Genomic DNA, 72,089 nt, shown 5'->3' on the forward strand with positions numbered 1-72,089 from the left:
ACAAATACAAAGCATACCTGAGAGGAGTTTTAATTGTGTCAAAAGCACAAAAAAATTAGAAATGCAGTAATTTGTCAAGATCTACCATCTCTGAGGGAAATAAAAAAATCTAACATAAACAGAATGAGCTGAAGGTGTTTTCTTAAAGTAGATATACCTTAACTTGACTTAACAGTCTTAAATTGAAATTTAAAATTTTTTTTAAGGTGAAATAGCATTTGACTTGTAGCCCCAGAAGCCCTAAAGACACCCTGGGAACAATTTTCATTAACCTGTATTTTTAATGCATCTTTAGGTCTTCCTGGGTTCGTTGTCTACTAAGCATATTTCCAATGAGCATCTTTTGGTACTTAGACCTCCTCAGACTGATTAAACATTAATTATACCCAACTAGAAACATAACTAGAGAAGCAGCATGCATAGAGCAGCGACCTTAGAACCAGGATGATCTGGGTTCAAGTCGCCCCCCACATACACACACACACACACATACACACACACATATACTTATGCACATGCATATGCACATGCATGCACACACACATTCACATAACTGGCTCTGTTATCCTAGGTAGATAATTTCACCTTTTACTTGCCCAGAGAGGCAACTCTGAGTAGAAATTGCAGAGAAAGTGCCTAGCTGCATTGACAGTTTCCTCACCTAATGAAATCACTGAATCAATCCCTGTACCTCTGGATACCTCTGGAATCATTACTTGATAACAATGTCAACTGAGATTTCTATGATGCTTGAAAGTTTACAAAGTGCTTTACATACATTCTGTCATTTAAACCTCATAGCCTCCCTGAGAAATAGATATTGTTATCCCCAGTCTACAAAAAAGAAAACTGAGGCACTGTGGAATTAAGCCACTTGAACAGGGTGACAGAACTAAGAAGGAACAGATGTGGGATTTAAACCTAAGACTTCCTGACTCCAGATGGGTCCGTCTGTCTGCTGTGACACAGTGGCTCTCCCTAGGTAGGACTTTTAAAAAGAGCATTTTAAGTCTTTCTCCTCCACTGCCAGGATTGCAAGCTCAGAAACTTTGGGGAGCTGGGAGGAGCCAAGGATGTCTTCAGGTCAAGTTGTTTCAGTCCTTCATCATTTATTAAATACTTGCAGTGTGCAAGGTTTATTACTTGGTGTCTGGGTTATAGAAAGAAGTACAAAACAAGCCCTGCTCCCAAGGAGTTTACCATGTAAACATGCAGAGACAAGTTTAACTGTGTGACCTTTGAGCCTCCTTCTGCCTCAGAGAATCTGTGATTGTGGGAAACTGTTATTCAATCCAGAAACCTATTATATGCAAAGTACCTGGATGGGGTTTTCAGGAATATTTCTTCTAAAGATGGGACCCTGGCTCACAGCATGGTGCTGGGATGAAACAAACATGCATGAAAAACATTCCACTCTCTATAAGTGGGTTGACATACACACAGAACAGGTTTAATTATGTGCTTAGTAATCTGCCTTTAAATATACCACAGAGATTTCTAAACCAAATTCCAAATATAATTAAATTGTTTCCAAGGGATGGCAAATGCCCCAGGGTACAATTCAGCACCTTAAATACATGCAAATTAAAAATGGGATTCAGACCACCCAATTTAAACATATATCCTCTATTGATGATGTGTTTGCACATCTGATTAACCTTTTGGGACACCTGGGTCAGCTGCCTGTGCGGGTTAGCACTGGTTACATGGAAGAGAATCAGATGTCTCTAGCCTAGAAGCAATCTTTTGAGGTCATTAAATTCATCCTTCTGCTTTCAGTAGTTTGTGTGTGTATGTGTGTGTGTGTGTGTGTGTGTGTGTGTGTGTATACACACATATGTATATATGTGTATTTATTTATATTTCCTTTGTAATGAATTCTATTTCAAAAGATTTTTGCCCCAGGGAAGATATGACACAGACTTTAAAAAACAATCGTGATGTGTCTTTTCACTGAAGACTTCCTCCTTAATTTTCTCAGGTCTTGGCCACTACGCGCACTTGAATTGCATGAGTTGGTATGGCCAGAAAGATTCGTGATCTGGTCACAAGCTTTCCAAACTCAGCTGGGCTGGGATACTGAGATGCCTGGCCTGTCTTTGAAGCTTTGCGAGCTCGTTGTGACATAGTTGGGAGCCTTGTTGAATCTTGAGTCCCTTCAGCATGACATAGGGCTGGGAACACAAGTTGAGGATACGCAAAGGAGTCTTGTTTCCCAAAACAATATTCTATTTTCTACTTGGGGGATAGACCCTTCAGGTGAGGTCTTCAAGAAGAGCCTAGATGGCCACTTGTTGATGTTCTAGTTCTTCTCAGGTAGTGGTTAGACCAGATGGTCTCTGAGGTCCTTTCCAACTTGGACATGTTTGTCGACGTTGTCAGCAGACGAGAAGAGTAGCCAGACAATAGTTAATTAGGGTTATATTTTCATTTCTACTCACCAAGTTACTCATTTGTTCTAAAATGGATGTTGTGCTTTAATTAATTATGAATGCCTAGGAGTAGATAAAAATATGTTTGTATATCTGAACATCTATAATTTCAGAACAGGGATACAGCCTGACTGTGCAATTTCCATTAATGACACTACTAAATAGGGGTAAAATTTTCCCTAAGGTGAAAAAAAAGGATGCTCCACACCCAAAATTCTATAAAAATAGAATTCTGTTTCATAAACTTTATTTATTCTTTCCTTCTTTTGACATTTTAAAATATTTTGCTGTAAGCTGTAGCAGACATATTTCTTTGTCAATGATTGTCTACATTTTGCTTTTCCTACGGTTGCCTCTTTTGTCTAAAGAAAGCCGTTCATTACTCTGTCACATACATATACTTCTGCCTTTTGTATGCTGGAAAACTTAGTACATCCTTACATACAAATACAAAAATGTGTGTGTGGGGGGGGGCGGAGTGTGTACTCCTTTCTTTCTTTGACCTGGGTTTCCAAAATACTTTAGTGATGGCCTTTTTAGCAAGTAACACCCCTTATTAAAACGTAAGCCCCTTGAAGCCAAGAAGTGTCTCACTTTTGTATGTACATCCTTAGAAGTTAACACAGTGCTTGGCACATGTAAATGCTTAATAAGTACTTTTTCATTCATTCATTCATTCATTTGTTCATTCATTTGTTTGTGTATTCATTCATTTATTCATTCAAGTGGCCTAGTATCTGGAGGTGATTCCTTGGGTTTAGGGTGACAAAATATATTTACATTTTTAAAGAATAATTTGTAAAACAGCAATTTTACACTATATATTTAAATGCTTTCCTTTTTAATCATAGATTTCTTTACTTAGCAAAAAATAAAATTTCTTTCACATACACAAAAGTTCTTTTTTTTTTTTTTTGGTGTTTAACATTTTTCTTTATAAGCTGAAATTGTCTTTCTTTTTCTCCTTTTTTCTCCTACTCTATGTATTGTCCTCAGAACTGATTTGCTGACTTTTTCATTTTCCTAAGCACTAAATAATTTGCTGATTTGCTTGGTTTGGGGCGGGGGGGGCGGGGATGAGGAGTTGAGGGAGGGCGCTCCCATATGCCCTTTCCTTATATATGTGGTTTCCTAATCTCTTTCTCCCATGGCCAGATCCATTCTTGGCCAACATTCTTTTACAATTGCACAGTGTGCGAGCAGATGTTTTCACATTTCTAGCGCTCCCCACCCTCCTCTAAAGCACATTCACTCCCTTGACCTTTCTTTGCTTCATATATGATGTGATCGTAGGCTCATTGCAAAACTCAGGTCACGTTGCTTTCCTTCTCCTCTAACTCTTCTCTTTCTATGTTGCATTAATTATTCTCTCCACTAGACTTTATGCTGTACCTTTCCTTTTTTTTCTTTTTTTTTTTAATCCTCCAGTCTTGGTCTCTATAGAGTCATCTTTCAGGGAACTCCTTTTGATCCTTTCTTAAGGGCTTGCCCTCCTTCAAGGACCCTCCCTCTCTAGCTGCCCCCCCAGCTGTCATGTTCCCCCTCAGTCTTCTTCCCTATTGGGTCTGTACACCCTGATGACAGACAAGACATCTGCCCAGTGTACCAAAAAGTGGGGCTCCTTGCCAGAGATCCTTGACAAATTCTCCCATGCTGTAGAATGTTCTCCCCTCCTTTCTTTTTTATGTTTCTTTGCCTGTTGTTATCATCTTCCCCCATATACACACTTTGTAGCAGTGCCATCAATTTTATCTGCTTTGTAACTTTCATATTTTGTACATTTTTTAAACATTATCAGAGGCAATAACAGAAAGCTGAGGCAGAATAATGTAAGTCAAAAACCACCAGGTTTGGAGTCAGAAGAGACCAAATGATCATGAGCTCTGCAAAACTTCATGAAACTCTTAGAGTATTATATGAGTACAGTGCCTGTTATTATCAAGTAAACCTCTCTCAGGACTACACCTCACCAAATGTAGATGTTAAGCTTTTTAGGTCTGCCTGGGCAGGCCTGATTTTGGAGAATCTCGATTTTTGAAAAATCACTGGGGCCGATTCAGTTAGAGTTTATTTCTAAGTCAAGACTTACCAAAATGACTTTTCCATCTTCGCCCTTTGACATGCTGGAGGAGCACTCTTAACATCACCAGACAGTCTGCTGTTTGCCTCCTGTTATGGCTAGCTCGTGTGCCTCATGTCTCCTTCTACACGCTCCTTTTGCTAACCCCTGTACCAGAATGCTCCCCAAAGCCTCAGCTGGCTCCGGTTCCTTATATCATCTTTTGTCTACTTGGTGGTCTCTTTGTAGTCATTACAGTTTTCCCTTTCCATCCCTATATTTTATGAAAGCCCTTTGCCAGAGTTTCAGGGCGGCAGTCTTTGCATTTCCTCGGAGGTTTGGGTTGGAAGCCCATCAGCCACCTCAGCACCAGCCCTTTCTAGAAGCTCGGTCAGGTTTCCTACCAGGTTCCGGTGTTCAGATCATTAATTTCCTTCTTTTTCCAAAAACTTGTCATGAACTCACTGCTCTCCTAATCCCTCTGCTGCTTTCTTGGCTTTTGCAGCAATTCTGAGCAGAAACTTCCATAATTTTTCATTTCCATGTTGACTTCCAATCCTATGTTGACTCTTAAAAAAATAACCCACTAGTGTTGGATGAAGAGTTTTTTTTTCAAACTCTCTCTGAAAATCCCAGAAAATGTCACTCACTGGTTCCCTTCTTGTCCACAAGTACATTTGTTCCCCCTAAAGTACTGCATTTCATTCAGTTCTACAAGCATTCTCTGTGATAGGCCCTGTGTGAACCATTGGCAAGTAGCTAGGCATCAAATCATTTCCTAACAGAAACTAAGTTAAGTTTAAGTGATCCCATTCGGTCATTGATTCTACCACTTTGCCCAGTCTGGAAGGTGAGATTCAGTTGAGCACTGTGTGTGTATGTGTTTGAGGAGGTTGGCCATGGGGAGAATGGCATACCTTTCGTTCAGCCACCTTACTCACTTTTACCCTTGAGTCCTTCAAAGTCATTGACTAGTTACCTTCTGATTACAGTGCTGTATCTCGCTTTAGTTATGGTTATATGTCTTAGCACACCACGATAGCCAAAGATTCAAAGCTACTTGTGACCAAGAGGGACAGCGGCTAGATAGATGCCTTGGTATATTTCCTGTGCATCATCTTGCACAGAGTAGAGGGAGGGAAAGGAAAGGAAATAAGCATTTTATGTAGTGCTTGTTACATGCCAGGTACTGTGCTACACACTTTACAAGTATTATCTCATTTGGTCTTCACAACAACCCTGGAAAGTAGATGCTGCTGTTATCCCCATTTTACTGTTGAGGAAACTGAGGCAAATAGAGGCTGAGTGACTTACCCAGGGTCACACAGTTAATAAGTGCCTAACGTTGCATTTGATCTCGAGTCCTCTTGACTTCAGGCCCAGTGCCCTATCCACTGCACCATCTAGGGACACCTAGCTGCTTCATCCCAGCCCTAGCACCTGGCCATAAGTAGGCGCTTAATAAACGTTCATCGAGTCTAATTGATTTGTCCATAACAGTGTAAGTAATAGCTGCAAGTCGCTCCCCAGCCTCTCTTCCCTTCCTCTAATCTGAATCCTAGCCTGGAGACTTCAGCAGGCCTGATGATGCTTTTCCCTCCCTTGCCTTCAAGTACTTCCTCAGGTCAAAGGTTGCTGCCATCCCCCACCTCATTGTCAGCTGGTAAAGGTACTTTGGCCAAAGCTCTCTGTCTATAACCTGTCACTCACAGACCTGGCCTTCTGCTCAAGCTTGTATTGGCCCACAGGCAACCTTTCTAGTGCTTCCTTGCCTTTGTTGTTCGGAAGTCCCTTCTGATGGATGCCTACAATCTGTGAAGTTGCTGCACAAAGTCCAGTTCTCTTCATTGTATTTTGGCCCATATGGATCCCAGCCATCATTTTCGATATAATAAGGAACTTTTCATAAAATTGGTGATAATGTTCCCCCATAGCTTTTGTTCTGATCGTTCTAAATAAACTAAATGATAAAATGAAAGTCTTTTTTTAAAAAAAAAGGCTGAAAAAAAAACCAAAAAGCTTCAGTTAGAGCAGAGCAGAAATTTTGGAAAATAAGCACTCTGAAACTTTTAATCTCCCATGTAAGAAGTAGGAGACTGTGACCTTGTAGTATAGGTGAGGGTGCATGAGGGAATGGAAAAACTCTCTTTTTTCTCTGCCTAGAATGTAGCTTCAAGTTGGAGGCGACTACTGATTTTCCTTCACTGTGATTTGGAAAAACATATTTCTGAGGGGGAAAATATCAGAGTAATTAGACCAAGGAGGAGCAGTCTTTTAGACTCGGTTCAGAAATCTTGGACATTTCCCTTTTCTGGCCCAGTGTAACTTTTTTCTTCCACAAAGTCTTTTGGTTGTCATGGGAGCCCTGAGATGGATAGCTGCTGAGATCAACTTTATTTTGGTTTAAGGAAAGTGAGTCACTGATAAGAGAAGTGAAGAGAATAGAGATTATACCTGGGACTTGGTACATCAGAACCCTGCAAATGCCTAGGTTTAGATTCACTCTTTAAATAATAGCACAGAATGGGGACTCCAAAATTGTCCGTTGTCCCCTTGTCTCTTTCTCTGGATCATCTGTAAATCTCCTGAATTTCTTTCAGTTTACATAACATCCTAAGAAGCAATGTATTGAAGTGGTCCAGTAATCCAAAGCCCTGGACACGAGACTCAGCTCTGATGCTAGGGAAGCCTGAACCTCTATTTCCTCATAAGTAAAATGGGGAAAATAACCTGTGACCTACCTACCTCAAAGGGTCACTTGGAGGAAGGTAGATTGGGAACCTTCAAGCATTAGAGAAATGTGACATTGTTGTCATTATACTTGATGAAGTCCTCATAAGCCAGCTTCAGGGATGCTTATCACCTGATTGATGACACGGTGATGAATTTTCCTCAAAGTTTCCCACTTTATCATGTTGCCGACCCATTCCTGCTTTGGTTTTACTCTTTCTAATCGGTGAATCACAGAATCTTTAAGTTGGGAGGGACTTCAGAGGCCATCTAGTGGTCCTTGAACTGGATAAGAATAGCCCTCTATCCCAACCAATCTGTGCTGGCAGACCGTTACAGACCTTTAGCTGAGGTTGCTGATCATCTGTGTCCTCCCCCGGTAGCCCACTCTGGATCAGCCATATTTGTTAGGAAGCGGTAGTGAACCTAAAGCTCTCATTCTCGAACTTCTCCAAATGGCTCCTGGTTCTTCCTTCTGAGACTGCACAGAATAAGTCCAGTTGCTCTGCTGAGTGCCAGCTTTTTAAATACTTGAAGACAACTCTCATGTGCTTCTAAATCTTTGCTTTTCAGGCTGTAGATCCCAGTTCCTTTGATTTATAGCTATTGAGAGAGTGTGTATAGTCAATGAATAGCCAACGAGGGTATATGCAATCTGGATATGGAATGTGCATGTGTATTTAATGCATGAGACATTAGGATATAGAAGTTATAGACTAGAGAAAATACAGTTTCTGTTCTTAAGGAATATACAGTCTCATTCTAATGTGGCTAACAACATAGCATGATACTAATTACTGGTTGCTAGTTATATTATTCCAATTACTTGTTTTTGGTCAAACTTAGCACTCCTCTCCCACTTCAGTACCTTTGCCACAGACTGTCTCTCAGGCCTGAAAAGTGCTTCCTCCTCACTTCTTCTTATTAGAATCCCTAGCTTTCTTCATGACTTAGCTCAATCGACACCTCCTATGGAAAGCCTTTCCCAGCCCCTCCAATTGTTATTGATTTCTCTGTCATCAAATTATCTTATAGTTACTTATATGTGTACATGGTGTATCCCTAACTAGAATATTCTTGAACTAGATCTTGAGAGTCAGACCTCTTTAATTTATGTCTTTGGATCCTCAGTGCCTAGTAATATACCCTTGCACGTTTTTTTTTCCTTAAGGATCTGTGATTTCTTTAGTTTAGAAAGCTTTCAGTGTGGGACTTCCCTCCCCACAACACAAACCACATATCCTACTCAGCTCTGACTCAGTAGACGTGTCTTATTTGAGTTGCTTGGGGCATGTAGAAATTAAATGACTCACCTAAGGTCACATAGCTAATCAGTGTCAAAGGTGGGGTATGAACCAGATCTTCCTAACTATCCTCTCTACCCCACTACTTGTATATCTTGTACTCACTAGCGACTTAAAACATACTTGGTAGCTTAGATCGAATTGTTTACTATTAAATCTAGAAAAGGTAATTTTCATATGTACACTCATGGAATCATAGGTTTTCATAGATTGAAAAGGCCTCAAAGGTCCTCAAATTTAGCCCCAGTATATATAGGAGAAAACCGAAAGCTAGGAAGTTTAAGTGACTTGGCTGCATTCATGTATGGATGTATTCCATGACATTGAAGCATTGAGGTTGATTGTTAAATGGGGTCTAGAAGCCCAAACTTCCTTCTCCCTGGCGAATTTTCAGTGCCCAAATCCAGGATGTCATCAGACTATTAAATAATAGTAATAGTTACAATAATAGTAACAGCGATAACTGTAGTAATAGCCAGATCCTGATGCGATACTACTCAGTATATCCTTCTGGGTCAACAGTGAATCAGTGATAACGTCTTTTATCCATCCCTATCTCATTTTTCATCCTGTTCTTCACCACTTTGACTGCAACCTAAGGATGAAGCTTCAGTTGACTTGGAGACATTTGCCTTGTTCAATCAAATATGTGACTAGAGTATAAATGTGAATATCCATGAATATTAAGTTACTACCAATATAGCCTGGAAGAGTAACTGTGAAAGTACATTGCCCTTATTTTATTCATTCTGTGCCAACCGAATTTTGATCCACATTAAATAAAAAATACATCGTATATTTAATTGAGGGGCATTGTAAATGTGGATTTATTGACCCAAAGCATATAAATATTGTTAACATTCTCTTAATACATATTTGGAGACTTTATGAAATGTCTTTTTGAGCTGATATACTTTTTGTAATTATTATAGTTTACCGTGAAATACGTTGGGTTTTTAAATACCTTTTGTAAAGCTCTGAGGAGCTATACCCTAGGACCAGGGATCATTAGATATGCCATAATACATTGGTTCTTTATTTCTGTGGAGCTCAACACTTCCACTCAAGGTGATTTGGGCCTACTTCCTCATCATTTATCAGCAAGCTAGTGCTTGTGGGGGCAATGACTTCATTATTCATTGTGTGCTCTCGTAGGTAGAAATAAATTCCCAGTTTGTCTAAAGTTAATAGTAAAAATACAAAGCCCTAGTATATAAAAAGCATTGAAATGCATTTGGGGATTAATAAATCTTTGTGCAGGAATAATTGAAGAAATGTGTATGAGAGTGATTAAAAAATTATAGACCTAGGCCTTGAAGGGACTAACACATCATTTCTTTGTTTCCTGCTGACACTCCTGTTCACTCTTTCGCTGATAATTAACTTGGATGTTGAATATACAACCTAAATTTTGAAGGATAATTGGCTAATTGGGTTGCCCCTTGGAAACAGGTTTGTAAAAAATATATCATTAGCATAATAGTGACTATAAATTGACTCTTATATAAGCCTAATAAATGTCATAGTAGAGTTGAGTTTATTGTTTTCAAAGAGATATTTGTATTTTTTTTCCTTTTTGGTACATAGATATTGATAAATGATAATATATAAATAAATTAATATTCTATGGACTATTTTTTCAGCCTTAAAATAGGCAAGCAGAAATGTACGTAAAAATTGACATGTATTTAGTTACAAATTTTCCTATTAGGTTTAGACATCCTAGTTCAACAGATTTATAAGCAAATGAATTCCTATAACTGACTTTCTCCACTTCAAAGCCAGGATCATACTGGTGATGGCTTGAAAGACAGAATGGAAAATTCTGTTGGCTTCTTATTTGGATAGGTACCATAGTGGAGATTATCCATTGATATGTTTCCATTATCCATTGATATGGTATATCCAATATCCATTATCCATCGATACGTTTCAAAAGACCAAAATAGGTGTATTTTGCAAAAGCATGAAATTTAAGAATGAAGAGTGCTACAACTAATTAGTATTTTTACTGAATATGTTACCAAGTAGGAGTGGTATTATGTTTAACACCTCGCCTCCAAAGATTGAAAGTTTGAAATTTGGGACACGAAATGAACATTCAATTTGTTTTCCAAAATGATGTTATTCATCTGTTGAGCACTTTTTCTAGAAATAAAAAGGCAACTAGCAACTTTAGAAATTTACAATCTTAGCACAAAGCTAGAGATAAGATTTCTGCTAAGCACTTTTCCCAGTAATATACTAGGAAATGTCCTGGATTTAAAATAATGAAAGTTGGTGGTAGAAAGGAGCTATTATCTTGTCTTTACAGCTCAGATTTTGTTTTCATTGATCAGTACCTTAAGGAGATGGATACAGATGTATGAGTTTATCTTTCCAAAATGGAATGAATAATGCTTTTACCTTTGAGATCTTTTCTCCATCAGTTTGGATACTTAGATGGGTCTTTATTAATGATGTGGCTATTCCCTTCACTGGTACAGATTACATCCCCTCCACAAGTCATCATCCTGTATGACTTTTGGCTATATCACTCTGTAAATGTCACACAGAGTATCTGCCAAATGGGAGGGAAGCCTTCGGTTTTTTTTTTCTCCTAATGTTATCTAGCTGAGACTGCAACATTTAGCCTTCTCATATGTTATACATTATTCCGGCTACATGATGATACCACCTTCTCTGCCTGTCCGAAGTATACGTGATGATGACTTTTACACCCCAAAAGGGTGAACTTTTGGATGATATAAATATCATCTGATTCTTGGTAACAACTTTTTACCCATTTTACCCCTAGAGAAGTAGAAGAGAAGCAACCGCATGAGCAATACTGAAAGCCATGTTGTGTTTGTGTCTGTTTCATGCGTTTTAGTGTATAAACAGTTTTTCAGGAAGTGGCCAGCCTTCTGATGATTGTGTTTCTCCTTCTCCAGAGTAGTAGGCTATAGTTAACCAGGTTGGCTCATGGTTCATGAGTGTCTTTCACCAAGCCTGGCCTAAGAGTCTTTCCATCCTGGTAGAACATACCAGGCCTTGGACTGTATTGGCCTCACATTCATGGTCCCATTGAGGTGGAGCATAGGAATCACACTTTAAAATGCACATTTAATTCAAAAGGGATCTTAAGAGAGATTACAGGCCTGAAAACTTGGAGGGAAATTATTTGGTTTTTACATATTCTCCCAGCAGCAGAATTGTGCACAATTTTGCTTTTTGATGCCTATGAAACTGGGGAGCAAGCATCTGAAAAGTTTCTATTGAATATGTGGGAAACATTATAGACTAAACCTGCTTCTGATCATTTTCACTGGTTATCCTTTGCCTTTTTCACTGTCCACCCCCAATACCTATAACCCTCTCCCTACTGATCTTCTCTGTCTTAGGTGGTTTCCTTCAAGTCTCCCCTAAAGACCTGCTTTCATAAGAAAGTTTTTCCCCTCCTCCTTGACCTTTATGCCTTCCCTCGGAGCTCTGCCCACTTCTGCTGTATGTGTCCCATTTGTACATGGTTGTTTACCTGGTACCTTCCCCATTAGACTATGAGTTCCTCGAGAGCAAGGATTGTTTGTGCCGTTCTTTGTATCCTCAGCAGTTAGCGCAATGCCTAGCACATAATAGGTACTTAATAAATCCTTGTTGACTTGACTTAACTCTGGAAATGTGGCTGTACTCAAAGACCTTAGTGAATGCTAAAAGAAAGAGGAAATCCACTGAATATTGACATGGTTCTTCTAATTCTCAAATTTAGGGCCTTTCTCCTCCCCCAGTCAACATTTTTTCCTCTAGAAACTACATCTGGAGAAAAATAAGAGTACAATAATTCACATCTTTTATTGACTAATGTAATTTATTTGAGACAATGTGAGATGTACTGGACAGAATGTAAGACTTGGAGTCAGGAAGACTTGGGCTGAAACCTTGTCTATAATACTTCCCAATTGCGTGACTTTGGGTAGGTTACTTTATATCCCTAAGCCTTAGTTTTCCTCTCTATAAAATGGGGATAAATGATACATGGAGCACCCACTTCTCTGGGTTGTGAGCTTTCAAAGAGATAATGGGTGTCTAAAATAATCTATGAGAATTAGCAAGAAATAATAAAATGGCATTGTAATTAAACTAAAGATAGCAACTGGAAGGGCTGTCAACTAAACATCCTTCATCAGGTGTGTAGTGGACAAGGTACTTAGGAAAAGAGTATTTCTAAGTTGGGAATTGGGTTGGGGGTGGTGGTGGAGACGAACCTAATCTAAGAAGAGAACTGGTAGCACTGGATGAAAACTGTAAAAGAGGATAGTTTAGGCTTTGATATCAGAAAAACAAACAAACAATTAGAGCTGTACCAAAATGGAATGCCCCACATAGAGAGGTGGTTGGTTCTCTCTCCTTAAAGTCATCAGGTAGAGACTGGCCATGATTCCTGGGGATTCTTTTCATGTGTGGGTTGAACCAGGTGGCAAATAAGGTTCTTTCTAGTTCTCAAATTCAGTTATTATGTGATTCTAAGGAGAAAGATATTATAGAGCACTGGCCCTGAAGTTGGGAGGACCTGAGTTCAAATCCAGCCTCAGACCAAACACTTAACACTTACTAGCTGTGTGACCCTGGGCAAGTCACTTAACCCCAATTGCCTAAAAAAGAAGAAGAAGAAGAAGAAGAAGAAGAAGAAGAAGAAGAAGAAGAAGAAGAAGAAGAGGAAGAAGAAGAAGAAGAAAGATATTCCTAGCATAACTCCTGTGGGGATGAAGGTAATGGTAAAGCTGACATGGAGGTGAATCAGTCATTCAAGAGGCCAGAAAAGGGTTTTAAGTGGGCCCCAGTATAAGAGATCAACTGGAATGCTCAAGTGAAAAAAATATTTGGTTTCTTTTAGAAGAAGATACTTCATAATGATCTGTACCCATTATGGAATAGCTATCTGTTACACAGTTGGCATTTTGCTGATGCCAAAATATTGGTCTTCATGTCCAGTTAGCCTTCACATCCCAACTTTTCACATTTAAACTACATAATATTGTTGCTATCATTACCCTTATTCAAAACCATATTTCATTTTGTGCTGATATGACATGCTAGTTTTTAAATTTTTAAAAATTGAAAATCACCTCAGAAATCACTGAATTGTTTTTAATATACTGAACTATCTTACCAAGAGTGAAAACACGGAAAAAATGAAGACACAGTTAAATAAGTCGATGGATTAATGGGAAGTTATAAAATCTTTCATTGCTGAGCACATTGTTTTTTCTTGATTCTGATTCTGAGCTGAGTGACAATATTGACTGTCTATTTTTAACATCTATGTTGCCTACCAAGAAATTTCATTTTTAAAATGACAGGAGAGGTGTGGCCATTTCACCACAGAAATCTAGATTAATATTGAGTAAGATTTCATTACTGTTCTCCTTCTCAATGGTTCTGTACTTTGGTAAATATAACGTTTGTTCCTCCTAGAATTAATTTATTTAGAAAGGAAATATCATTCCAATAAATACATACAGCTATATATTGAACTGAGATACATAATAATCAGAAATGAGGTCAGAGAAAACTTCGAAACAATTAGAACTATCCCAAAACTGCCTTGAGATGCGGTGGGTTCAAGGTCTTAAAGTAAAGCCTGGATGAGCCCTCATTGGGGTTTCTACAGAAGAGACTCTTGTTCAGGTGTGAGTTGAGCTAGATGGCCATTGGGGTCCTTACCAGGTGTCCAGTTATATAAGGAATCTTCCTTAAGGAGCTGATTTGTGTACATATTTATCAGTCAGGATCAGAAAGACCTTTGAGAAATTTCTTTTTAACTCCATCAAGGAATAAACTGGGGCAGCTAATAAATCTTAAGGACAACAGAAACAAATTTTTCTCTTAATGTTGGGGGCAAAAAATAGTATCAAAAAAGGGTTGAAGCCCACTCACTGGGGCAGACGTTAACAAATGATGGAGAGAAAGAATAGTTACTCCTCCTTCATGTCACTTCTCTTTTCTCTGGCCAAGAAAATGATCTTGTGACTGAAAAGGATAAAGCAAGAATATTTAGCACAAATTTGAAAGCCAAGAGAAGTAAAAGGGTAAAAAGAAAACCGTGGCTGCCCTCAGTGAGTTCAAATCAGAAAGGGCAGGATACTGAAAGAAATGACAGATGTGATTCCAAAGTTACTGTCTATGTATTTTGCAAGCTCTTGGAGAATGGAAAAGGTGCCACCCAACTGAAGAACAAATGTCCTCGTTTTTAAACTAAAGGAAAGGAGTGGGATCTGAAAACTTTAGCTCAGTGATCTTGGCTTCTACAACATGGTACAAAGGGAAAGCTTGTGCACATTCAGAAAAGCAGCAGCAAGGTGGCTCAGTGGATAAAGAGCTGGGTCTGGGGTCAGGAAGATCTCAGTTCAAATACTGCCTAGATATTTACTAGCTGTGTGAGCCCCAGCAAGTCACTTAACGTATGTTTGCCTTAATCCAGTAGAGGAGGAAATGACAAACCACTCTAGTATCTTTGCCAAGAAAAACCCCTGAACAGTGTGCCATGGTCCACAGGGTCACAAGGAGTTGGACATGTCTGAACATATTTGTTAGGGGCAGCTAGGTGGCACAGTGGATAAAGGGTAGGACTTGGAGTCAGGAAGACTCATCTTCCTGAGTTCAAATGTAGCCTTTGACACTAACTGTGTAACTCTGGGCTAGTCACTTCACCCTGTTTGCCTCAGTTTCCTCATCTGTAAAATGAGCTGGAGAAGGAAATGGCAAAGCACTCCAGTATTTTTGCTAAGAAAACCTCAAATGAGGTCACAAAGAGGCACAAATTAAATGTCTGAACGACAGAAAAATCATGAAACTGATTTAAAGTCAGGTGTAGCCCACCTTATGCTTGTGAAATTAATTTCTTGAACCCATGTGTGTGACTTTACATTTATCCCTATTCAAATTCATGCTAATTGTTTTAGTGTACTCTTTTGACTGGCCAGCATCTTTTGAATATTGACTCTTGCATCCAACATGTTAATTATCCTTTCCCGCTTGCTATCTGCAAATTTTAGAGGCATCCAATCTATACTTTATTAAAATATTCAATAAAAAATATTTGACAAGATAAGGCCCAGCACAGATCCTGGGGGACGTGACTACAGAACTCCTTCCAAACTCACATTGGACCATTAATGACTAGTCGTTGATTAGAGTCATTCAACTGGTTCTGAATCTACCTAATTATCTACCTAATTATCCTCTATCTCTCCATCTTTTCTGGAAAAATATCATAGGAAATTTTGTCAAATGCTTTCTAAAAATTGAGGTGAACTATACCCATAGCATTACTCTGAGCTCCAACTCTAGTTGCTAAAAAAGCATATTATCTCTAAAAATGTAGTATCTCTTGCTAAAAAAGTAAAATTAATCTGGTATGAAGTGACCTTGATGAAACAATGCTGAGTCAATGTATCCCCTTCTCTTTGTTACTTTTTTCCGGTTGTTTGCTATCCATCCTTTTCATAATACTTTCCAGAATTTTGCCAAGAATTGATGATTGAGAGAAGCGACTCAAACTAGGTGGCTGTTGCAGAAGCCCAGGTAGGAGGTGATGACAGTCTTAACTATGGGGACACTGGCATGATTGTTGGGAAGTGGATGGATGGAGTAAAAGTTGTAGAGAAAAAACTGCAAAAATCAGTAAGTGATTTGATGTTGAGAGGCCCAGGTAGATAGGAGAGTAGAAGCTAATTCTGAGTTTGCAGGCATGGGGGTGTGGAAAGTTGAATGTAAATAACTTTAGCATTCATAAAGTATGATCACATTTTACCATTGAAAATGGAATGTGACCAGAACATTCATACTTTCTCTCTGAGGCAGAGAAATAGCCTTGAACTACTAAAGAACTGAGGAGGAATTTGTCTCTTAAGATGATAATCCTCACGTAATAAGTGTTTTGCTTAAGCTTTTGCTTTCTTTACACAATAAATACAAAGTTGAGCAAAACTTAATAGTACATTCTTCTGTATAAGTTGAACCAAAGAGATGATGAAGCATCAGGGTGTCGAATATTTATCTTGTTCAGTACGAGGGAGGTAGGGAAGGAGGGAAGGGGGAAGAGAGAGAGAGAGAGAGAGAGAGAGAGAGAGAGAGAGAGAGAGAGAAGGAGAGAGAGAGATCAAACTGTTTGCAAGGGTAGTGAAAAAAAACAGGCTTTCCTTCAGGTAGTCATTACAGTTCATACCTTCCTAAGTGGTTGAACTACAATGATCATGTTTTCTCCTTTTAAAGGTATAGTTGTCTGAGGCGATTTTCTAATTAAATTAATTTGTTTAAATTCTTGTAAATATTTATTTCTATTATGAATTTAATACTGAACAAAATACATTTCCATAGATAAAATTAAGAAGAAGGTAGTATATAAAATTGCCTATATCTGTTATATGCAGTCTGCTTTTCTTTTAAAATATTTAATAGCTTCAACTTATTGAATCTATTATGATCTAAGGCTTGTAGTTTTTAAAGCTATCTGGCATTTTTCTAGCTTTCTTTCTCTGTTGTTGTTCAGTTATTTTAGTCATTTCTGACTCTTTGTGAGCACATTTGGGATTTTCTTGGCAAAGGTACAGGAGAGGTTTGTCATTTCCTTTCTAGGTTATTTTACTGATGGGAAAACTGAGGCAAACAGAATTAAATAACTTACCTAGAGTCACACAGCTAGCAAGTGTGTGAGGTCATATTTGAACTCAGGTCTTCCTGACTCTAGGCCAAACAGAGCAAGTCTCTTTCCTCCTCTGCCTTCTTCAAAGAGCATTTCAAAACTCATCTTGCCCAGGAATCCTTCCCTTAATACCATATCCCTTTAAAATAAGTCATTTGCTTCCTCTTTCTTAGCAGTTACATTTTCTTGTATGCTCATAGAAATCATAGCCTCTTAACAACTGGAAAGGATGTAAGAGAGCATCATGGCATTTATGGCCAGATGGAATCTTATAGGTATTCTAGTCCAGTCATTTCTTTTTACATGAGATGAAAGTGAGGGCTTCCAAGGAGGTTAAATGCTTTACCTGGTGTTGCATAATTAGTATCAGAAACAGATTCAGACATAGGTCCTTTGATGCAAAACCCATTGCTCCTAACATTGCACCATCCTGCCTCCTTACTTAGTGACTTCTCTTAGACCATCTCATGGGCTTACTTAGATCTCTATTTTCTGATTTGATTTTATGTAAGCTCCCTTAATTAAGCCAGTTCTTCTACCTTATGGACCTTAGACTTCATGATTATGATTGTATGCTAGTGTTAGTTATATATACTGACTCCCTGTGCTTATTGAAGTTATGATTTTAACTTAAATTTTGAAAAAGCATAACAGCTTTAAAAAACAGTGTTTTAGCAATAATTATGATGTCACAACTTTAGCAAACTATTTTCTCTACAGGGGGAAAAGTTATAAATTAGAATTAGCAGATGGTTTCCCATCAGCCTGTATGGTTTATGTGTTTTCTAATTTCCTGATCAACCCTCACTGCCTCCTTAATGGCGTTTCCCTCAGGCTTCTCCTTCACAAACATACTTTCTCGCCCTTTCTCTCAGGCCCTTTTCTCGCACTCATATTTTCCCACCATTTCTCACAATGCACCATAGCCCTATAGGAAGGCCCCACCCCCCTAAGCTAGTCTTTCCCTGAATTGGGCAATATGGGGAGGCCCCTCCGCCTATTACATAGTTTACCTTCATTGGATAGTGTGGGAGGCCCCTCCCCCTATTATGTAGTTTACCTTCATTGGATAGTGTGGGAGGCCCCTCCCCCTATTATGTAGTTTACCTTCATTGGATAGTGTGGGAGGCCCCGCCCCCTATTATGTAGTTTACCTTCATTGGATCGTGTGGGAGGCCCCTCCCCCTATTATGTAGTTTACCTTCATTGGATCGTGTGGGACGCCCAACGGAAGTACTTTTCTCTCCCTTTCCGCAAGCCACCACTAGGCGCTGGTGTGTCTCCTAAGTAGCGAGTTAGCTACTTCTCCGAGGTTTCTGGAAAGAGCTGGTGGGCAGTCCAGGCGAGGTCCGGAGAGAGGAGCTCTACACGTATCCAAAGACCCTCCCGCTCCCTCCATCTCTGCTTAGCGGCCTTGTTAGGTGTGGTAAGTCCGCCCCTCCCCCCAGCTACCTTGTCCCATTGGGTGAATCCTATCTCCTGGGTTAACTTCTGCTTGCCATGCCCCCCTCCACCGTCCCAAACCCCTTGGGTTCCTGTCCCCGAGCCAAGCCTCACTCCTCCCCTCCCTTCTCCTTTTCCTTCTCCTTTCTCTCCCCTTCCTTTCTACACCTTTCCCTTTTTCCTCTGTCCGTCCTCTGTTCTCTCTAGTGCTTCCCCTCATCCCTTCCCCTAAAAGCAGCTAATGGTTCACACAGAGTCCGGAGTCGGGACAAACTTTTAAATTCAGATATGGCCTCTCAGACACTCAATAGCCATGCTGCAAAATGGGGCTAAATAATAGCATTGTCGTGGGGATCAAGTGACATAATGTTTGTGAAAGTGCTTAGCACAGTGCCTGGCATGCAGTAGGCCCTTAATACATGTTTATTCCCCTTGCCTTTCCTCTACCCGCATTCGCTCCTCTCTATCCTCTCCAGCCCCTCACTCTCACCTGACCCTCCTCTACTAGCACTTTCCTCCTTTGCCTTCCCCTTGTCCCTTTCTTCTTCTTTTCCCTCCCCCATCTCCTTTCCCACTTCCTCATTCTGTCCTCACTTCACCTCACCTCATCTCACCTTACTTCTGCTGGATCATCCTACTCATCCTTTCCTGCCTCAAGATTGCTTATGCCCCTCCCCCCTCATGACCTTCTGTTGCTCCTGGCTCACAGATGCCCTATGCCCTTCTATTGCTTCCAACTTATTCTGCCTCACAACTGTCTCATGCCACTCCCTCTCCTGACCTTCTGCTGCTCCCAACTCATCCTTTCCTGCCTCACAACTGTCTCATGCCCCTCCACCTAAGGACCTTCTGCTGCTCTCAGTCATGTGACTCCTTTATTGCCTTTCCTCCTCTAGCCAGCAGCAGCCTCGTAGCTCCTGATTTATTTCATTGAACTCATAGAGCCTTGTACTAGTAAGTGTTTTACAACTAGCTTCTTAAAATTGTATTCAAGACTCTTCGTTATTAACATTTGCAGGACACACTTTTAAGTTCAATCTGTATTATTAATATTTTCTTAATTACTTTCTTGACTCTAGATAATCAAGAAGAATTTAGCAATCGTTTGGAAGTCAATAAAAGCTGACTCTGTCACTTCCCTAGGCCCTCATGCTTACTAGCCACAGTGCCCCCCCCTCCTACTGCTCCTGGTCCGCGTTCTCCAGCTTACCCACCAAGTTCCCTAGTCACCTTTTTTGCTCTAACTCCTCTCCTTGGCCTCCTCCTTGTTAGGTTCAGCCAGCCAGGCCTGCAGAATCATGAAGCTGACTGACATGGCTATGCGGAGCTTCCGCATAGTCAAGGTGTTCCAAGAGAACACAGACAAAATCATCAGTTTCGACTTCAGTCCCAATGGCGAGATGGTCATCTCAAGCAGCAGTGACGATGTCATCATCATGTACGACTGTCAGGAGGGCAAACCAAAGAGACTCCTGTACAGTAAGAAATATGGCGTCGACATAATCAGATACACTCAGTCAGCAAGCACTGCGATATACAGCTGTAACAAAATAGATCACACAATCAGATACCTGGCCTTGAATGAAAACAGATACATTAGATACTTCCATGGGCACACCAGGAGTGTGGTAGCCTTGTCTATGTCACCAGTAGATAATACCTTTATGTCTGGGTCTCTTGATAAGACCATCCGACTCTGGGATCTCCGATCTCCTAATTGCCAGGGCTTACTGCGCCTCCAGGGAAAGCCAGTTTGTTCTTTTGACCCAGAAGGGTTAATTTTTGCAGCTGGACTCAATTCTGAAATGATTAAACTTTATGATCTTCGCTCTTTTGATAAGGGGCCATTTGCAACCTTCAGAATGCAAACTGAAAAGACCTGTGAGTGGACAGGCTTAAAATTCAGCAAGGATGGCAAACTCATCCTCTTATATACCAATGGCAACTTCATCCACCTGGTTGATGCCTTTGAAGGAATGGTGACACATACATTTTCAGGGTATGAGAACAACCAGTGTCTCACATTGGAGGCTTCCTTCACTCCAGATTCTCAGTTTGTTATGGTTGGCTCTGAAGATGGTAGTGTTCATGTTTGGAATGCAGAAACAGGAGTTAAGGTGGCTGTGTTGGATGGGAAACATAACGGTCCCATAACCTGCTTACAATTCAATCCAAAATTCATGACTATTGCCAGTGCATGTTCTAACATGGCACTGTGGCTGCCTACTCTTGAGGACTAATCTCTCCATTGATCAACAGCGTCTACACATTGAAGGGCAGGCAGTATGAGGATGAAGGGACTGCGTGTTAGTCCTTTTTTTTCATGAACATCGCTGTATATCCTTTATTTTTTTTTTCCTGCCTGCCTTCAAAAGAAATCTTAGTGCTGTAGACCTGAAATCAAAACCCATTTTTTTCTAGTTATGTAGTTATGTATGTTATCGTATTCCCCCTGGAGGAGTATGAGCTATGTCAGGCTTGTGAGCATGAGTGTGGACCCTTGGCATAGCCTCCTTTTTATTTTATTTTACATTGGGGAGCCAATAAAATCTGAAGCACACACACACACGCACACACACACATGCACACACTAAATGAGCAAATGGATTTTTAAGAATAATACTATATAACATTGCTGTGCTTTAGTAACAGGAGAGACTGTGTCCTCAAAAGACCTGAAAGAGACCTAAAAGTCACACAGTCCAACCTCTTTCTTTTAAAGAGACCTGTCTTGCCCCCGCCCCAGATGCTGCTAAGGGTAAGGATGCAGACTGTCTAACACTGAATCCCCCACCTTGGGATGAGGTTAACGTAGTTTTGCAGTCCAGCCCTGTCATTGTACACAACGTTAAAGAGAGAGGGATAAGGATGTAGCGGATGGGGACATTTTTTTTTTTAAAAAGGCGCGAATACTAACGATGTGAAGAGGTAAAAAACTCATTAAAAACCTAGAGCCCAAATAAATAATTTGAAGAAAACATCCTAAAATTATAGAAACAAATGAGTAGTAAACCATCAAAGAGAAATGAAACAGTGCCTGATTAAAAAAAAATAACTATCAGAGGCTTATAGAACCCAATTCCAGAATGGTTCAAAAAGACCTTAAGAGAAGATGACAGAGATGATTCTGTAGCAGAATTTGTGGCTGTCGATATAAAAATTTGCTTAACAGAAAAAAAATGTCATTATTTATAGAAAGCTTCTCCAAAGACATGAGACATAAACAGATTTGGCTTACAAAAATACTTAAGGGGAAAAAACTGATAGAAGAAAAGTATTAAGTGCAAAACAAGTTAAAATAATACAATCTCTATAGAAACTAAAACCGCTGACCTTGAACAGAGCCAATTTAAAGATCAGAGACTCTCAGAATAACATGAAAAATCACAAAACCTGATCACCTTAGTGTAGGAAATAAAGTAAGAAAGCTGCCCAGAACTTTTTAACACGGAAAATAAAACTTCAATGAAAAGACCTCTCAGGTCACTTCAAGAGAACAAAATCCGTGTTTTCAAGCTCAAGGTATATAGTGTTTAAAATGAATAGTGCAAATACTAACTAGAACTGCTACATATAACCAGGAAAAAGAACTTTAGGCAAAGGACTTATTCATACCCACTAGAAACCACAGAAGACAATGCCATAGTTTTTTTTTTTTTCTCTGAAAAAGAATCTCAAGCAGTAGTCAAAAATGTTATGCCTTATAAACCTGACGGTAACCATCAACAAAGAAGACAGACTGTTGACGAAAGAGAGACATTTGAGGTATTCCTGCCCCGCTTCCAAAATATAACAAAACCTAGTGTAGAATATTGATTACTGAAATGAATTAGCCTACCTTCAGAATTTATTTCATTAAAAAGAGAAAGACTGACCTATAGGGTAAAGTAGCAGCAACAACAAAGAGGACATAAAGATAGAAGCAGAAATATAAAGAAATAGAAGTGGCAGTGGAGGAGCAGAACTGGAGCCCTGCGGACTAAACCCCACTACAGGTGAATCTTTATATTTTGTGGGACAAAATTGGGTGGGAGGAGGGCAGTGAGGATAGGGAAAAATGAGTGGTATATGTTTATCAGGACCATGAGTAAATATGAGAAAGATGGTGATTCCTTCAGTCTCTCAATAAGAAGAAGAACTGTAGAAGAATGGAAATGAAAGAAGGGGTCTCATCCCTGCAAGGGGCCCCACTGGAAGCACTCACGGAAGTATATGCCTGTGATAGAAATTGAGGGCCTCATGATGTGTTTAATTTGGGGAGAGTGAATGCATTATGAGAGGCTGTTATGCCTCCATAAATAACATCCTGGCCCAGGACATTGGACGTGCAAACTCTGGTGGCATCTGGCACCCAGAAGGGTTGGGAGAAATATCAACACAGAAAAGAGAAGGCACAGGCAGTAGAGACGCCAGGGAGCATAAGTGGATCAGACAAATTGGGACATGGGGTAATTTCTACCATGGGGCAGTATCGAGCATTCGATCCACATGATTTTTTTAATAAACTGATAGCTCTAAGATTGAAGTATAAGCAAAAAAAAGGAGCAATGGATCAAGCTCTATAAAAGGTATCAGCATAGAAATTAATTAGAAAAATGAGCTGAAGCCAGGGACTTAAGAAACTTTGACTGTATCAGGAACCCAAAGAGCTTAAAAAGGAAATTTCAGTTTCGGAACCGATAGGAAGAGAAGATGATTATTGAAGGGAACAAAGCAACAAAAGCTTAGAAAACAGTGCAGAAAAAAGAAAATAACATAAGTTGGAAGGGAGGAGAAGGGGAGGAATTTTGAGCTAACTAATTAGAAGAGAAAGAAAGGGGAAAAGAATAGATAAATTATTGAATTTTAATTTTGGTAAAACCTAAATACCTTGGGGAAGATTTGACAACTGAAAGGGAAAGGAAGGAGGGAAAGGCCTGGGGGATAAGGTTGCATCAGAGTAATTTAATACTAATCACAGGAACAAAGTATTTACTTGAAAGAGGAATAGGAACTAACAATTTAAAAAAATGCTAAATAGAAATGGAGGGAAACGCAAACCTAACTCTCAAGTTACAGGTGAGTGGGGTCAAACTCAAATGGAAATGGCACCTCTAGTTGGAACATAAAGATCTCTGTGGGCTGCATATTGATTTTGATTTAGAATGTCATATTATCTAGGTTTTTTGTATTTTTCTTTATTTTCTTAAGTATTCCCCAACTACTTTTTAATGTGGTTTGGGCCCACTTAGGAGTGTCATGGGCCTGTGGGCCCAGCTTTTATATACTTTTGGAGTAAAGAATTCACTACATCATGCTGCCTTTCTTTAAAAAAAAAATTACAGAGCACTGGCCCTGGATTCACGAGGACCTGAGTTCAAATGCAGCCTCCAACACATAACACTTACTAGCTGTGTGACCCTGGGCAAGTCACTTAACCCCATTGCGTAGCTCAAAAAAAAAATTACAACCTAATACCGAAAAGGCTACATTTTCTCTGATGATGTGCCTATTCTGCAGCTGGATACACAGTCCATTACCAGGACCATGAGCAAAAACTTTTTTGGATACATAGGATCGGACATAGTTTGTACTCTGCTGCCATAGCCTTTGAGGGATATAGCATGGTGCAGTGAAACAGGGATTTGAGCTGAAGTTGAAAGACCTGGGTTCAAATTCCAGCTCTGTAGTTTAGTAAGTCCATAAGCTTAAGGAAGTCATTTGACCTCTTTGGGGCCTCCTCTGTTAAAGAATGAAGGGTTTTGAGTTTGTGATTTTTAAGTGATTTGAAGAGTCATTAATGAAAAGTTTCTGAGGGAAAGGCCATTCCCCAGTGAGCCACAGTAGGAAGACCTGAGTTCACATGTATTGTTTTCTACCTGTGTGACCTTAGGTAAATCAATTCACTTCTTTCATCAATAAAATGAAGGGGTTGTCTAAATGGCTTCCTTCTCCCTTCCAGCTCTCCGACCATTTGACATTTAAACACTTTTCCGTTTGACTTCTAAATATAATATCCTACTTCATATACTTCATTGTGGAAAAAAATCACAGAAAGAACCAAAGAATATTAAACTATCAAAATGTCTACTCCGGCAAACTCTAAATCCTTTTCTTCCTACTTAAATGGGTAAAAGTGGAGAACTAGCATTAGCCAAGAAAACTGAGTTGTTATCAATTTTAGACACAACCCAGCAGAATAGCTTTGTAAACAGTCACCGATGGGAAATTTGGGAGAGGGCTGCTTTGCTCTCCTTTTGACTGCAAAAACCAGTTGTTCCCAGTGCTACTTTGAGATTTCTCATAAATAGTGTAACCGAACAATACTAAGCTCAGATTTTTGGTGGGTGTTTACTTTTAGGGTATTTTTCCACTACACAAGTTTTGCATCATTTGTAACCTTAAAATAGAGCACTGGGCAATTAGTATTACAATTAGAGAGCTGTTAAGTGGAATAGTGGAATGAGATTTCCTATGTTAGCACCCATGGTTTTCTATCGATGAATAGCACCTTTAACCAAAGGACAGAAATTCTTGTCACAAGAATGTTCATTTTGCACCAGGACTGTGATAAAATGTAGGCAGGTTTCCTGAAATGTTTTTTAGACTAGCCAGGAAAGATCTCACTTAGTTGGTGGGTTTTTTTGTTTCGTTTTGTTTGGTAGCATGGACTTCATCAAAAGGATGTTGAGGCGCTATCATTTGATCATGGAATGCCTCCATCTGTACACTCTTCCTCCTCTCTTCGTTCTCATGTGGGATGGGCCTTGGGGGTTTTATTTAAAAGCCAATAACTAAAGGCTGGATCTTACTAGACATTTCCTCTAATGGTTCTAGTCTCTGTTATTTTGATCAATAAGCGAAGTTCTGGTCTTCTCATGTGGTAAGATAAGTAAACCTACAGAAAACAAGAGTTTACCCTGTATGGTGAGTATTAGAGCTGAAGATAATGGTAGTGCTCATTTAGTGCAGGTGATTTTAGCCTGAGGTCCACAGGGTCCTCAGGCAGATTTCAGGGGTTTTGTGAACTTGAATGAAAAAATGTTGCATCCTTATTTTCACTAATATCTAACTGTATTTAGTATTTCCTTCAATTATTTGAAAACTGTACTGTGAGAAGAGGTCTGTTGGTTTCTCCAGACAACCAAAAAGACCTATGACACAAAAGAGTTTCAGGGTTCAGAACCTCTGATCTAATATAACCAATTTTTTTTAGATGAGAAGTTGCATCCAAGACAGGTTAAAAGTGCCTTGCCCAGTGTTCTTAGAGCCAATTGGTGGCAGAGCAAGTATTAGGATGGAGGTTTCCTGCCTGCCATTTCCGAAGACTTCTGCTACCACGAGTTGCCTATCATCGAGGGTCACAGAAACAGCAGACGGTGACAAAATGACATGCCTGAATGTTGGCATGCATTTGCCACATAGAAAGACAGCCTATTTGTAAGGACTTTAAAAAAATAAAATATGCTCCTTTTTGTAATACAAAAACCAATATATTGATTTAATGAAAGTATCAGCACTTTTATTTGGGTTTCAGATAAAGATCTCCTGGGAAAAGACAAATGAGGAAGAAGTAGGATCATTAAGGTAGTGAGATCCTTAACAATGGTAAGTAACTACATCTAATTTCCAATGTGCACCTGAATGATAAATTATAGTATTTGTTAGTTATTTCTATCTCAGTGCGTTTATCATATTCAAAGTATGATTTAGGAAAAGAAAAACAAAGCAAAACTCCTCAGATAGAAATATGATTAGACTGTTGTCTACTGTACTTTATCCTAACCTCTCATTATTGATAGAAATACTCTAGGGTTTCTCTCTCTCTGCAAACATTATTGATCTCTCATTAGGGAGCGCTTGAGTATGATTCATGATATGAGTTCCGGATTCCCAAAATAGCAGAGAGTATAACCTCCACTCCTATCACTAATTTATCAGGTGTCAGTGTGGAAAGTCATCAGCAGAGAAAAGTTGTTACAGGCTACAGAACTCAGAAATGATTTCTTAATCAGTAAAAATGTTTTGATTTCATGTGTGTGTATGCATATAGACATTGTTAATGCCCACTTGGAGAAAGTTAAAATCAGATCGATCCAGACACATTTTGAAGAAATCCCACAAAAATTGACAGTCATTTCTTGGTGATGCATGCTTGGCAGTATTATAAAAACCCTTTAACACAGTCTAGCATTTCTAAGGCACCTCATGTGTGTGCAACAAATGTGAGAGAGACACAGTTACTACTCTCCCAGGATTATGAACAGGTGATTTTCGTGCTCCGGTGAAAATGAGAGTATTCATTCCCTTCACCACTACAAAAGACATAGAACCCATCTAGGTGTACCTGTTCTGTGTAGTTCTTCTCCATATTCTTCAAAAAGTATGTGCACGTGGCCCTTGATGACTTCTTGTCAGTCTTTTAGTATTTTGTAGGTGCCAGTGTGTCAGCCCCTCCACTCGTGCCATGATGCCATGACCAGCCCACTGGCTTTTCTGGTCACACATCTCTAATGATGCCTTTTCCATCAGTTCCTGTAGGCAGATCATCATTGGTCCTGTGCGGTAGCCTTCTTCTCCATGCCATGGCTCTCTCCGTGATCTTTTCAGCCACCCGTGATCTGAATCATTTGTAGTTCATGGATATCCACAATGTACAACCATTCAGCTTCAGAGAGAACGTTGGAGTTGAAAAGGGACCATTTTATGGCGAAGTATCTTGAGATCAATTAATGTACTTCCCAGTTTTCTACATACATTGTACCCTTCCTCCTTTTCACCTCTAGGCCTAGACTTTTGTGAACATTCAGGGCTCGTCTAAGATATATATAGGCATTAACTCACTGCTCTTAATATCTAACTACTGTAATCTGGGTCATATGCACTGTCCTTAGTCTTATTTGTATTTCTCATTGATAGGGGCACTGTCTCCACTTGATAACCACTCACAATCCATCCATGCCTTAACATCCTGTCGGGGTTGTCCGTGCCCTGCCAAATAACTGCTTCAGGGGTTTCACCCAGTCCACTTGGGGCCTTTCTCTCAATCTCTTGACACTAGAGTATGTGGGCTGTCCATTACCATTCTTCCTTTATATACTTGGTATGTTCTGTTTTCTGTGGGTACGCTCATCTTTTAATGTTGTGTGATCTCCTGGTAGACAATGTAGTATTCTGAGGCTTGATTTTATTTCTATTTCTTCATATGGTGCATCAGATACAGGGAACTTCGAGTTCAAATATGGTACCTCCCCTGCCATTGATAGTACAAACAAGGTCCTGTAGTAATACAAGTCTGTTTCATTTCACGTCTTTGTCATACCTCCCTCACTCTCGTGTACATGTTGTTGGGCCAATCTCGCCTCCCTGGTTCTTACCTGCGTTTCATTTTTGTTTTGTGAAACGATCCTATTCATACTTTAATGTCTTTCTGTGCAGTTTCTCTCTTCAGAGAAATTGTGTGTGGGGGCACAAAAGACACTTCCCAGCAAAACACCTGAATGTCCCCATGTAAAATCTGTTGCCTGAGGGAGACTAGAGATTGTGATGCCAAAAACAACAACAACAAAAAAGGAAGGTCATGGAGTATTTTTTTTAAAATGACAAAAACAACAGAGGTATAAGCAATCAGAACAGATCCAAAAGGTAAATTGTAACATTTTAGAAGTAAAAAGCAAGCTGTAAGCGGTAGGTATTTGCAGTTTGGTACATATTTTTTCTTTTTTGTTTCATGTAATGAAATGTTGGTTTTATTTAATATTTGTTAACTTCATCATTCAAAAAATAAAAATTGTTTGAAAGCAATTGAGCAGAACTGTCTAATAGCATGATTACAATTGATATCCACGTCATATTATACTTTTCTAGCTTATTGATTGTTAACAGGAAGAATGACTCCGTCCTTCAACTTTGAGGGTTCCCAACAGTTCACCCTTTCCCCTTGCCTTCCTTTTACACCTCCTGAAAGGGGGCCCTGGGCCTCCTAGAACCCTTCCCTAGGGCTATCAGGAATTACCAGCTGCTGGCTTGCCTTCATTTCTTTCCATGAACTCTGAGCCTCCCACACCCCACCCGCAGCTGCCTAGCATGGGAAAAAAAAAACTCCCACGGGAGGCTCTTACCCATTATCTTTCCTTCACGCCTCCCCCCTCAAATCCCCTAATAGAACAAATCCCATCATCTTTGGGAGGTTTGGGTTGAATTGTGTTGGGCATAGTGACATGGCTATTCACACCACTTAGAGGAACTGGAAGTTATCAACTGCAAGCCTTTCAGAGAGATGGAAGAACTCAAGGCTTTAGCATTTGCCCTATCATTCAGTCAATAAGCTTTACTTAAACGCTTGTTGTGTGTCAGGCATTGTGCTGGGTACCGTCAGTACAAAGAACGATAAACACATGCTCCTTGCCCTCAACAAGCTCACATTGTTCTGGTGGAGACAAAATCCAAAAACTACAGCTGAGATTTGTACAATGCACATTTTTTACAACTCTCAGAGGGAAGACACTAGCAGTAGGGGTGGTAGCAAAAGCTCCGCAGAAGATGGAATTGGATCTGAAGCTTGAAAGAAGTCAGAAACCAAAAGACTGAGATGAGGGGCCAGAGCATTCCTGGCGTGGGGGCAGTTAATGCAAAGGCAAAGAGGGGAGATAGAGTGTCATGTTCAAAGAATTGCAAGTGGACAAGTGTGACTGGATCGTAGAATAGGTAAAGGGGTGAAATTTGAGAACACTAAAAAAAGTAGGAAGAGTCTATGTTCTAAAGGACTTTAAATGCCACTGGAGTTTATTGAATAGAGGGATGACATAGAGGGTCAGAATTCCTTTAAGAAAATCTCTGGTGACTGAGTGGAGTTTGGATTGGAGTAGGAGACCACTGAGCGACACCAATGCAAAGGCTGTTTGTTGCATCAGAGTGGAGACTGAATGAATGTAAAGAAGGATAGGATGAACAGGAGGCTGACATATCAAGACTTGGCAGCAAATTGGATATGTGGGATGAGGGAAAGAGAGTGGAGAAAAAGGACACTGAGATTGTGAGCCTGGATTACTAGGAGATTGGTGGTACCTTTGACAGGAATGAGAGGCTTGGAAGAGAGGAGGGTTAGGAGGTAAAGAGCCTTTTATAACTTTGAGGAGTGTTTTAATGAGTCTTCTAAAGCATATTGGGTTTGAGAGATCCAATAGGCAGTTAGTAAATTGAGACTGCAACTCAGGAGAGGTTAGGGCTAGATATATAAATATGGGAATTACCTGAATCGAGATGGTAACTGAACCCTAGGGAGCTGATGAGATCAGTAAACAAGGTAGAAGAAAGGGAGAAGGGCACAGGGCTCAGGAGAGATCTTTGAGGGACACTTGAAGTTAGTGGGCATGACCTGGAGGACGAACTGGCCAAGAAGACTGGGAAGTAGTCAGACAGGTGGGAGGATTGGGACAAAGAGAGAAGATCGTGGAGAAGAGAGTGATCGACAGTGTGAAAGGTTGCTGAGAAGCCAAGAAGGATGAGAATTGAGAACTAGCCATTAGACTTGGCGATTAAGGTAACTTGCAAGAGAACAGTTGAAATTGAATGAGATCTGAAGCCAAAATGCTGACATTTTTTAGCATCTAGTCAGAGGAGATGAAGTGGAAGTAGTGACTGTAATATCTTTCTCAAGGAGTTTAGCTGAAGGGGTGAGTAGAATAATAGGACAATACCTAGCCAGGAGGGTGGGGTCAAGGGAGGGGTTTTTATTGTTTGTTTGTTTTGTCTTGTTTTAAGGATGGGGGAGGCAGAGACGTGTTTGTAGGAAGCAGAGAAGTAGCCAGAGAGAGACTGATGATGAGAGAGCAGGGATGATAGAGGAGAGGATCTGTTGGAGAAAACAGAATAGGATAAAAGGTGTATAAGAGGGGTTTGCCTTGATAAGGAGAAGGGACACCTCTTCATGACAGGCAAGGATGAAGGAGATAGCGCAGGTAGATATCTGAGTGATGAGAGATGAGGAGAGAAGAAGAAGGAGCTCTCGGCAAATAGCTTCATTTTTTTTTTTTTTGAGTATGAGGTGGGCAGAGCCAAGATGGCAGAGAAAGGCAGGGATTTGCCTGAGCTCTCCCAAATTCCTCCAAGTAACGTTAAAAGAATACTTTAAAGCAAATTCTGAAGCGGCAGAACCCACAAAAGGACAAGGTGAAATAACCTTCAAGCCAAAGACAACTTAGAAGATCAGCAGGTAAGGTCTATTGCACCAGGGTGAGAGTGAAGGTAAGTCCAGCCAGTGCAGGCCGTGCCCCAGAAAACCAGCAGTAGGCCTCTGGGGTGACTGAAGCAGTGGCAGCAGTGACAGCTTCCAGACTTCTTAGCTCACAGATGGTAAGAGTGTTGGACAAGTGGTCAGAAAGATATTACAGGAGTCCCTTTGCTGGCACCAGAGTCAGAACTCTGCTGCATTATTTCTGTATCAAATGATAAATTCGTATGATGTTTAATATTTTTGTTACTCATATTAATAATGCTAATCATTTTTAAAAATATTTAACCATTTTTATACTCCTGGTATATATCCAACTGGGACATTTTGGGAGGGAAGATGTCATGGGCAAGGGAAACTGAATACATTACCATAACTTCTGCTATTGTACTTCATTTTTAGAATTGTTTGTTTCTTCAATGATAGCGATCTGTAGTTTTCTTTCTCTGCCTTATCTCCTTTGTTTTGTCTCACCAAAGTTTAGTAAGGTGGCTTTTTTCTTCATTTTTATGAACATTTTATGTAGCACAAAAATTATTTGTACTTTAAATATTTCTTAGAACTCAGTTGTAAATCCATCCAAACTAAGAGATTTCCCCCTTCTTTGGGAGTTTATGTGTGGTTTGCACAATTTATTTTTCTCCCATTGTGTTACATAGCTTCTCTGTTTTTATATTTGATCATTGAATTATTTCATATTTTTAAAATAATTAAATTTTTTTTGGGGGGGGGGGGATTGAAACCTGTGATGTCATCATTGTAGCCAGCTCCCAGTATGTGAACTCTCTCCATTAATTCAGATTAGCAACTAGTCTTCAGTTCATAGTCTAAATAAGAGGCTTACTCAGGGACACTGAGAGGCTAAAAAAAGGCTTAGCAATGGTCACACAACTAAGTATATACATACACATCTATATGTATGTGTGTGTGTGTGTGTGTGTGTGTGTGTGTGTGTGTATACATCAGGTCTGCATTATCCCAAGGCTGTCCCTCTCTCCAATATGTCTCACTGTAATTAAGCCATCCATTTATTTAACATTTTGATATTGCTGGTTTAAAATTGGATTTAGTAGTTTCTGATATTTTTCTTAATTTTTTTCCTCCATTTGTTATGAATTCTTCAGCCTCACTATTGACCTTAGTAATCTAAGTTTCTTCTCATTGTTTCTTAAATCAGATTATCTAATGATCTATCAATTTTAATGATCTTTAAAAACAGCTCTTTGTTTTGTTTATCAGCTCAGTGGTATTTTTGCCTTTACATTTGTTAAACTTTATCAAAATTTTTACTTCTGTTGCTTTGGAGTGATTAATTTGTTGATTTTTCTCATTTTTTCAGTTATATAATTCATGAGTCTCATTTTTTTTCTTTTGTTAATATAAGTGTTTGGAGAGTTATTTTTCCTCTGCATTAGCTGCATCCCATAGATTTTGCTATTTTGTCTCTTTGTTATAATTATATTCAAAATAATTTTTCCTTATTTCTCTGATTTGTTCTTTGATCCTTTCACTAGTTAGGATAATAACCATAAGTTTCCATATCAGTCTGTGGGGGGGGGGGGTGGTTTGTTCAGGTTTCCCCTGCTGATTACAGTTAGTATTGTTTTATGGTCTGTAAGGTTTGCATTTGGTATATATACCTTTCTATATGTATTTATGCATTCTCTGTGCCCTAGCTTATGACTGACCTTTGTAAAGTTGAGTTTTGATTCTGGAACATAAACCTAAATATTATGGACAATATATCCATCACCTTATCACCCCCTTGCTGGTGATAACCCTCTTTCCACTTGGGAGTCTGGAACCTTTCTTGAAGCCTTTCCCACTTGATGGAACCTGCTAGCTGTTGCACTCTACTAGCATAGACTTTGAGAACCCACTGTCACCTAGGCATCGTAATAAGGCATCTGAGTAGGCCTTATGTGGAAGGATGATCAATTAGAGGATAAAATATAGTTGCAAAAATACTTATAATGCAAATTTGATTGTGATAAGTCCCTCGAAGAGGAATAAATAGGATACAGTTAGAGATATGGGAAAGGAGAGATTGTTTTGGGCAGTGATTAGGAATCACCAAAGCCTGTGGTACTTAAAGGATGCAGAGGTGTTCAGGGAGAACCAGCACCTCTGGTGTGAGGCTTGCTGAGTCCTTTTCATCCACCTTTGGAGTCCGCCTGTCCACCAAGTCTCACCTGTAGCTCCAAGAAGCTGTAGCATGTGCAGCAGCCTCACCCTGGTAAAACCATCTCAACAGACAGACTAGATCAAGTTGAGGATAACCAAGAGGCCTCAAACCTAATAGTGAGTGAAGAGGATGTCTACCCCAAACATGTGAAACCCCCCCCAGTGGAATAGGTGGAGAACAGTTTGTCCCAAAGGCCATGGAGTTGACTGGAGAAGGCCCTGGGGAATGGCACTAAGCGCTTGGTCAGACATCAAAGATGCTGAGGTCCACTGCATCCTGAGCCATTGCCAGTCATCTTGACTTTTGTCCTGCACTGGTCTTTGGTGAATCTGGAAGAGAGAGTGAGACTGATGACTTTGTGTGACTCTGCCTTACTTAAATCCAATTCATACACAAGTCAAGTCATCACCCCATGATGCCATTGATCCTCTTAGAAAATAAAGGACAAATAACAGCAAGAAGAAGGTGTCCCAAGGTGAACAATGGAAAGCATGTGAAAGGGTCAGGCATTGCAGCTGTTTGGGGTCACAGGAGAAAGGGCAAAGGATAATCAGCAGCCTGATGTTAGCTATCAACTTCCACTCCACCAGGCTCGAGTTGCTAATGAGAAATTAGACTATTTCAAGAGGTCGATCTTATGGAACTAAATGTTTTTAGAGGAGGAAATTTTATAACCTGAACCTTGATGATTTAGTTCAATTATGCAAACTGCACTTCTCTGGTAATTTACTGTCATTGCTAAATACATGTGAAAGAAGGCATTATTCAACATCTTGAATATAAAATAGCCCAATGCAAAACATCTGCCATATACCAAGTTCATTCAGAAGCAACTCCCCATGCAAGAGTAATATGAATTGGCATAGCTTACACAACTTGCTTGGGTCATACTTTGCTACCTCAGTGATTTCAGTTTCCATCAAAGTGTTTACTCTCTTGATACATTAGTGAACCCTAAGGGTCCATGACTAGCCAGTCTCCTGGTGGCAGGCATCTCGATGTGAAGCTAGGCCAGTGCTTGGACCACAGACACATGGTCTTTCACTAACCTTAACCAATACATAGTATATTTTGTACAATTCATGTATTATTAAATCTAAAAATAACAAAAGTAGAAGGGACCTGGAAAAGTCAAACACCATCAGTGTTCACAGGGAATCCTTTCTCAGCCATCCTGGGAGATAATATTGTGTGTCGGTAGTATATGTTATATAGTAGCAGCAGCAACAGCAGTAGTACTAGTACCATAGCAGTGATCATCGTCGTATAGATAGTAACTGGTAGATAAGAATATAGTATTCATTAGAATTCCTCCAGGGACAAAAATTTGTAAAGTCCATAGAACTTAATCCTAGGTAACAACTACTTTTTAATGTGTTTGGACTTGGAGTCAGAGGAACAGGGTTAGGTGATATCTTGGGAAAATCACTTAACTTCTTAGAGGCTCAGTGTCCTCTTCTGTAAAATGAGAATAACAACATTTACACTATCTGTCTCACAAGGTTTAGTCTTATTCATCATAATTATAACAAGAGGCAGTGTAGCATAGTGGATAAAGAGCTGAGTGTGGCTAGGAAGACTTCAGTTCAAGTCTTCCACGTATAATTCTGACACATACAAGCTTTAACCTCTCAGGGCTCTAGGCAGCTCTTTAAGACTGTAAATTGAAGAGAAGTTGCCTTGGTAGAGGAAATCTCCTTACCTGGGAGGTACTGAAATCACAGATCCAGTCTCTATCCAATAATTATAATTTCAGTGTCTAAATTGTACCATGTATGTTGAACCTCTAGACCATTTGAAAGGGAGGGGGTTACTGCAACAATCTTAATGCACAAAAGTTGTTCATCACATATTGCATTATACCCATGAAAATACTTCAGATTTCAATTCAACTACTATTTATTTCTCCCTTTTTATGCCAAATACTGAGCTAGGCATCAGGGATGCCAAGATGAAATAATAATAATGGCTTTTCTTTCAAAGGAAAGATGAACCCCAGCCTCTCCTTGGAGAGGCAAATTAAGGAGGTGGCAGAGTTGGTTTTATTGTGCATCCAAAGGCAACAAGACACGTGATTTAATGGGACATTTGGGCATATCATATTGCAGAACTTATGATAAACATTTGTAAAAAGACCACCATGAAGGTAATTGCAAACTTATGCACCAATATCTATCGGAAAGAATGTAAAGGTTGAGAAACTATATGGAAAACTAGATAAAACCCTCCAAGTGACATACATACACAGAGGTGCCTCTGGCATAGTGAGTCCAGCAAGTCTGAGTTCATGCCCTTCCTGTAACACAGACTGGCTGTGGGACCTTTAGAGAGTTACATCACCTCTGGGTGGCCTAGGCAATGGTACCAATTTACATCAGTGAAGGGAGTTTCATCCTTGGGAATTCCACATTTAATTAAAATCACAGATCTAATTCCCCCAACACCCCCCCCCCCGCCAAATTACCTGACTATTCAGTGACCTCACTTTGAAGGTGAATATGAGGGAGGATGGCCAAAAATTATATTGGAAAGTGGTTCAAGATTAAGAAACGTCAGTAAAAAAAGAAATTTAGTTTAATAGACCAGAAATGATTAGTACTAATGTGGGAGTCATGGTTCCATCAGCTGCTTGTGCACCATCAGACCACCAGCTTCTCAGAGCAAATAGCAAATTCATTGACAAATTAGAAAAAAACAAGGAAAGGAGAACATGAGACAGACCACAGTTCTCTCTCCAGCAATATAATGAAGGGTTTGAACTTAAGTTCCTTTTCAGATGACCACTTCCTGTATCTTTGTAACAACCCTCTGATCTGAAGTCCTAACAACTGTGTGCCTCTTCTCACTAGCGACTTGTTCCCATGAGCACCAGAACAAAGCAGCAGTGTGGAGGAAGGGAAGTAGGAAGACGTGGCCTTGAATCCCAGCTCTGTTTGCTACGTACTGCCATTGTGGCCTTGGACACATCACTCCTCTGGAAAATGAGATGTGAAGTCCCTTCCAGCTCTAAATCAGTGATCCTGTGATCTGTAATGCGAAATAATTAAGCCAGAAAACCAGCAACTCAAAGGAGTGAGAGAGATCGATGTGAATTGGAAGCTGAAATGACGATCCAGTTTGAGATTTGTTCAGGGCTGAATTTTCCAATGGTTTCATCATGTCTCTTCTAGATTTACCCATGTTGCCACATTCTAAATGATTGGTTAGACCTCTTCCTATGGTACAATGATTTGCTTGCATAATTTTATCTTTGGAGTTTGTAATATACTATGGAATGAGGCTAAATCGGTTAGAGTTGTTATACATTCTTTTAAGTCCCCTGATAGCATTGCTTACCACCCTTTAATAAAAGTTATGAAACTTGAACAGTATACACACATATATTGTGTAAAATGTCTTATTCATTCTGAAATGAATTTCCTTCAGGCAAAGAGCAGAAAATGATATTTTGCCACGTTGTATATTGAAATAAGTACACTGTATTCAAATGACAAAATTGATTTTGCTAAACCCCAGAGGATTCCACTGACATCGTTTTAATTTGATTAAATGTTGTGTGCTTTGACATGTTACCTAGATTTGAGCTACTTAAACAAGCAATAAGTGGAGCAGAGTTGTCTCAGAAACAGAGGAGAAGCCCATGTTGGTGCTGTTGAGAGCATCCTTGGGATTATGCTGGGTGCATCTAATTTACATGGCTGGGATTAAAGATTGGCTGAAGGAAAAGAAAATTGGTAGAATGGCTGTGCTATTAAATGTTTCCTAGTTCTGCTAACAGGAAGCCAGTATTTGTAAGGCTCTCTACTTCACCCATGATTTAAAAGAGCTTAGGCTGAGAATAACTGCCCATCTTTTTGATCATTATTACCTAATTATATCACTTTTCCCCCATCTGAATTAACTAAGCTTGGCATATAATTGAATTGACTTCATTTCAAACAGCTCCCTCTGGTGTTGTCACTTTCTCCAAAAATTGCTTACCTTGAGAGTGGCGAGTGGTGCGTGGTGCAGCCGGGCAGCCAACAGTATTTACACATAGGGCTTTTCCAGGACTGGGGAAAGATGGCCACAGATCTGCTGTGACAGTTCATGCACATGTATGGGTCCCAAGGAGCAGGGGAATTCTTTGTCTTAGCTCTACTAGAGTAATTCAGGAGGAACATTAGATAGTAGAAATTGAGCATGATGCCTATTTGTCGAGTAAGGATCAACATTTCTTCTACTCTTCTGCTTATGTCTCTTCCTGTTGACCCTTCCTGCTTATTCTGTCTTTCCATTTTCTTTCCCACTCTCTGATAGACCTCCCCTCGCTCCTTTTCTGTGATACACACTACTTAGTCTACAGTCATTTTATCCATTTGTTTATCTTTCTTCCCTGTTAACAAAAGATAAGAGGTGAAATGGTGAAAACTTTATACCTTATCATTCTTGTCATGTCTCCAGCTTGACTGAATGAACAAACCTTGCTTTGCTTGAATGACAATGGAGAATGGGTTGGAGAAGAGACCCTTGACTTTGACAAGACCTCAAATTCAGAGAGTAGCCTTAGAATCTTAATGAATTCCTCTGGGCAACCAAACTTTATTGATTGCTGCCGGTGCCTAGACATAATGATGGTTTAAAGAGGGTTTTCCCACCGAGACCATGAATCAAGTTGAAGTCCTAATGTTATCCCCTTTGTTTCTGAATTTTCACTGTAGCAAAGATCACATCTCTAATCTGGGCCTATAGGCTGTTGGTATTATAGCCTATAGCAACAGTATGATTCTGAGAACCCAATGACATATGATACCTTTGGGAGCAAAGCCGTGTTGTGCAGTGCACAGTTGAGGAAGGATTCCAGCCAGGATCTTTGAAGAAGTGTAGTACTAGGAGATACAGCATTAATTACCACAATCAGTTTTCTCTGTCTTCTTAGAGTAATGAAAGAAAAAGTGTCACACAGTGATATTGAGACAAAACTGCATGTGTCAGTTGCAACTTGTAGCCACTAACCAAGGAACTGCCAGAAATTCACTGTGTAGCTTTGAACAGGGTATTAAACTCGCCTTGAACTTATCTCGAAATGGGGGATAGGGAGTTGAACTAAATAAGCTCTATATCCTTTCTAGCCTTTACATTCTATGACATGATGCCTGTCTTTGGGTATAAGACGATAGATCTTAGAAGCTAGACGAGACCCCAGAGGCCAAGGGGTCCAACTCCCTCATTTTACGTGAGCTTGTTATTACCTACGTTTAAGTGCTGATACTGTCATTAATTTCGCCTCTTTTTGGAGGGTTGGGCAATTCTTTTGAGAAATGTTTGTTTCTATCCCCTGAACACTTATCTATTGGGGCATGGCTTTTGGTTATATGTACGTATTAATTTCCTGTAGATCTTGGCTATCATACCCTTATCAGAGACAGTTGATAACAAAGATTTTCCCCTCAGTGAGTAGCTTCCTTTATTATCCTAGTTGTGCTCCATTTGATCACATAACATTCTCCCAGACTCTGATCTCCTGCCAAGGGCTGCCTTTCCCTTTGCAGCTTCACATCCTTTCTTCTTTGTTTTTCATATTGAATCCTTCTTAAAGGAACACGTTGTCCTCACTGCTGACTCTGAGAATAGAGAGGCCTTCCTTGAACCCATTTGCTCTTTGAGCTTAAATAGCAGTCACTTGGCCTGACAAATACAAACAGTGCCTACTGTGGGCAGGTCACTGTACAGTTCTACCTGCTCTCTGTATATGCTGGCCGTGCCATCTTGAGGTCTTTGTTGTCCTTCAGAGCATCTGCTGTGAAGATCTGCTGTGGCAAACATTTTATGGAAGCCTTCACCCACAGCCTGACCTTCATATTCCTTTCCATATCCTTCCCACCTTTGCATTTGCTTGGCACCTTAACAGACTTAGCTAAGTCCCTCTCCCTCATCCCCTTGTCTTCTTCCCAATTCACTTCTCTTCCTCCTCAAGGCCTTTTCCTTCTCTCCCTCTTCCCCAATGCCTTCTTCTTCTCATTCCATGTCCTTCCCTTTTGCTTTTGGCTCCTCTTTCTTCATTTCACATTCTTCTTAAACCTTTTTATTTCAAGTTCAAATCCTTGACCTCCTTTAATTGCTTCTTCACCATTCTGTGCTGTGGACACCTTGGCAGGCAGTCTGATGAAGCCTAAGGACCATTTCTCACAATCAAGTTTTTAAATAATTGAAGGAAATGCCCAGTTTCAGATGTTACCGAAAATCCAGGTGTCATTTGTTCCTATCCGAGTTCACAGATCCTCCAACGTCTATACAGGGACCAACTCCAGGTTAGGAACACTTGGTTTAGTCCTTTGACTCCCTTGGATCTGGCCACACTCCTTCAGGTATCATTTTTATCCTTTTCTTATTCCTCCAACTTTTCAAGTTCTTGCAGATCTCCCTTCCACACCCCTAGGTGCCAACCATCTTCATTGTTCTATAACTCTCCCGATAGCCTTCCCTCTTCCTTCAGCTAACGTTCTCCTCCTTCTCTGTCTCCCAAAGGAGCTGGAAGCAAAGTTAGAGTCTTGGTGATTTCCTCTGGCCTTACTCCCTCTCTTCTCAAATGACCTTGTGTTCTAAGTTTGGGGGTAGATGTTTTATTCCCAGCCCAACTCCCAGGAAATTTTGAACTTCCCAAAGACCAGGACTGCTTTGTTGTTGCCTTTGTACCCCAAGTACCTAATGTTGTTGTTGTTGTTCAGTTGTTTCAGTCATGTCTGACTCTTCATGTCCCCATTTGGGGTTTTATTGGCAAAGATACTGGAATGATTTATCATTTCCTTCTCTAGCTCATTTTACAGATGAGGAATTGAGGCAAAGTGGGTGAAGTGACTTGCTCAGGGTCACATAATCACTAAGTGTCTGAGGCCAGATTTGAACTCAGGAAAATGAGTCATCCTGACTTTGAGCTCAATGCTCTATCCACTGCACCACCTAGCTGCCCTGGTATCTAACATAGGAATTTGCAAGTAGTGGAAGCTTGATGAACTTTCTGTTGAATTAAACTAAATTGCTTAAAACATTTTTATTTTTATTTTATTTTATTTGTGGTTCTTGACTCTGCACCAGTTGGTGGAATTCATAGATAACTAAGTTCTGGATAGCTGAGTCCCTGGTAGATCATGTGTTACTGTAGTATCTTTTGACGCAAATAGCTAAAAACCTCATTGTGGTAATAAGTATATGAACTTGTTTCCTCTCTCATCGTCTACACAGCAGCTGGAGCCACATATCCCAGGGCCCTGTGAAGTTGGCCCGGCCAACCCTTCTTAGACCGTCAAAGCCATATACCATTTCTGATGGAAGGGATTTCAGTAAGCATCTTCCTGAAATCACTTTTTTTTATGCAGATGAGGTGCTCATGTAGCCATGTCAAGTCAAAGCTAGGCCAAGGGCGCAGATAGCCAGACTCTGGAGCTCCTGCTTTTTCCACATTTTGGTCTGCATCTGTCATATTATTGATGTAGGGAACTCATAATGAGGAAGCATCTTTTCCTGAAGTAGATCGGCAACTATTTTGCAGCTTACAGTCTTAGAGAGTTCTCTGGGGCACCAAGAAGTTAAACGATTTTCCCAGGGTCACATAGGTAGCATGTGGTAGAGTCAGACCTCAAATTTAGGTCATCTTGACAGCAAGGCTAACCTACCCTCTACCTCTCCACTGCCTGGTCTACCACTATGTCAGTAATGGAAAGATAAACTTAAGTCCCAAAGTAATTGTCATGAATTAGGGTATCAGAGATTGGAAGCTGGAAGGGATCTTAGAGGTCGAGTAGTACAACAGCCCCACCTCCCTTGCCATGTTGCAGACAAGGAAACTAAGGCCCAGAGAGGGTACATGATGGACCCAAGATCACATAGGGATTAAGTGGCACAACTGAAATTCAAGCCCAGCTCCTTTGGACCCATGTTAGCAGATGAATCAGTGAGGTTTTGCTATATTAAATAACATTCCAAATTAAGCTATTTGAGCAATGGTGAGCTTATGGAAGCTCAGTTTTTGTAGTTTAGACACATCTATCTGTGGTTGTATCTCCAGGATACAAGTGTTTCCAAACTTGGGCCCCAAACATTTTCTCTCTCCTTTGGATCATCTCTCCGGGGAGCTGGAGGAGGTGCTGAAGGCAACCTGACTCAGTGACAGCCAATTGGAACCTCCCGCAGCTAATGGAATCGACTGCCTTTTTGCGGCCCCAACTGTTCACTTGGCGTGGCATCCACATAGCCTGCATTTGATCACATTTCAGCTCGACAAGTTGAATGAAGAATTGTATGTTATTGGCGGAGTCATAGAAATTGGGAAATTTCAAATGATTCAAGACAGACCCCCAAGGTCATCCAAAACATGTTTGTTGTTGAGATGAGAAAGGCTTGATGTTTTACAGGAATCACATTGTCTACGTTGGGGTTGGATTTTGGCAGCTGTTTGCCGACATGCAGAAAAACCATACGCTGCTGATGAAGGATTTAAGGAGGAATTGGATTACATGGGAGAGCTTAAGGAGGTAGAATGATACGAAATTTCAATCTCCACCCAGACTAGCATTCCAAGCCGTGGAAAACAAGTGTGTTCTTAATGAGAGGTCCTCAATAAGATAGCTTCAAGTCTAATCTGAAATAAACTTCCTCCGTAAATAACCATCCTGAGAACTTCACCAGAAAAAAAGTAACATGAAATTGAATGGGGCATATATCTCACCTGAGTTGTTTCTCCTCCTGGGGCTTTCTTCTGGATGCCTACTAGTAAAAAAGAGAAATCAGGGTAATATAAAACAGGTTTATGGGAACATCTAACGTCACTGCTCTGAAGGAAAGTTTGCTGGCAACTCTAAGACCGATACGGAGGAGACAAAAATGTTACGTGTAGCCATTTCCTTTCGGCCAAATTGGCTTTTTCTGCATTCATACTTCTGAGCTATGTGGTTCACAGGAAAATGAAGTATGGGAGCAAATGAACCAGTATTAGGCCAGCATGGTCCCAATGTCCAAGCTGGATAACAGCTCTGCTTATGTTAGCCATGTAAAATAGTTGCTCCATCCAAGGGTGTGGGAAGGTTGTTGTTTGTGCTTCATTCTCAAAGAGGACCATGACACCAGGGAGGTGATGCCATGACATGCAAGTGAATTGGATTTAAGTGAAGGAGGGCTGTGCCAAGTCACCAGCCTCACTTTCTCCTCTGGAGCCATCTGGGTCCAGTGGCCAGATAGAGATCAGGACGACTGGAGATGGCCTTACCTGGATACCTTGATGAGTTTCTAACCCTGCTTCTATCAATGCAGGTATTCCATCTACCATTTTGGATTGCTGTCAATCCATGCCTTCCTTTGCTGTTCGTTCTTTCCTATATCTTTCCCCAAATCCTCCACAAAGTATCTAGTTAAGGTACTAGCAACCTTCCTGTGGTTCTTTCACTCTTTTGTGGGGATTGTTGAAGCTCAGGCTGTCCATCTCTCATCTGTAGCTCTTGTTATAGGAATGGCCCATCTCCTTGAAGATGTCTTCTGCGGTATCTTTTATATCACCCCACAAGGAGTCTACATTCTAATGGGGAAGACAATAAAAACATATCTCAGTACATACAGAATAAATAGGAGGTGAATAAATGCAAAAAGTCGTTGGGATGGGAAGGCACTACTTTCTAATCCTTCCATAAGGTATATATATATATATATATATATATATATATATATATATATGTGTGTGTGTATATATATATGAGAAGCCCAGGAAGAAATTGTGGGGTAAAAGGTGTGCAGAAACAGAAAGAAAGGGTTACAGTGTACTCGGAATGACTGCCCTGCCCCTTCAAACTTCAGGCTGAAAAAGTTTTTGAAAAGTCAAAAAATTGTATCATTAGAGTATGCCCCCTTTTGTTTGTCTCCAGCAAAGTTATGCTATTTTGGCAAAAGCCTCTTTGGCATCCCTACATTGAATCCACACAATAAACTACTTTCCATTCATTGAAGTTCAGGCTAGCTTTGAAAGGGCCTTTTCTCTAATTGACCAAGGCCACTTTGAATTATATTCCTATCTTCCAAGGTATTAACTACCCTCAATTCCCCTTTCACTAACTAATTCAATAAATAGTTTACTCCTTCATGTCATTTGTCACAGAAAGAAAGGAAACTCTACCTCCTCTGAACCATGAGACTTACAAAAGTGTTCCTGAAGAGGAGATTTATGGCCCAGACATCCAAGAACAGCAGTCTTATCAAATGTCATGTAAAAGACATAAAATTGGAATTGAATTTTCATGCAACCTGTTTTTATAGTGACCATTAATAATGATTTTAGCTACTCTACTCTCAATTTTCATATATAATCTCACTTTTAATTCCAGTTACATCAAAATAACATGTGTTTGCTTTGTTTACTTTCTAATTAAAAGGGAAGATACTCTAACATGGCTAGGCATTCAGGTTGATGTAATCATAGTTACAAATAACGAGGGAGGAAGAGATTTTAATATCATTGTATAGGACCCTGAAACTTCTTTGACCAACTTTTTGATAAGTTGCACTTTCTGTTCTGGGAAAACACTGACAGAAATGCTGGATTAGTGACCTCAACTGTCAAAGATTTCAGATTGTGTTGGGTTCTGCTCTGTATTTTCTCACACGTGGTGAAGGGGGTAATTGCAGACCTTAAAATCAACAATCACGTCAGGTGTCCATGGCCTTAGTGAATTTGGGAAGCATGGGAAACTTGTCACCTGCACTCTCTCCTTTTAGCCTCATTCCTTGGGCAGTAAGTACCCTATGCTCTAAAATGACCCCCTCCTTCCTTTCTGTTCCACTCATTAAAACCCACATTCCCTCATATGATGGCATTAACATGTTACTTGGATCAAAATAATTTGATTATACTAATTCAGACCAAGATGGGTTTGAGGTTTAATGCTAACCTTTCCTGGGGTTATTTACATGGCTGCCAATGGATGAAGGCCTCCTGTGTATCAGAAGAACCCTCAGTGGGGGATTTTAGGAAGGATGTGGTCAAGAATTACACAGAATGGGCCAAAGTGTATGGGTAACAATCTGTATAATTAAACGGAATAAGCACACTGATGATGTCACAGCTCCATTGCAATAGTAGAGTTAGAAAGGGCTCTCTGTACCTCTGTGCATGGGGTTTTTTAACATGAGTATCATAGTTTGTCAAATATTTTTAATCGTTTACTGATGCAATCATGTGGGGTTTGATCTTTCTGTTACTGATATGAATAATTATGCTAACTCGTCATCCAATATCGAGCCATCCTTGCATTCTTGGTATAAATCTAACTTGATCAAAATGAATAATTTGTGGATACATCATTATAGCTTCTTCTCTAAAATTACGTTTAAAAATTTTGTATCAGTATTCATTTGTGAAATTAATTTATAAACTCCTCTGTTTTATCTCTCCCAGATGAGGGTATCAGGACTATATTTAATAAATTGATTACAGTTGAGTGACTTCTTTATCAGTTATGAAGAATAAATTTTTGTGGCTTAGGTGCTAATTCCTCTTTGATGAAATTTGATAAAATTCCTTTGAAAAATCTATCTGAATTCTGTTTTCCTCTTTAGTAGTTTATGATTTTTCTAGGTTTCTGAGATTGAATTATTTAGAGTCCCTTTTTCCCGTTATGCTAATTTGTATATTTTGTATTTATTAATTTCCTTTAAATTCTGTTGCACTGCATGTAAGTAGATTTAGTAGTTTCTGATTGCTTTCCTTATTCTCTCTTCATTGTGCATTCCACATGATTAATTTTTGACAATTTCATTTTCTTCTGTCCTTCTGTTAAAGCAAAGTTGGTAATAGTTTATTGCCTTCATTAGTCTTTTAAAAAACATCTTTGTTTTATCAGTTTGTTAATCTAGTGTTCGTTGTTCTTTATTTCTCCTTTGATTTTCAAATTTTATTTTCTGCTTGTTTTGGGTTTGTTAATTTGTTGGTGTTCTAGTGTTTTTGTAATTGGATGCTACGTTTAAAAAATTCTCTCTTTTTCTGTTTTGTTTCTTTTCACAGATATACATCTTCCTTTAATGACTATTTAGCTACATCTCAAATATTTCAGTGTGTTGCTACAAGGTTATAATTTTCTTTGAAACAATTATGGGCTCCTATGCTTTTATTCACCTATTTATTCAGTATATAGTTTTTTATCCTCTGTTTAGGTCTATATCTTTTGTTCATTTTTTCCTTTATTATTTTATTGTGTTTTGGTCCTGAAAGCATGTGCTTAATATTTCTGCTTCCCTTTTTGTGATCTCTTGATGCTCTAACACATAATAAATTTTTGTAAAGCTATTGTCTGATTCCAAATAATATACTCTTCTAACAGTCCAATTCAGAAGTCATTCTGTTCAGATATATTTCCATTTTGTTTATCTCTCTATTAGGTTTATTTAGCTCTGAAAGAAGAATGCAAAAGTCATCTACCGTTATTGTCTTATTACCAGAGTAGTTTTGCATTTTGGTTAACTTTTCCTTTAAGCAATTATTCTATGCCATTTTGTGAATTTATATTTAATAACAATACAGCTTCATTATCTATGATGCCTTTAAGCACAGTGATGTTTTATTTTTCTCTGTTCGTAGCATTTGATTTACTGTTGCTTTCCCCAAATCATGATGATAACAGTAGCTTGAAGCATAAAACAATTTATTGCAATTCCTTATTTTAATTCTCCTCATGTATTCATATTTTAAATGTACTCCTAATTTCAACAATTTGTTGGGTTCTGTTTTCTCATCCATTGTGCCATGTTCTTCTGTTTTATTGGTGAACTGATTCCATCAACATTCAACATTATATTTGTAGTGGATCTAATGACTTGGAGTCAGGAAGACTTATGTTCAAATCTGGCTTTAGGCTCTTAGTTGGGTGAGCCTGGGTAAGTCACTTAGCATCTCTCAGCCTCACCTTCCTCATTGGTAAAACAGGGATGATAATAGCACCTACCTCATAGGGATGTTGTGAGGATCAAATAAGATTTTACGTATTTATTCTCCTTTAAAGAACTACATAAATGTCAACTATTATTATTACCTATTATAATTGGTCAACTTTTTTCCCTCCCTAAGATTTTGTTATATTATTATTTTAATGTAAGCAGTACCAAATCTTTGTGGCTGGTTTTGCTTCTATCTATCACTCAGGATTCCCTCCTCTCTCCAAGCTTGAATTGCTTGATTCTATATTTATTGCGTGTGTCTTTTTTCCCTCTCTGTTTCTCCCTGTATCTCTCTCTTTCTCTGTCTGTCCCCCCCCCCCACTTTCCTTTTCCTTTCTCAACTCCAGTAACGGTGCAGTTTAGCACAGTTCAATTGTCTCAGTTAGAAAACATTCATCTATGGTCCTCATCCCACCAACCTTTGTAAGAAACATTATTTCAGTTCATCTTCTTCCCTATTCCTTTTTTCTGTAAGGTTATTCTAGGACGAAGTGACCATTTAGAGCTTGGGGTATATGTGTATGTGTGTGTGTGTGTGTGTGTGTGTGTGTACATACACATTTATGTACAAATGTAGATATTATACATATACTTGTATCACACATATGTATTACATATAATTTTGCTATTCTATACCTTGTTATTGTTTAGTTGTTGTCGGTCATTTCCAACTCTTCATGACCCCTTTTGGAGTTTTCTTGGCAGAGATACTAGAGTGAGTTGCCATTTCCTTCTCCAGCTCATTTTTATAGATGAGGAAACTGAGGCAAAGAGGGCTAAATGACTTGCCCGCTGTCACACAGCTAGTAAGTGTCTGAGGCCAGATTTAAACTCACGGCTTCCTGACTCCAGGGCCAGTGCTTTATCCACTGAGCCACCTAACTGCTCATTGTGGAGGTACATATATGTATCTATATGTGTGTGTGCATGTAACTCCTTTATGTACTTTCTGAGGAGAATCTGCCAGTTAACTTTAACTTAGCTGTAACATTTTATTTTTTATTCATTTTTAGTTCTACACATTTATTTCCACAAGATTTTGAGTTTGAAATTTTCACCCCATCTCTCCCCTCCCCCTACCCCAAGATGGCATGCATTCTGAATACCCCTTCCCCTAGTCTGCCTTCCCTTCGGTCTCTTCCCCCCTTCTCTTATCCCCCTCCTCTTCTATTTTCCTGTAGGGCAGGATGGATTTCTGTACCCCATTTCCTGTATTTCTTATTTCCTAGTTGCATGTGAAAACATTTTTTTAAACATGTGTTTTTAAAACTTTGGGTTCCAAATTTTCTCCCTTCTTCCCTCCCCCCCACCCTCATTGAAAAGGCAAGAAACTCAATATAGGTTATACATGTGCAGTTATACAAAACACTTCCATATTTGTCCTGTTGTGAAAAACTAACTCTATTTCCCTTAATCCTATCCTGCCCCCCCCCATTTATTCTATTCTTTCTTTTGACCCTGTCCCTCCTCAGAAGTATTTGCTTCTGATTACCCCCTTTCCCAATCTGCCCTCCTCTCTATCATCCCCCTACTCTCTTGTCCCATTCCCCCCCCCACCTATTTTCCTGTAGGGTAAGACAGATTTCCATACCCAATTGAGTGTGTATGTTATTCCCTCCTTAAGTCAAATCCTATGAGAATAAGATTCACTCATTCCCTCTCACCTTCCCCTGTTTCCCCTCCACCTTAAGAGCCTGTTTTTTTGTTTTTTTTTTGTGAGATAATTTACCCCGTTCTACCTCTCCCTTTCTCCTTCTCCTAGTATAATCCTCTCTTACCCCTTAATTTTATTCTCCACATATGCCCCCTTCATCTTCATCTCACCCTGTGCCCTCTATTTATCTATCTATATACATACATACATACATATATATATATGTACCTGTAATTTTTTCCCTCCAACTACCCTGATACTGACAAAGGTCTCATGAGTTACAAATATCATCTTTCCATGCATAAATGTAAACAGTACAACCTTAATAAGTCTCTTATGATTTCTCTTTCCTGTTTACCTCTTCATGTTCCACCTGAGTTTTGTATTTGAAAGTCAAATTTTCTATTCAGCTCCGATCTTTTCATCAAGAATGCTTGAAAGTCCTCTATTTCACTGAATGACCATTCTTTCCTCTGAAGGATTATACTCAGTTTTGCTGGGTAGGTGATTCTTGGTTGTAATCCTATCTCCTTTTGCCCTCCGGAATATTATATTCCATGCCCTGAGGTCCCTTAATGTAGAAGCAGCTAAATCTTGTGTTATCCTGATTGTGTTTCCTCAGCACTTGAATTGTTTCTTTCTGGCTGCTTGTAATATTTTCTCCTTGACCTGGGAACTCTGGAATTTGGCTACAATATTTCTAGGAGTTTTCCTTTGGGTATCTTTTTCAGGAGGAAATTGGTTGATTCTTTCAATTTCTATTTTGCCCTCTGGTTCTAAAATATCAGGGCAGTTTTCCTTGATAATTTCTTCAAAGATGATGTCTAGGCTCTTTTTTTGATCATGGCTTTCATATAGTCCAATAATTTTTAAATTCTCTCTCCTGGATCTATTTTCCAGGTCAGTTGTTTTTCCAATGAGATATTTCACATTGTTTTCTAATTTTTCATTATTTTGGATTTGTTTTACAGCGTCTTGATTTCTCATAAAGTCACTAACTTCCAATTGCTCTATTCTAATTTTTAAGGAATTATTTTTTCAGTAAGCTTTTGGACTTCCTTTTCCATTTGGCCAATTTTGCTTTTTAGGGCATTCTTCTCCTCATTGGCTTTTTGGACCTCTTTTGCCATTTGGGTTAGGCTATTTTTTTAAGGTGTTATTTTCTTCAGTATTTTTTTGGATCTCCTTTAGCGTCACTCTCAGTTTTTCTTCTCCTTCTCTTACTTGCTTCTCAAAATTCTTTTTGAGCTCTTTGAAGGCCTGGGACTGATTCATATTTTTCTTGGAGGCTTTGAATGTAGGAGCTTTGACTTTGTTGTCTTCTCCTGGTTGTATGTTTTGATCTTCTTTGTCACCAAAGTAAGATAATATAATCTGACTCTTTTTGCACTGCTTACTCATGATCCTGGTCAATTACTTGAGTTTTAAACTCTTTGTTAAGGTAAGAGTCTGCTTCCAATGTGGAGAATATACTGTTCCAAGCTTCGGGGTTTTGTACAGCTGTTTTCAGAGCTACTTCTAGGGACCTGTAAATTTTTAGTTCTTCCAAGGTGGTATCATAAGGGGCGAGGTATTTCCTTTCCACTGCCACAATAAGCTCCACCATGCCAGCATTCCTTCTTGCCCCAGGACCACCACCCAGAACTGTGACCCAGATCCAAGCACAGGCAAAGCAAGAGAATCCTGCACCAGCGGAGGGATCCCTGCAATCCCCTTCTGATCAGCCACTTGATTTCCCCTCAGTCTGTGGGCTGGAAGCTCAGGAGGCAGCCACCACCCCAGGCCCATGCTTGGGACTTGTGGCTGAGACCTAGCTTCTCTCTCACCGCAGTCACAGACTTTCCCCACTGACCTTCTAAGTTGTCTTTGGCGTTCATGGGTTGAGAAGTCTGGAAACCACCACAGCTGCCCGAGACTCAGTCCTCTGAGGCCTGCTCCAGATTTGCTACAGCCTGCGCACCCACACCAAACTGCGCTCCTCTCCCAGCCCAATGCGATATACCTTTCTGATCAACCATCCAGGTTGTCTTTGGCTAGAAATTTGTTTCACTCTGTCTTTTTGTGGGTTCTGCTGCTTTAGAATTTGTTTAGAGCCATTTTTTACAGGTATTTGGAGGGGTTTGGGGGAGAGCTCAAGCAAGTCACTGCTTTCACTCTGCCATCTTGGCCTAGCTATAACATTTTTATAGCTTCCACTTTCTTATATAATGAAAATGACTTATGTGGGGGAGGTTCCTCTCCACCAATAATACATAATCTCCTTTGTTTGGGACAAAATTCAGACATTCAGAGTAGCAATAGTTATATTCATGTTTTATAGATAGTTTAAGAGCTAGGTGATACTTAGCATGCTTTCATTCCTTTTCCAGCACCCTAAAACTATCTTTGTGAAAGCAAAATGGGGCCATGCAGAACTGAGGGCTCTCATAATCTTTTTATCAATTTAATGAGAGGCAGCCTGTTGTAATGGATAGTGGGCCAGCCTTGGAGGAAGGAAAACCATGATTCATGTCAGGCCTTTGACACGTACTGTCTGTGTGACCATTGGACAGTAATTCAATTTCTTAGGACCCTAGGCAGTTCTCTAAGACCTTAAGTGACAGGAGATCTGGTCCTTTATCATTGAAGGGAGTTTCCACATCACAATTTCCACACACAAATAAAATCATAATCACAGTCTCTTTCTCTGTCTCTCTGTCTCTCTGTCTCTCTCTCTTTCTGTCTTTCTCCTTCCCCCTCTCCCTCTCCCCCATTAAATTGGTTGCCATGGCAGAAAAAAAATCTTCATCAGCTAATAGATAACTGTCACCTGAGGCCTTTTAATATTGGTTGTTGGCTAGCAGGCACAGTCAGTATCTGAGACCATACCTAAAGCCTTCTCAGCTTGGTTGAACCTACCAGCTGTGATGGTGATCCACTGGCATAGTCTGGAGACCCTAGGGTCACCTTCATGCCCCAAAGAAGCATCAGAGTGGGTAACTTTGGCAGAGGAGGCATATTAGTAAAAATGAAATGGCATGGTAAGGGGAAAGAATGAATAGTTTTCCTGAGTGCTTTATTTCCCTGTCAAAACTGGGCAGAATAAAAACTACCAGCCAGCTACACATCTCAGTGACTGGCATGATGAGTGACGGGAGCAATAAAGGTAAGAAGAAAGGAAAATAAGAATATTACAAAGGAAGGCATGAGGACAAATGGTACCCTCAAATGAGGAGGAAAGAAAATGAGCATGAGTAGGAAATAGCAAAAAGGGAGAAATTAAATAGGACGGTCACGCACATCATGGAGTGCTGAGTTGGGTAGCATGGCAATGACCATGGATTCTCGAATGGAGCATAAGCTCCAAGGACTTCTTTCAAACTGGAAAAGGTTTGACTACAGGCCTGGTAACTGAATTCATAGCTATCATCCAAGGTTCAGTCTAGAGGCTATTTGTCAGAGACTTAGCCACTAGATTATGATTTTGTTTTCATTTTTTTAACCATAATTCATAAATACCTGGAAAGGGTTGGTATCTGCACCGGTAGATGGAGTATCCCCACAGACCAAATCATCCTTGGATCCCTGAAGCACTGAAACATGGCATGTGAGGAGAGGAGTAATGAAAGCAGGGGCATATTCTTGATATAAGAATTTGAGGGTACCAAAGGTAGCCTTACCAATTTTCAAAAACCTACACACGAAAACATCAGAAAGCTCCCTTTTTTAGAACAGCATAGGCTTTTTTATCTAGAAAAAAAGCAATTCTGCCGTTGATTTCCAATTTTTAGAGACTATAATAAGCCTATTAAAAAAGAATCATTCTCCATATTTAAAAGATTTTGCTTGAATTTTGGAAAGAGTTTTCTCATCTTTTCAGTTACTGTTGAAATTGCTTAAGAACCCTTTAGAAAGTCCATGGAAATACCTGTACTACAGAAACAGTTCATCATAACATAACTTGTAATTAGAATCCTTCACAAATCCAAACATAATTCTTTCCAAATAACTACCAAATACGGCCCATTTTCTTTCTCAGAGGTATAGAATTGTTTTGGAATACAAAGATTTTTTTTCTGAGTATTTTCAGTTTTGACTGTGAATCGTCAAGATGTATCACTTGGCAGAGATTCGAATATCTTTTCAAAATATTTTGAAATGATAAAAAAACACAAACACAGCTGCTTACATGTCATAAAAATGTATACAAACCTGAGCTCTGTAAATATGATCTAATCCCAAGTTTCCTCCCCCTCTCTCCATCTGTGAGATCTTCTACAGTGGAGTACCAAGAAAGAAACTTTAACTTTGGATATGAATTCCAAGAGTCATTAACTTGTGATATCTTTGTAGACAATAAGGGCATGGGAAGGAAGACGGGAGAACACGATAGTCATGGAGACCCTAGGCACTCAAAATACTTTAGGGGCTTCTGAGCCAAGCCATAATCGAATGTGTAACACCATTGCCCCTAGTATATAAGAGACAGAGATTTCCTTCAAAATAAGGAGTAGAGAGAATTGCAAAAAAGCTATCCCATGAAATAAACTTCTCTCTCTTTTCTCATTGCATAAGTGGAGATGACTCTTTTTAAAATAATAGATACATTTATTTTAAAAAAATTATATTTAAAAAATAAAATTTTTAAAAAATAAAATAATAATTTTTTAAAATAAAAGAATAGGTCCTAAAATGACTTTATTTGTTCCAGAAGCATTTCCTCTTCCCCTTCCTGGGCACCAACACTTACCGTCATCCGTTTTGCATTTGGAGCAAGAATATGCAACCCAACCTCTTCTTCCATGGCTTCTAAGCAGCTCTTGGCCCTTTTGAAGTAGGTCTTCTTTATTGTTGGGTCTGTACTTGCTTTCAATGTTTTTCTACTTAGTCATCAAAAAGAAAAGGGATACAGAGGAGTGGGAGAAGTGGGAAGAGAAGATGGAAATTATCAAGAGAGTGTTGTAATAATATGAATTGAACAAAAAATAGGGAATATGATAAGAGGACTAGGGATTCAAAGGAGGAGGCTGATGTAGAGTTGAATTGGTTCACCAAAGGGCCAAAATGGGGAGAAGAAAAAAGAAAGACTAGTGCTGGGGTGATGGCCTGGGAGAGAATTGAAATGGATTGGAGATCACAGTGTGTATGTAAAGTAAGTTTTTATAAGAGAAGACAGAGGGAGAAGTGAAAAACCAATACATTATGAGCAGATGAAGGGATTTCAGAGTTCTTGGACATAGAGCTAGTACACTTAGGGGTGATGGCAAGATTAAGGGTATGAACATGTTTGTTTGTGACTAAGATAGGGTGGAGGACTAGCCCATGGGAGATGAGTAGGTTAAGGAACTGAGTGGTTAGGTTATTTGAAGAAGAATTGATTTGTATGTTGAAGTCCCCTACCGATGTGACCCTGGCCAAATCACATAACTTCTATCTTAGTTTCCTCAATTTCAAAATACTACTTCCTAGGGTTGTGAGGATCAAATGAGACAATATTTATGAAGAATTTAGCACAATTCCTGGCACGTAGTAGGTGCTTAATACATGGCTTACTTACTTTCTCTTTCCCTCCCTCCCCCCCTTTCTTCATTCTTTCTTATAATTAAAGCGCCAAATGTTAGTGAATGCAAACTAGGTTGTGGAGCAAACCATCCAAAGTTCACTTGTTGTCTATGGATGGTCTAGGCATAGCTATATCATTGCCTTTTAATATGTTTTTGGAAGGAATTGGACAGAAATCCTAAAATGACCAGATTGGACATAAATTATTAAAAAAATATTTGCAACAGCAAATACATTCACTGACTGAAAAGTATATGGTATTCGGTGGCTAAGTTGGGTGCCTTTTCTCCACCTAGGTTACTTGTAAAAGTGTGAGTACAGAAAACAATTATTTCCCATGTTAATGCTTTACTGTTTTGACTTTGATAAATTTCTGTTCTCTCTAGGTGGTCCCCACTTTCCAATGCAATGTATTCTTGAAGACTGTTGTCTTAAAGTGGATCTCCATAAGGCCCAATTCTAACTCTGCAGGAGGGTTTGCTCTCATCTGTTCAGATCTAGACAGAAATGGCAAGTGAGTGGTTAAGGATGTCTTGTCTTGAATGAGTAGAGTACTGAAATGCAGATGAGCAGGGCTGGGTACTGTCTGTATTCCTCATATAAAGATTTGGGGGTTTTGCCTTGTGTCCTTCTGGTCAAAAGGATCAACTCATCATAATTACAGCTACTAATGTGATGGTCAGTGACATTTTTTTGTAATGTTAAAACGGTTTCCATACTTGGAAAAATTGATAGCACCGATCAAAATACATATGCATTCAGGCTTAAATAGAAGCCAGGTTGCTAGCTAATAGCGTTATCTGAAAAATTACCCTGAGAGTCTCAGCATCATGAGCTTACTTACACTAGAAGCTCTTCTGGCTAGGATTCTAGGAGTATCTTCTCTGCCCAGCACTTCTGTCCTTTCCCTTGAAACCCTCCTTTTTCAGGAATGGTCTCTCCAGCAACTGTCTGCTATCTTGGAATCATGTCATTGACATATGCTTCTGATGCCTCGCTATCTTAGGGAAATGCCTCTGGGGTTGCCCAGGCTGTGCTGCGTCCAGGGATGTATGCTTTGGTGTTGTGGTAAGACTGTGAGTCTGCACCAGGCAGTGAGGAACTCTTTCTCTCTCTGTCTCTGTCTCTGTCTCTGTCTCTGTCTCTGTCTCTCTGTCTCTCTGTCTCTCTCTCTCTCTCTCTCTCTCTCTCTGTCTCTCTCTCTCTCTGTCTCTCTGTCTCTCTCTCTGTCTCTCTCTGTCTCTCTCTCTCTCTCTCTGTCATCATAGGACCAACCTGACTAGTTTAGAATAGGCTCTGGTATAAGATTCTGGCTACCAGGTTATCAATGGGTTTTGACCATGGTAATTCATTAAATTTTCTCCTAAAGAAATCTTGGTGGGCTTCAAATTTTCCATAGAGGAGGAAAGATAAGCTTTGGGGGTGGCCTGTAGGATGCTCTACAGCCAATATCTGAGTAGAATGTGTAAATGAATACCTAAGAGGACATTTTGTCCAATAAACACCTTGCCACACTGTTCTCACTAAGCTCCCCACATATTTCCCCTTATTTACAAGAGTCTCAGAAGATAAGAACATCCATATTCCCTGGTTCATGGTGCTGTGAGGCAAAAATGAGAAACCAATCAATGAACTGTGAGCCAGGTACTATTCTAGGGACTAGATTTTCAAAGACAGGATGAAACAGTCCTTCCCCTTAAGAAATTCACACTATTTTTAAAAAAGTAATTTTATTTATTTTGAACATTCTTGTCTTTTAAAATTTTGAGTTCCAAATTCTCTCCTTCCATCTCACTCCCTCCCCCATCTACTGAGAAGACAAACAATGTGAAATAATGTATAATATATTTCCATATTAGCCATATTTCAAAAAAGCAAGAAAAAGAAAGTGAGAAAAGTGTACTTCAGTTTGCACTCAGAGTTCATCAGTTGTCTCTGTCTCTCTCTCAGTGGATAGCATTTTTTCATTATGAATCTTTTTTTTTTCTTGTATCATTGTATTGACCAGAGGAGCCAAGTCTTTCACATCGTAGTAATCTCCTAGTTCTTCTCATTTCACTTGGCATCAGTTCATATAGGTCTTGCCATGTTTTCCTGAAACTATCTCCCTCATCATTTCTTATAGTACAATAGTACTCCATCACAATTATATTCCATAACTTGTTCAGCCATTCCCTAATTGATAGGCATCCCCCCCAATTTTTAATTATTTGCCACATCACAAAAGGAGCTTCTAGAAATATTTTTGTATATATAGGTCCTTTTCTTTTTTTCTTTGATCTCTCTGGGATACAGACATAGTAGTAGTGTTGCTGGGTCAAAGGGTATTGAGAGTTTTAGAGCCCTATGGACATAATTCCAAATTGTTCTCCAGAATTGTTGGACCATTTCACTATTCCACCAATAATTCATTAGTATACCTATTTTGCTAATCCCCTCTAGCATTTTTCATTTTTGATAGGTGTGAGGTGGTACCTCATAATTGTTTTAATTTTCATATCTCTAATCAATAGTGATTTAGAGCATTTTTATGTGACTATAGATAGCTTTGATTTCTTTTTCTGAAAACTGCCTGTTCATATACACTGGCCATTTGTCAATAGGGGAATGGCTCTTATTTTTATAAATTTGACTGAGTTCTATACTTGGTAAATATCTGAGAAATGAGGCCTTTAGCAGAGAAACTTGCTATAAAAATATTTTATATTATTTCATTGTCTATGGTTATTGTTCAGTTTTTTCAGTTGTGTCTGACTCTTTGTGACCTCATTTGGGGTTTTCTTGGCAAAGATACTAGAGTGGTTTGCTAGTTCATTCTCCAGCTTATTTTACAGATGAGAAAACTGAGGCAAACAGGGTTAAATAACTTGTCCAGGGTCACAGAGCTAGTAAGTGTCTGAGGCCAGATTTGAACTCAAGTTCTAGGCCTGGCACTATATCCATTGTCCCACCTATTTGCTTATAGCCACCGAGTTCCCCATTTGTCTGTGATAACTTTTATCAAAATGCAGTTTTCCCAATTACCGCTTTTAATTAGGTTTATTTTTGCTTTTTCTGTGTTTGAGATCATGATTGCTACCCTTGCCTTTTATTTACTACAGTTGAAACACATTTTCTTCTATTTTATTTATTTTAACTCTGTGTGTATCTTTCTGCTTCAGGTGAGTCTCTTGTAAACAACATATTGTTGGATTCTGGTTTCTAATCCATACTGCTAATTGCTTCTGTTTTATGGGTGATCTCATCCCATTTACATTGAAAGTTATGATTACTTTGTATTTCCCTCCATCCCTTTATCTTCTATTTCTTCTTCTCTCTCTCTTTTTGTCCTGTCTCTCCTCAAGAGTCCATTTTGCTTCTAACAACTGCCTCCCTTAATCTACCCTCCCTTTTATCATACTCCTTTTTTCTTGTCCCTTTCCACTATCTATTTTCCTATTGTATAAGTTACATTTCTCTATACAACCGTGTATCTGTATTGTGCTGTCTTAGAACCAATTCCTAATGAGAGTAAGGTTCAAGCATTGCCCCCCATTTTCTCCTCTATTTTAAAAGAGCTTCCTTGCATGCTTCTTTTATGTGAGAAAGTTTTGCCGATTCTACTTCTCCCTTCCCCTTCTCCCAGTGCATCCCTCTTTCTTAGCCCTTCATTTTTTTTTTGGAGATCATTCCAACATTATCAGTTCACATCCATCCCTTCTGTCTGTGTCAACTCCTTTTAGCTGCCCTAATAATGATAAAGTTCTTAGGAGGAACATGTGTCATCTTCCCGTATAGGAATGTACACAGTTTACCTTTATGTTCCTTATGATTTTTCTTTCATGTTTACCTTTTTATGCTTCTCTTGAGTGTTGTGTTTGAATGTCCAATTTTCTATTCAGCGTGGTCTTTTCATCAGGAATGCTTGGAAGTCTTCTATTTCATTAAATGTGTATTTTTCCCTTGAAGGATTAAACTCAGTTTTGCTGAGTAGAATGTTCTCGGTTGTAATCCTAGCTCCTTTGACTTCCAGAGTATCATATTTCATGCCCTCCATTTCTTTAACATGGAAGCTGTTAATTCTTGTGTGATCCTGACTGTGGCTCCACAATGTTTGAATTTCTTTCTGGCTACTTGTAGCTTTGCAATTTGGCTATAACATTGCTGGGAATTTTTATGTTGGGATCTCTTTCAGGAGGTGATCAGTAGATTTTTTCAATTTCTGTTTTACCCTCTGGTTCTAGGATATCAGGGCAATTTCCACGATAAGTTTTTGAAATATGATGTCTAGACTCTTTTTTTGATCATAGCTTTCAGGTAGTCCAATAATTCTGAAATTATCTTTCCTTGATCTGTTCTCTAGGACAGTTGTTTTTCCGATGAGATATTTCACATTTTCTTCTATTTTTTCATTCTTTTGAATTTGTTTTATTGTTTCTTGATGTCTCATGTAGTCTCATGTAGCTTCCACTTGCCCAAGTCTAATTTTTCTTTGAAACTTTGCTTTTATCTGGTTTCACATTATTTTCTTCTGAGTTTGTATCTTGGACTTCTCTGCCACTATCCTAGCTTTTTATGGTCAAGTTCTTTCTGTTGTTGCTCATTCATTTTTCTAGCTTATTTCTCAACTTTGAATTTCATGTTAAAGTTGGACTCTGCTCACCTGGGGTTGGGAAGGCACTGTCCCAAGCTTCAGGCTTTTTTGTGCTACTCTTTTCAGAGCTAGTTCTGGGATTCTTTCCATTTTTGGTGCCTCCAAGGTGATATGATACTGGGAAAAGTGTGGTCACTGCTATCCTGGCCTGTGCTCTGGTCTTTACCTAGGAAGGGCCCATTCTCCCCTGCAACCACAAGCACCAGTACCCCTCTTTGCCATGAAACTGTGATTAGGTCCCCTGCTCTTCTGCAGCCTCAAGTGCTAGGACTCCTGTTTGCCTTGGAATTCCAACTGCAGACTCTGCTCCCTTGAGAGCAACAGCCAGTGCTTTTCTCTATGACCCAGAATTGCGTATTGGCAGTAGAGTCGCCAGAGTGCCAGTTGCATCCAGTGTCAATTAAGGGTCCTTTGTAATCTCTTTCTGAGAAATTGTCCAACCCTTTTACCATCTGGAGACTGAGAGCTCCTGAAGTAGCTGCTGCTACTGCAGCCACTGTTGCTGCCTTGGCATGCATACAGTCCAGACAAGCCTCTGCACCGGTGTCACAGACTTCTGCCAACTTCCTAAATTTTCTTAGTCAGGAAAAATGTCTCACCCTCACCTTTTTTCTGGCTGTGCCACTCCAAAATCTGAATTGAGGTATTATTTTAAAGTTGTTTGGAAGGGAATGTTGAGAGAGTTTAGCTTTGTTGTTTCCTCTAATCCACAATCTTGGCTCTGCCGTGAAACTTCCATATTATTAAGATAGCTACTAATGACATAAGATCCATAGAGGTCTGTGCAAGCTCTTAATGACAGTTATGATGATCATTAATATGAATATTGTTTTTCTTCGTCTTTTTAGGCCACTCAGACCCCTGTCAGCCCAGTGATTCAGTAACATCTTCATCACTCAATCAGCAGAATGTAGTAACAGGCAGAAACACAGAAGGGTCTCCCCCCACTCTTCCTCTCCTGATGGGGCTCAGATTTGTCCTATGAGCTCTTACTGACCCTCTTCAGAAGTTAGCAAACTTGATCTGCTGTAGAAAGCAGCTGTTTCCAAGGATGAACCATCAGCAGGATGGTTTTCTCCAGTATTATAAAACATTGGTATCCCTTTCCCTAATCCCAGGCCTGCTCCTGTGTTTAATGGCAAAATTCAATTCCCACTGGCCTGACGGTAATATCACTAACTTATTCTTCACTCTTGTATCAGTTTAATGCTTTGGAGGAGGGGATATTGCTTCTGTGTGTATGCAGTGTTTGCCTCAGCATACTGACTGTCTCAGCTTATAAAATCCTGGAGGCACAGGATCAATTGTCAGAGGATTTAAAGCCAATATAGGGAATGGCCTTTGATTTTCTTCATGCTGTCCCTGAAAGATTAGGCCACTTTAAAGTGTGACTTATCCCCCATTGGAGTCCTACTATGATACCTCGTGACACGGGGACTCACAAGATCAAAGCTGTAGATCACTGAGGTCAACCCCTTCATTTTTACATACATGGAAACTTGTCCAAGGTCATATAGATGGCAAGCTGTCCATCTAGGACTTAAATTTAATTCATGTGACTCCAAGTGCTGCTCCATTGCCACACTGCCTCCTTTAAGTTCACCAATCATTTAATCAGCCCTTCTATGTGCCAGACTCTGTTCTGGGTGCTGAGGATGCAAAGACAAACTGTAAATAGCGTACATTCTACTTGCCTCTCCTTTCTATGCAGCTTTTATTCCACAACTTACCCCAGTAGGATCACGGTCAGTTAGGTACTTAGAGGTAAACCTACCCTTATAAGGAAACCTATGCTCATTTGTGTATGTAGAAAAAAAACAAGAAGACGGTATTATCTGGTGGAGAGCATGTTGGATGTGTTAGGGGACCTGGGGTCAAACCCTAGCTCTGCCATCTAACAGCCTGTGATTCTCTACGATCAGCCATTTCAGTTCACGGGGCCACAATTTTCTCATCTGTAAAATGAAAATATCGAGGTCCCTTTCAGTTCTAGATCAATGATTATGAAATTTGAGAGCTGGAAGAGACCTCAGTCCGTCTCGTCCAGCCTATAGTTGAAAAGGAATGTCAATGTCACACCTTCATGGGATGAGCATCTTCAGTCTGTTGACTGGCCCTAGATATCAGACTATGCTTCATTTTCATATCCCATTCAGTCATCTAACTATTCACTCAGGTCATCTCGCCATGTGCCTGCTACCCCCTGTTCACCCTCCCTTCTATTTCCCCAGAACAAAATTCCCTTCCCTGGTTAGCATTTCCTTCTGTGTGTCATCGTCACCTTTTAGAATGGAAGCTCCTTGAGGGTTTTTAAAAAAATATCTCTAGTTCTTAGCATAGTGACTGGCACCTAGTGAATGCATAGTAAAGAATATTTCTTTCTCATTAATTTATTCACTTATCCATTTATTCATACATCCATTCATCCACTCAGTCATCATAAATCCAATGTTTTATGTTACTACACAGCCCTCCTAATGCAACTCAATCCTGAAATAGAAATTGATAAGGGCATTTGCCAGTTCTAAGTATCCCCAGAGTGTTGGTGGTGAATCATCAAGGGATTTGGGAATGGGGGTTCATTTCTACAAGAGAGGACATATTGTTTGTGAATCTGAAACTCCTTTCCTACCTGGAATGCTTCATCTAGAGGTCTCAGAGTTCATAATCTCACCTTTAGTTACATGTGACCTTTGGTTTATGAGCATGTCACTTCTTCAGTGGCTGATGGTTGGTTTTGCCACTATATTCATTTTTCCCTTCCTGTTACTGATTATGGCTATTACCAGAATATCTGGGTTAGCTGACCTGCTAATTATTGCCTGTGCAATGGGAAATCAGCTTCTGAGTTGGATTCTTAGAAAAATGCAGTGGTTCTGTTGTGCTCTTTTGTCTCTGTTTCTCTAAGGTGTGCTATCACCTCTAAATTGTCACACAGTGCTTGAGGGCTACACACTCAGAATTTCCATCATTCAGTGGAAATGGTCAACATTTTATAGCACAGTGTCCAGTGGGGTCTTTTTTCTTCCAAGAAAAAGGCAACTTTTAAAAAGTAGAATTTTGAGATAAAATGTGGAACCAGTTAATAGGCACTTGATATACAGAAACAAAAATGAAAAGTCCCTGTCGTCAAGGAACTTACATTCTGCTGAGGAGAAATAGCAGGTACACAGACAAATCAATTCCAAATATATAGCAAGTAAACACTAAATAATTTGGGTAAGGGAGGAGTGGTGGAGGGTAGTGTTAGTAGCTAGAGCAATTAGGAGAAGTCTTTTGAAGGAAGATGGGGATTAGTTCCAGTTTGTCTGGAGCATAGAATGTGTGATGGGGAGTAATGGAAAATCAGACTAGAAAGATACATAGGAGCTGGATTGTGAAGGGTTTTATAGCCAAAGAGAGATATCTTACCCTGGAGGCTAAAATAAGGAACCACTGAAACTTCTTTGGGGGAGGGGACAGGGTTGTGTGTGTGTGTGTGTGTGTGTGTGTATGTGTGTGTGTTTGTGTGTGTGTGACAGAGAGAGAGAGAGAGAGAGATTCAGACTTGGGTTTTAAGAATATTGGTTTAGCAGATCAGTTATTACTGATTCTCCAAAGGTCTTTGCTTTATAAGTGTGTTTTTCAATCCTGACAATAACAGTTTCAGATTGAACTGTTAAGGCTATATGTCATAGTGGATAGAGTGCTGGTCTTGAAGTCAGGAAGACTTGGGTTCAATTCTGCCTCCAAAATTTACTGGTTGCATAACCCGGCACAGCCCCCTTACCCTTTGTGTATATACCTCAGTAAATGCCCCAGGACTTACCCAACCAGATTGTTATTGGCAGTCATGGGAGTTCCCAAAGCAGAAGTCCCCCTGCTGAGGAAATTACAGATCCATTGTGTAGTCATGTATGAATTAACCACATTTTTTGGTTGAAATTCTTTCCCACACAGATTTCCATAAAGAATAGGAACATCCATATGGCTGTTCTGTTTCAGTTATAAATATTCCTGGAAGTGCAAAATGGATTCCCCACCCCAAACCCCACTTTTAGACCTGTTGAGTGTGAGAAGTCATGAGCACATCCAGCTGATGATGTCCAGCCAGCACTTTGTGATATGGGATTGGAATCCAGGCAAGAGGGCTGGGTTGGATATAAGACTTGAGAATCATCTTGGTAGGCATGATAATGGAACTGATAGGAGCTGATGAGATCACTGAGAAAGAGAGAAAAAAGTGCCCAAGACAGCCTGAGAGGACAGCAGCTGTTGCCTCTTAAGCTGTTTTCAGCTGTTCATCTTCATGGTGGTCTTTTCACTTAGACTCATTGTGAGCTTTGAAAGGTGAGATGGCCCAAGTGTTCTGTGAGCTGATGTTGCTTGTTGCCTCTGAGTCCATGATGAGACCTACATCTCCACTTGCTTCTCCAAGGATGTTTTGGGAGCTGTCTTCCTTCCCTTCGGCTCCAACTTCTTTATTTCTTCCATTTCATTTGGAGTCAGAATTTCAGTAGAGACATGCTTCAGCTCCACCAGGAGCATTGCTTATTGCAAAGAGATGGCATGTTACGCACACAAAAAGTTAAATCAGTGGTTGTAGGCAAGCTAGGAACTGAACAATTCATAGCATCCTCTGTCTCCTTTCTTTCCATTATACCCCTAACATTGAGAGAGGAGAAAGAGGTCATAGAGGACTGAGGGCCATTTTGGATTATGTGCTTTTGGGGTTACCATGGTGGTTACCATGGTAAAGACAGACAAACAAACAAACAACATCTCTTTGCTTAATTAGGTGGGTCCTCAGACACTAGACACAGCCCTTCCAGCTAGGTAGACCCTTTTTGACAGCTGGTGCAGCCTTTCAGAGCCATCTTCATGCCACAATGTTGTAAAAGCAAAAACACTCAAATATTTGTTACTTGGCAACTGTTTCAGAAGAAACAACACGAATTCCATTTCCTGATACATGTTAACTGGCTAATGCTGACTTTGTCCTGTCTGTATTCCTTTGAGCAAGTGAGGGTTGTTCTGAGTGCTTTATGTGTGAATGGAGACAAAAGCCGAGATTCCAGCGGGTAATTGCAATAGTTCACTTAAATCTCAAAATCCAGCCACCTTTAGACATTGGTCCATAGTATGTTTCACTCTTGAAGCAGTACTCTTTCTTACATGGAAGGCAAAATTCATGCCAACAAAAGTATTGCTGAGTTTTTTCTCCTCCTGCCATTTCTGTTGGTGACAGAGTGAGATATCACAAACCTACAGAAGGACTGGTTGGCTAAAATGTTATGTAGAGTTCTCCCTCACCTCCCGCTGCCCTTACTTCCACTTTGGACACTTGCTCCTGAGTAGAATCTGACTCATGTAACTCCCAAAGGTCTTCAGGTGGAAGGGGAGGGTTTAAGGAAGGAATGGAAGAGACCTGATCTTCCAATGGGTACTTGTGGGTTTCCCATGTAGCCTTTAGAAAGCTCTAGGAAATGCAGCTTTCCATAAATTGCCAGACGTGTCTAAAGACATTTGAAAGCAAAGTCATAGAAGGAAGAAGAGATGGTCTTTGAATCTGCAGCAGGAAGGAAGTAACTAATTAACTGAAGAAAAAAATGAGATTATTTCCTCCTATACATGGCCTTTGCTGTCATCCTGCCCCTTGCCAGCCCCTTCCCCCAGAGCCAGTGCTCTCTAGTGTGAGGGACTGTCTGATGTTGGCAGCTACCAGGTTGGGCGCTGTGGCAAGGGTAGGGTAAGATCTGGGTATTTTGGAAGTCAAGGCAGGGGCTGTGGTAGGCAGAGTCGTGGTGAACTGGGATGGGCTGGATACGGAGAAGCCCTGAGGCAATGGGCAGTGCTTTGTGAGATAAGCTGGGTACAAGGAAGTAGCCGAGCATGTGCTCCTGAGGCAAGGGGCGGTGCCACGTGGGAGTGGGATGGCAGAGGACTGAGTTCCCTTTGCTTAGTCCCCTCCCTATATGCAATGTCATCCCCAGACGCCTCTTGTGACCTTCCTGACTTCCTGGGTCCCTTTGTGCAGCACTGACCCCAGACCCCTCCTGAGTCTGACTTCCTAGGTCACGTACTCTTGTCTACGCGCTAATCCCAGACCCCTCCTTCCTATATCCGGTCCTGGCCTCCTACGTCACTCCCTCCCCCTTGGTGTGCTAAACTCAGACAGCCCCTTCTGGTATCTGACCCTACAATCATTGGCTAGTAAGCGGGCTGGGGAGGAGGGGCTAAGTAGGTACTTAGGAACAAGCGTGGTCAGATCACACGCGCGCGCGCTCTCCTGGCTCCTGCCCTGTTGCTCTGGCCTTGCTGCTTGGGCTTGCTATGATGGCTTGCTGTGTTGGCCTCTGAATAAAGCTCTGGTGTTGGCGCCTCCCGATGGCTCGTCTCTGTGTGTTGATCCGGCTGAGTACCGAAGACTCGGGTGTGAGTAAGACTCTGGTAGTGTGCTTCTTATAAGAGAAGTGGGTACCGGCGTACGGTTGGCAGAAGATCGGCGTGCGACCAGTATACTCTAGCTCTTTAAATGACTTTGGATAATTGTATTTATGTTCCTGTTTACTTCTCAGTCCTCATTCTACTTCACCTCTCTGCCTCATGGGAGGCTGTTGACCACCCTTTCCTTTCCTGCCTTGGTTTTGGTAACCCTGCTCTCTCCTGGCTCTCCTCCTGCCTGCCTGACCACTCCCTCTATGTCTCTTTTGTAATTTCATCCTCCACCCACAGCTCACCAAGCCCGAGGCCTCAGAGATAGCATAGGTGATGCTCTTTTCATACCCTGGCCATCATTTCCCATTTCAGATCCAGACCTCTTCAAAATGTTAACACTGGAGAGTTTCTTGAATATTCTTTAGCTTTGTAAGCTCTGCTGGCAAAGAAACTTTCCAAGGGAGATATGAACCTCTCATCGTTTTCCTGTTTTCCTCTAATCCCACTCTGCTCATCCAGCCTGTGGTAATGCAGAATGTGTCTCTGATTCTAATTGCTCCAAAGGAAATTAAGGAGGAAGATAAGCAGCTTTCCTCTGAGATGTGTTACAGATGAAACCTTTATGTAAAAAGAGGCACTGTCTGCAAAGCCTTATCACTCAGACAACTCAGGGAAGCAACACTGGAGCCAGAGAGGTTTTCAGGGAACTCTCGAGCAGGGGAAGAAGCCGTGGATGGAGGCCAGCTAAACTACTGCTGGACCTCACAGGAGACTGACTGAACTAATATCTAACCTCAACAAGGGGCGCAACAATCCTTCTTTATGATGCTGTCACTTCCCACCTCGAGCTGGGGATAATTAGCATCCCATGAGGATGAGATGGTGACACGTTCATAACCTGTATGCACTTGCTAAACACTATTCAACTGTCTTTTTCTTGCTATTTTCCCCTCTGTCTTATGGCCAACTGGGATGCAACTAATAGAGAAAATCTCTCTGTATCCTATGAATGACAGAAGCAGTGGGAGAAAAAGTAAATAAATAACATAACAAAAGAAAACAAAACAAAACAAAACACCAGCTAAGAGTTGGAAGGCAGTGACTTTGGTAGGCTGATGTGCTGACAGAGAGATAGTGTATTCTTTTGGGTTCCATTCGCTTTTTCAGTTCGGGTTATTGAGTCCTTTTGTTTACACATTTTGGTACAACTTTAGGCACAAGTCCAGGGTCACTGGGACCAAGGTGGCTAGATCAACAGTGGATAGCCTAAGACCTTTAGGGAAGACACTAGAACCAAGATTCTAGCCAAGTCTCTAAAAGAGGTCAAGACTCCAGGAAATAATAGCTGCCAAGCCAGTGCTGCCACCATTTGAATGATACATTTAAAAATTCATGATTTTCTAAACCAGGAATGGGGAACCTGTGACCTCAAGGCCATATGTGACCCTCTAGGTCCTCAAGTGTGGCCTTTTGACTGAATCCAAACTTCACAGAACAAATCCCCTTAATAAAAGGATTTGTTCTGTAAAACTTGGACTCATCAAAAGGCTGCAGCGAAGGACCTAGAAAGCCACATGTGGCCTCGAGGCCACAGGATCCCCACCCCTGATCTAAACTATAGGTATATTCCACTTTCCCTATCACATTATCTGCTAGGCTAAATATAGCCCAGGGTAGAAACAGACAGATGGGAAGATACTTTGATATTTTGAGTGGGTAGTACATCCACTTATGCAGATGGCAGCCCCTCTGTACCTCTCCACCCTGTGTTATGCTCATCCCTTTCTTCCCGTAGATTCTCCATAGGACATTCTCCCTGAATAGCGGGAGCCTTCCTTTTTATTCATTTTTTTGGCATCTCACTCAGAATGTCTCCATGTTTTCTCTTGTCTTTTCTAAGAGGCCAGGCCCATCTCTCTTCCCAGTTGTACCTCTCCCTATTTTCTGATTTTAAATCATTTTCTTTCACGGAGACACTAATAGGCAACTTATAGGAGATAACAGCGAACTAGCTCATCCATTAGGATCCTGTTTGCACTTCCGTTGGCAAGAAGAGGCATTTGATTGGTGTACTTTGATTAAATCAACTAGTGGTCATGAGTAAATACAAATCTGTTTGAATTTGCACACATCCTCCATAGCAGAGTGGAGGCTCAGGTTGCTGGCACCTATAATCAAGCCAGACAGAAATGCAGATTCGTTGTTTTGCTCATTGTTCCTCCCTGGTCAATGAAATTCAATTCCATGAGTATTTATTTCTCATTGCAGAAATTAGTCAGGGTTTTTAATGTTAGCCATATATGCTATATACAGATTGTTTGGGCAAAAAATTTAGTAGGGAATAAGTTAGAGCATCTTTGTTTGCTTTCATTTATTTCATTCCCCCAGCTATTGACATACTTTTGTCCAGCTCTCAGCCTGTGTGGCTTATTTTCCCTTCAGCTAATGTTTCACAATATTATCCACACAAACACACCACCGCCCATTAGTTCTATATGTCTGCTCTCTTTCTGTTGCTTATTCATTTTCATTTGGTGTCATCGCTTCTTTGGTTCTCACCCCTTCTTCCCTTATTCCATTTTTTCTTACTGTATTTCTCAGCCCCCCTTGCTTCTAAGCACCTTTTGCAGTTACCCAGCTCTTTCAGTAAGATTCCTGATGTCCCCATTAATGACCAAAGAGCAGGCAATTTCTGCAGTCTGACACGATAGGGGAAGAATACTGAACTCGCAGTTAGATGATTGCTCCACTTCTAGCTGAGGGGGACTTTAGACAAACCACCGAATTCTTCTGAATCAAGGATTCTTGGTCTCTAAACATGGGGGAATTAATCCTGCATTATTTAAGTTTCCTCCAGGTATGAGCTATTATCGTGATTTTCCAAAGGTCCACTGTAAACCAAGGAGCTCAAACCTCCATCTTTTACCCATGCTGCTTGCATTTGCCACACAAAAAGGAGCAGCTGAAAGGTGCTCAAAGGAGATCTCCCCTCAAGATTGGGGATCCCTTTTTAGCATCCAACAGTTCTACAGAGCTCCATATGGACAGTAGTATTAGCCATCGATTGGGAAAATGCATGGTAACAAGAAGTGGCTATGAATTCAGCATAATGACATCTTTGACCTTTTGAAAAATAATGAAACATACGCAAGATATTTCTTTAGTCCACAGAAGATATATTTGCTCATTTAATATGTGGAGTTGCCCTGAAGATTTCGTTGTTGCCAAATACAGATCCAAATGGCAGTGCTTGGCACATACAGGGATTTTTGGAGCTCTTGCAATAACTCAGTGGTCCTTGGCCCGCAGGTTGGGTACCAAGGATCTAGATTAGGGGTGGGGAACCTGTGGCCTCAAGGCCACACGTGGCCCTGTAGGTCCTCAAGTGCTGCCCTTTAACTCAATCCAAACTTCATGGAACAAATCCCCTTAATAAAAGGATCTGTTCTGTAAAACTTGATTCAGTTAAAAGGCCACACCTGAGGACCTAGAAGGCCACATGTGGCCACAAGGCCGCAGGTTCCCCACCCCTGGTCTAGATTACCTCTCCTAGTCTTTTTCAGTGTCTTAGTCAACTCTAGTTACGTTGCGCTTTCCCTGCTAGTTGTTGGTGGCTGGTAGGAACAATAGTTCAGTAATTCAATTCAGAAGCCTACTATGGCCAAGACACTGTAGTGAGTGCTGGAGATGCAAAGGAAAAAAAATGAAACATTCTCTGCCCTCAGGGAGATTAGATTCTATTGGAAGGAAATAACATATAAATAGAGAAGTTAAAACAATAAGATTCAATAAATAAAGATGGACTCAATAAAAACGCAGTGCTTTTTTGTTTATTTTGTATTTTTTAGTGTGCAAAGTACAATTTTAATTCAGCAAGAGGGATTCTTTGGTGCTATTAAAAACACCGCATTTACAACAATACCTCTCACTAGAGGCTATGCTCAATGACCACTATGATTATTAGCATTGTATGGTTCTACTTTGGAGAAAACCTAGGGGAAATTGTGTTTAAAACACCACCACCACCAAGAGCAACAGCCACAAAAATGACAGCGACATAAGGTGAACAGCACAGATAATCAAGAGATCCTAGAAACATCTGGAAATAGGCAATAGTGATTCATCATCTTCTTACTCTGATTTTTAATGTATAACCTATGAAAGAACAATTTTTCCTTCATGTGTTTCTTTCTTGTGGTAGAGCTGACCATCTTGTGTCCGAATGTGTTCAGCCAGGACTTTCCCACAAAACGCGCTCAAGATCAGAGTGAGGTGTTGTTGGGGTTTTGCAAAATGCTGCAGCATTTAGGATCTGCTTCCTGATCTCTGAAGTTTGACTTTTTCCAAGACTTGGAGATTGAAGGCATTAGCAAGGAGAGGAACAACTTCAGGAAAGGTATTTATTTGCCAGCACCCCTGAAATAGAACTTAAGTCATTTTAAAGTAACTCAATGAACTCTCCGTGAGCTTGCATGTCTATGCAAAATGTAATTTACTGCCAAAATATTATTTCTAGTGTTGATCTGCATAGCTGATTTATGAAAAAGTGCTTTTAAAAGCATGATTTACATTCCAAGTTTTTGATTTGTAGAACACAAGACAAGTGACTGATTTATTATAGTGGAGCTGTTCAGACTGCTAAAGTTAAGGTTGTGTCAGCATTTCCATTATAAACTCTTAATTTCAAGGATTTATAACTTGCCTGCAAAAATTCACTCAAGGCAAACACTTTCTTTTTTCCTAGCAATTTTCTGCCATAGAGGGGAGTGGGGATGGGGTTGATTTAAAAATCCAGGAAGTACAGGAAAAAGAATAGAAGATGAATAATCTCCCTCAGTAAGGCTTGCCTATGAGCCATGGAGGGAAAATTGGCTGAACCTCTGGCCCCCATGACCCCGTTTCTGACTCCCAGCATCCTTGGATGGCCCACAGTCCTGTAGTTTTGAGCAGAAGATCATGTATATAGAGACCTAAGAGTTCATATACTCTATCCCCCCCCCCCCCTCATTTCACAGAGTAGAAAACTGAGCCCCAGAGAGTGGAAGTTACTTGTGCAAGGCCATTATCACTGTTACCATCATCATAATAGCCTACATTTCTATAGCAAAGTTAGCACATCTCATTTAAGCCTCACAAAAACTCTATTTCATGGGTACCATTATCCTCCTTTTACTACAGGTGTTATTTCCCCCTTCCTTTTGTAGACTGGACCCACGATTCCATTGGTGTAGAGAACTTAATAGAAGGAAATTTCTATCAATATAAATCAGCAATGGATCTGCAACTGAGAGTTTTAGTGAGATGTGTAGGGCACTGAGAGGATATTTCAACTATCTTTATGTGCACTTTTTGTCCTCCTCTATAGCACGGCCTCTTAATTTGGGGTCTGTGAACTTTTTTTTAATGTGTTGTTATTTCCATTTAATTGGTTTCCTTTGTGATCTTATGTATTTTACTTAGTTTATTCATTCTGAGAAGGGGTCTATGGGCTTCACCGATATGCCAAATGAAGTCCATTACACCAAAAAGGTTAAGAACTTTACTCTATAGATTGCCACATGCTCCTTGAGGGAAGAGCGTGTTTCGCTGATGTCTTTGCATCACCAGGGCCTGGCACACAGCCAGAAAATAGCCTGCTGACTGATCTACAGTTTATAGAGGAGACAGTTCAGAGAGGTAAATGGCTTGCCCATGCATAATGAGCAGGATTTGAACTCGGATCTTCTTGATTCCAAGTCTAGCATGCACCTGACTATACCATACTTCCTCTAATTCTTATGTTTGTTCAAATGTGGTTTTTTTTTTTCATCAAATAGAGCTTCACTAGAAGGATAGGAATGTTTATTAATTGGGAGGTGGCACATGTCTCCTTTGTGTGACTTCTGTTGGGTCCCTCATTTATAATTGCACAGTAACACATGGGGCTCATGTCGAGCATGAGTATAACCTGTATTATTATGACAATGAAGAGAAAAGCACAGCCTGTTTTTATGCCGGTACTGCCAGGTTTCAAAACTAATTTCTGTGCTTCGAACACATCATTGTCTCCTGTAGAATAGGGAGGACCATAGCTCTTCCCAATTTCAGTTAAATGGAGCAGAGTAATCAGAAATCATCACCGTTCTTCTTCCAGCCCTGTCTGTGAAAGTTCTTCAAATGCCCTGAAAAGAGCATCGTAATAGGTAACATTTAAATGGCACTTTGTACCTATTATGTGATTTCATCCTCACAACAACCTTGTCCTATTATCCCCACTTTACAGACAGGGAAATAGAGGCTGAGAAGGGTGAAATGACTGGTCCAGGAGCGAATATCCAATAAGTGTTTGAGGTGAGATTCAAACTCAGGCCTTTGTGACTCTATGTCCCATGTTCTGGCCACTGAGGCTAGTTGCCATCTTAGTTGATGAAGGCTACTCTTGCTGGTCCTCTATGACTCCTCCTCAAAGTCTGACTCAACATGGTTCTTACCAGCCCTTCCCAAGTTATTTTCTGGAAGCTGGACCTTCCTAGCTTCCTCCCTAGGGTAACAGAGAGCCATGTGCCTTTCATGTGGCCCCACTTCTAGCGCCTTCCCTTTGAGATGACCTCCTACTTCTGTATATATCTTGCATGTTTGCTGTTGGCATATTGTCCCCTCCAGTAGAATGGGAACTTCTTGGGGGCAGGGACCTTTCCATGCTGATTCACTGACTAGAAATGAGTTCCAGACCCTACATCATTGCCATTGCTGCGTGTCCTAGCAGAGTTTGTCTTTCTGGTCACCTGATATTAGCAGCTCAAAGCTGAGTTCCCAGATTCTCCATTATGTGACTAGAGAAAGAGCACACCTGGAGGCTAGGGAAAAGAATGGGTTGCTGGGGCCCAAGTAAAGAACTTTTGACCCTTGGTTACAGCAATTGCCTGGAGGTTAGGGTTGGGAGGGGGGCAGTTGTTGATCTCTTGTTTTCTTTTTCTGCCTGAGTTTTGCTGTCTGCAGTTGGACCAGAGAGTATACAAGATAATCACAACTATTCATTGCATGGAGAATCAAGGGTTCCCAGAGGTACCTGGTTAGAAAGGAGGAATAGGAGTAAAGGGGTTCTTTCCCCAAAAGGAGTACTCAGCACTGGTGTCAGTGAATACTGAGGGTAGTTGTACGAAACCCACCTTCACTTAGACAACCCTCTGTTTTATCCCAGTTGGTCCCTGCATTTTCTCAGCTGTTTCCCATGAAGGAGAAATAAAGAGTGAAGCCCATGTAAAAAGTATGAAGGCTAAATGAATAATGGGGGAGGGTTGTTGGGAGAAAAGGAACCACTTCTAAAGATTGAAAGCCAAATGAGAAAGTGCTCTTCAGCCTTACCTGGGCCTCTCCCAAGTGGAGCAGCTCAGAGAAATTGGCCTTGGAGCGCTAAGATAGTACATGGCCCACTTACATGTAAGTTCTCCTCAAAGCAGGAGCCTGCCCTCCATATTCAGTCATATTTTTCTTTGGATGTTTGAGTGCCTCGATTGAATTCATAGTTTTCTTCACGTACTCAATCTGCTTTCCCCTAAGAAAACAGGAATAGGCAGAGATGAATGCAAGGACTTGGTAATGAATAGAATAATATGGATAACTCTTTCAGGGTGGGAAACACAAGACAACTTGGAAATTTAATTAGCCTCCAAGATAATCTGACTCCATTAATCTTTTTTTGAGAGTTTTTTTTTTTTGGAATATATAATAAACTCCTTGAGAGTAGGGGACAGGTCTTATTTATCTCTGTGTGCCCCTTAAAGCCTTGTGAAGAGCTCTTTATGCAGTGAGCACTTAGGATATGTTTTCTTTGAATGAATAAATGAATGAATACTCTACTATATCT

The 72,089-nt window shown here is 40.1% G+C and overlaps 1 pseudogene; it reads left to right on the forward strand.

Moving 5' to 3' along the window:
- Positions 1 to 19,949: 19,949 nt before the first annotated feature.
- Positions 19,950 to 20,891, forward strand: LOC114024012 (annotated as a pseudogene).
- Positions 20,892 to 72,089: the final 51,198 nt, after the last annotated feature.

The sequence above is a fragment of the Vombatus ursinus genome, unplaced genomic scaffold (genome assembly GCF_900497805.2).
Source record: "Vombatus ursinus unplaced genomic scaffold, bare-nosed wombat genome assembly UNPS02004457.1, whole genome shotgun sequence".
NCBI lineage: Eukaryota > Metazoa > Chordata > Mammalia > Diprotodontia > Vombatidae > Vombatus > Vombatus ursinus.